The sequence below is a fragment of the Podarcis raffonei genome, chromosome 6 (assembly GCF_027172205.1).
Source record: "Podarcis raffonei isolate rPodRaf1 chromosome 6, rPodRaf1.pri, whole genome shotgun sequence".
Lineage (NCBI taxonomy): Eukaryota > Metazoa > Chordata > Lepidosauria > Squamata > Lacertidae > Podarcis > Podarcis raffonei.
The window spans coordinates 93,636,025-93,696,954 of NC_070607.1; the positions used below are offsets into that span (position 1 = coordinate 93,636,025).

The 60,930-nt window shown below is 45.2% G+C and overlaps 1 protein-coding gene across 1 annotated transcript; it reads right to left on the reverse strand.

The window, feature by feature from the left end:
* Positions 1-3,760: 3,760 nt before the first annotated feature.
* PRPF6 (pre-mRNA processing factor 6) lies at positions 3,761-38,154 on the reverse strand. Its single transcript, XM_053394531.1, has 21 exons — positions 37,795-38,154; positions 35,373-35,541; positions 35,070-35,188; positions 34,792-34,870; positions 34,282-34,458; positions 32,560-32,715; positions 31,076-31,170; positions 30,049-30,205; positions 27,043-27,205; positions 20,952-21,070; positions 19,410-19,628; positions 17,968-18,090; positions 17,061-17,182; positions 15,946-16,084; positions 13,750-13,869; positions 13,086-13,262; positions 12,106-12,239; positions 11,924-12,015; positions 8,592-8,706; positions 6,106-6,232; positions 3,761-5,361 (listed from the first exon to the last, which is right to left on the reverse strand). Exons 1-21 carry the CDS (start codon positions 38,019-38,021, stop codon positions 5,209-5,211), a joined length of 2,982 nt encoding a protein of 993 aa, XP_053250506.1. The 5' UTR covers positions 38,022-38,154; the 3' UTR covers positions 3,761-5,208.
* Positions 38,155-60,930: the final 22,776 nt, after the last annotated feature.

The window sequence follows — 60,930 nt, forward strand, 5'->3', positions numbered from 1 at the left end:
ACCATTCTTTTAAAAAATAAAGGAAATGAAAAATTCAGAACGGAGCATGAAGTTACATCTGTATAGATTTTGGGGAGAGAAGAGACGCTGGACAGCTCTCTACTGCCCCTTGGTGTTGAGGCCGGCAAGGTCCAAGCAAGGGAAAGCTTAAAAAAAAGTTGCACAGTGTAGAAATATGCTCTAATGTGGACGTTTCTGCACAAAGGAGGTCCTTTATTTTTATTTTCAATTTTTTTTATTGATTTTCAAAAATTCAAAACAAACAGACAAACAAACAAACAAACAAACATACATACATCCTCTTTAAATCTTGGTAACATTATTAAGTGACTTCCTCAAATCCCCTTGGTTGAATTTCATTGTATATCATTTTAACAGTTTTCCAAAATTGATTTTCTCAAAAAATTAACTTGATCACTTAACATCTTTCATTCTTTCTAATTTAACTTTAAACATCTTAAATCTTATCCTTACATATTTGAATCCTAAGCCTATCTATTATTTGCAAGCTTTTCCAATTAAGTTATCTTAACATATTTAGCTAAATAGTCTTTAAATTTCATCCATTCTTCCTGATACTCCACCTCCTTCTGGTCGCGGACTCTTCCAGTCAGGTCAGCCAGCTCTGAAAAGTCCATCATCTTCATCTGCCAATCTTCCACTGTTCGTATTTGTGTTTTCCAATTCTTTGCTAACAAAATTCATGCTGCAGTTGTGGCATACAAAAATAATTTAACATCTTTTTTGGGCAATTCCAAACCTTAAAGGAGATCCTTTAGACAAGGGAAATGGATGGTTTTGTTTTGAATGAGTGCATTAAGTCAAATGCGTTGTAGCTCCTTAGCTCTACGCTCAATGGGTTGTGCTGTTTTTAATTAAGTTTTCAAAGGCACAATATAGACCAGAATAACCCCTCTGCAGCACCACAGATCCCAACTCAATGGTGTAACATTGGAAAATGTTGATCACTTCTCCTACCTAGGCAGTTATGCATTTTAAATAAAAGGGCACAATCTACTCATGTGAAAACACGCTGATTCCTGGACCGTCTGCAGGCCGGATTTAGAAGGCGATTGGGCAGGATCTGGCCCCTGGGCCTTAGTTTGCCTACTCATGATCTAAAGGTCTGTCACATGGAGGATGCAGCAAGCTTGTTTTCTCCAGCCCGCGAGGGTAGGACTCGAACCAATGGCTTCAAGTCACAAGAAAGGAGATTCCAACTAAACATCAGGAAGAACTTTCTGACAGTGGAACTCTTCTTCCTTGGAGGCTTTTAAGCAGACTGGATGGCCATCTGTCATGGATGCTTTGGTTGAGATTCCTGCATTGCCGGGGGCTGGACTAGATGATCCTTGGTGTCCCCTTCCAACTCTGCAAGTCTACGATTCATCAGTGAAAGACGCCAGGTTCAAGTCTTGCCATTTCAAGGCACGGCTCCCATTTGAAGCCCAAGTGAGCTACTTATCCATCAGTGCAGCAAGCTAGAAAAACCTACAGAAGGCGGCTTTATTTTATACCATTCTTGCCTCTCTCTCTCTCTTTTTGTAATCATCATCATCTAGTAAATTACACAGGACATAGAGAGGAGTTATACAGGCACCCATCCTAATTCAGTGGCTGATCTATAGGTAAGGTAAAGGTAAAGGGATCCCTGACCATTAGGTCCAGTCTTGGCCGGCTCTGGGATTGCGGCGCTCATCTCGCTTTACTGGCCGAGGGAGCCGGCGTACAGCTTCCGGGTCATGTGGCCAGCATGACTAAGCCACTTCTGGCAAACCAGAGCAGCGCACGGAAACGCCATTTACCTTTCCACCAGACCTATTGATCTACTTGCACTTTGACGTGCTTTCGAACTGCTAGGTTGGCAGGAGCAGGGACTGAAGAACGGGAGCTCACCCCGTCGCGGGGATTCGAACCGCCGACCTTCTGATCGGCAAGTCCTAGGCTCTGTGGTTTAACCACAGCACCACCCGCGTCCCATGGCTAATCTATAGCTTATGGGGAAAAGATTCCAGTGACCTCTAGGAACAGAATCTGCCTTAAACAGTCAGGCCACTAATCCACTAAGCTCAGCATTGTCAACACTGGCAGTATCTCTCAAAGCTTTTAGACACGTTTTCTCAGCCCTACCTGCAGATGGCAAGAACTAAACCTGGGCCCTTCCCTGAGCAAAGCATGCTATACCGCTGAGGTGCAGTTCTTTCCTCTGGCACATCTTGTCCATTTCTCTCCGCATTCCCACCACCCACAATTCAAGACCTGCAACATGCATATCAGCAGGATCTGGCCCCATCCAAACCATCTTTGGAGATACATCAGTGGAACACCCTTTTTGCTGAGCCTCAGCCCACTGCAAGCAAGTTGGATCTATTCACTGCCATGTGCACGATTCAGCCTTCAGCCGGCATTGCGGTTTATGGCACCAACACGCAAACTGAAGGCAGAATCCTGCGTTGACCAGCTTGGCAAAGGCTCCCAAGGATTTCACAGGAAACGCCAAAGTCACTGAGACGATGGTCAAGGAGGATGCACTTCTTTCTTTCCACCAGCAGAGGAGGCTGGAGGTAAATAAATCTCCCCTTCAGGAACAAGAAGTGAATAGTTCACATGTACATTTGACACAAAAGCGCCATCGTTCTTTTAAAAAAACCAAACAAACAGGGCTGTGCTTTCGATATTCTAATTACAGTATAAAAATCAAGTTTGGGCATAAAAATACACGCTGCCCTGTCGTTTGGAGAAAGATCCAGGAGAATCTGATTGTTTTGAATTTTGCCAGAATCTTCAGAGAAGGCTTTTTCAGGGTTTCACTTGCCACTCCTTTCCCAGAGATTGTACTCCCAAATCTGGCACGTCCAACAAGAAGTGAAAATACACAAAAGAGCGGGGTGGGGAGGGCTTTTGGCACTGCAAGATCAGCAACAACAAAACCACCGCCACCCAAAAGTGGTGTAGTGAAAGAGCCCACTTATTAGCCGAAGTAGAGGATTAACATGCCCCATTCAGCATTCATTCGATTGCTTCTAGCAGTTATCCCCTCTTGAGCAATGAGAAAAGAAGAGAGAGAGACAACACGGGCCCAAATCACTTGGACATCACCAAAAGAAATGATGTTCTTAGTATTATAAACATAGCTGTCACAGGCAAACTGGGCGTCCGCCTCTAAAGGCACACACACTAGACATGGAGGGCAGACCAAGTTGCCAAACACCTTTAGGCCCTGAATATTCCCATGCAGGTTCTCTTGTGAGTGCCTGCAGAGAGATCATAATGAAGAATCACAAATGGGGTGGCTTTAGCCTTAGCCCCTACCCTCTCTCCATGCCATTTCTGAATGTAGAAGGGAAACCTGGAAACATTAGAAGTGTGATTGGTCTCAGAGCCCCATTGCGTATGTTGGGGAAACTTATGTGGCGACCTTCGGATATCGCTGGACAACATCTCCCATCTGAAAGGCATGACATGGGCTACTCCTGCTGTATTTTCAAGTGATGTATCTCCCAGCCTGGGGCCTTCCATGGTTGGGGGGTGACGCACGTTTCAGTCTAAAACATCTCGAGGGCAAGACATTGGAAAAGGCTAGTCTACTGAATGTCTGAACATCCATGCCCTCTCCTCCCATCACTACTTTAGGGGTTTACCACTTTAGAGGTTTTCCTATAGTAAGCACTCTGCCTCCACTCCCACCTACGTTTTTTTGGTCAACTCCAAACAACCGCACTCATCTCTCACACACAGTAAAGATCAGAGTCAAAAAAAGTATCACAAAACAAAACAGGATTGTATTTTACAGCTTCTTACTATGTACAACCATCATTGGTTCATGTTCTTTTAAAAAAACCAACCAAGGTCTCATCCAGAAACACACAAGATATATCTTAACACAGAAGACGTTTTGGGAAAAGAAATGGTGTCAGGGATGCTGGATCATTTCATCTGGGGATGGGAAAGCTTTGGTGTGCTGTCGTGGGAGGGACTTGAGCAAGGAGTCAAGCTGGGATTTATTTATTTTTTTAAAAATCCGTCTACACGAAAGAAAGACTTTCATCCAAGGCAGCCACACACGTCCATCACTGGGACATATTTATCCAAGTTCCAGTGAAATGAATGGGAGGTTCACACATACCTGCTGGGACAATTGTGTTGCACCCATTCATTTCATTGGGACATGTGCAGGTGACATTCCTGCTGGGCTTTGTGTACAACCCACAGACCTCGCCGACCCACCTCTGTCCTCCCAAAAAGCCGCCTCTTCTGTTTGATACGGAAAGGGGTTTCCTTCTTGCTTTTCCAGCCTTATGCCACAGACTTCTATGGTTAAGCATGTGGACTGCAAAGTCTATTTTCAACTGCTATTCTACTCCTGTGATACCTTCCTCTTAAGAAAGATGACATGTCTTAATTCCGGAGAAATTTAATAATTGACAAAATAGTCTCTCTACTGTAAAGTGGCTAAAGGCATTTTGTTGAGGTCTGTGCTAGCCCCACTGAGCTCCAAACAGGTCTCATCCTGAAGTCAACCTTTTCAACTTTTGCCTTTCAACTGCCATCTGTGGGTCTTTGAGCAATCGTTGCCTTTCAGGCATCGATGGGGTCACATCTACGCAGCAAACCTGAACTGGTTTCAACATCATAGCTTCCCACACAAGAAGCTCTGAAAACTCCGGAAAAGGTCTTAGGCTCTCCTTAAAGATCCCTAACATTCTCTGTCAGAGAGAATCCCCCTTGTGGGACACCAAGACAGCTAAACGCGTTTGAAAACAGGTTATATTTCACTGTTTGTGTTCCGCAGGCTGCCATGCCCTAAACAGCTAGGAGTCACTTTCATCGAGGACACAGTAAGACAAACTGAGTATTGGAAAACTAAAAAGGCTCAGTTGCTTTTCAGAAGTAACACACCAGGTGGAGTCCAGGCAGAGTGAAATAAAATGCTTGCCAGCTGACAGGCCAAGGTTCCCACTATTCATGCTTCAGGATGGCCAAGATGGTAAATAAAGCTCTCTCCCTACACAATCGTTATTTTGCTCATTAAGAAGCGCTTGGGGGAGGGATTGGCTTTCCTTTTAAACCTGACCAGGGGAAAAAGTCACCCCCTTTTCTCTGTCCTCCAGACTCCTTCCAGGAGCCATAGCCTGCGGGGACGAAGTCCAAGGGGTGGAAGCCAAGCAAAGAGGCCACGGCGTGGCTCAACAAAGCCTCCTCTCCCCTCTAGAAGGTGTTCTTTATCTTGGCCGCCACCAGCACCAGGATCTCCCCAATCTTGCTCTGCCAGTTGCTGATGTCCTTGGAGACCTCACACCACAGCTCTCCGTGGCGCGGCTCTGCGTTTTCACAACGCTTCCTCACCTCCTCTTGCTGCTCCTGCAGGGAGAAAAGAGCAGAGGAGTCAGCTTTAACCATTGATGTCCAGAAGGATCCCCAAGAACGGTGCAATTCTGGATATCTTTACTCAGAAATGAAGTCCCACTGCACTCTGTGAGGCTCACAGTGCATTTAGGACTGCGGCTTAGAAGGAAGCACAAGTTTCTTCCTAAACTCTGCCCGATAATGTGGGTTCAGTTTCACTGGGCTGGGAAGGCCAATCCACCCCTCTCTAAGAATTCCACGGTCCTCAGTCATGTGCATTCAGTTGCTGAAATGACTGGAGGTGTTGGGGGCCAATGGAAAAGCTCACCGTTGCAAAGGGGATGCCCTGAGATCAGCCCAAGGAGTTGTGGAACCACAGGCTGGGAGTACTGCACCCTGCTTCCACGTATGAAGCAGCAGGTACATTGCCCAGCATGTCCTTTTTTAAAAAAGGCCTTTGCCAGAGATCGGCTGAAGCACTTGAAAGGAAGGGAGTGACATCCATCAAGAAGTGCTCTTTTGAGAAAGGAAGGCCCTGTCCAAGGGGAGAGGTATGGAGCAGGTGAAGGAACTCTCGTGAGATCCTTGCTCACCCTCCCCAGAAGATCACTGAAGCTCCTTCCCAAGAAACATGGAATCCTGCTCAGCCTCAGCTTTTGCAGACTCGAAAATGGAAAGGAGCAGGAAACCGAGGTGCCCCAAATCAGCAAAATCTCCTCAGCGGGTCCAATTAAAGATTGGCAGATCCCTTGAAGTTACCTCTGTGCCATGCTGAAGCTCGAATTTGTAGAAGAAAGCCCAGGCGTCCCCTAGGTCAGAATCGATCTTCACTGTCCGATGGAACCACTCACGAGCCTTGGTTATTTTACGTTCACTCCAGAACAACCTATGGAGGAAAGCGAGTTAAAGAGGTGGATGAGCTGGGGAGACCAGCAACATCATTTTGCATTGGGGCATTTGCCTTGACCAGTATCTAGTCACACTGCCTACGCAGAGAAAACAACTTTTGGAATGCTCTTCAGAATATTATATTGGCATTTGCAAGGAGATAAAATGCAAATGCTAAGCTGCCTTTTAAAAGATGAGTCGCTCCAGGGAAAGCAGTAAATCATCTCTAGCCGAGCCAGAAAGGACCCTCCTTAGTTTATTTGTGCAATGCTCATCCACCCTGCAGCACTCCATTCAACACCTGCACAGCAGTCCCATAAATGAGGGATAGAGAAACAGTGACCCTCCAAATGCTGCCGGGACCCCAATATTTATCAGCCGCAGCCAGCATAGCCAAAGCTGACAGTAGCTGAACGCCCAGCAATACTAGGAGGGCAATAGGTGCCCCAACTCTGCTGCAAACACACAAACAGACCTAACTCGGCCTGCTGCCAGCAGGCAGGGGGATTAGGAAATGGAAGACTGTTTGGATTGCTGATCGAAGGAACGATGGGCACAGTGCCGCAGAAGTGGTTCCTGTGCGTGCCCCGTGGAAATGAATGGGAGTTGCGTCAAGAGACACGCTTGGTGGACTGTGTACAATGCTGAAGTCTGCAACCAAATGAGATCCCCTTCTCCAACAGAGCACAGCTGTTAACTACGGAAAATCCACCTGGGAAGAAGCCAGGCACAGCTGTGGAGGGAGAACTAAGGGCTATGCTTAATTCCAGAGCTTTTCAGACTGCATGTTCTAAAAATCTGCTTGCGCCCTTTTAAGATTTGTCCCCCAATGAACCAGCTGCCCTGGCTTTTGTTTTGTTTTGTTGTGACAAGGGTCAATTTATGCACATCAAAAGACAGGCTCAGTCAAGACTGTGATTTGATAGAAAGGTTGCCTGCAAGTCTGAGCTGCATGATTGTGGCTTTGGATTGCAGCTGATAAGAGGAAAGAAACACTACCTGTAAGATCCACACCTGATGCTCTTGAAAGTCACTTCCAAGCCCATGGATTATGATGGGTTGGACCGTATCACAGGGCAGGGACACAGGTCACTAGGGCAATGAAACGCTGCTTAGATGACCAGCAAAAGCTAGACGGTTTTTGTAGAGAACTACAGGAACTCCTCATTTACCCTGAAATCTCTCAGGAACCTACCCATTTGTCTTGGAGTTTAGACTCTCCAAGCCAAGCATTCCAGTGGTTTTGAAAATTTCTATCTCCATTCGTGCAATTTCCTAACCCTTTTGCTATCTTTAATCCATCTGCCCTGGGATTTTTTGAGTTAACAAAGTTGGGGGTGGGGGTGGAATACATGTACAGCCAAGTAAACCTTGAGCAAATTTAACTTATCATAACAAATTAGTAGTGCTGATCGGGTCATGTACTAAACAACCCCACTCCTGAGTCCCTGTAGAAGAACTCGAGCAAACTGCAGGCGGTTCTGAGGGGCAAATGCTCCAGCCCCACAGGGCAATGCTGGCCAGGCCTGTTGGGTCTGTATAGGGAGAGCATGCTAGAGCACAGCCAATGCTCCCTAGTGCGTTAACAGGGGAATATCAGGAGGGCAAGCTGCCCTTGTGAGAAGACTGTGTCCACCTCTACTCATTTTCCATTCAAGGAAAACTCCAATATTCTCAGAACACAGTTTCAAAGCCATTGCAGTACTTGATAATGGCTGGCAAATGTGCTAAAAGCATTCCTGTGTAGACAAGCCTACCAAGTTGCTTAGACAGCTGAGGCAATTTTAACCTGTTTTAATATTTAAACTTTTGCTCATTTTCAAGCAGGGTTGTGAATTTACTGTTTTATCTCTCTGTAAATCACTTCAATTGTGTGTTTGTTTGTTTTTTACAGTCAAGCAGTGTATAAATTTTATGGAATTAAATAAGTAAGAAAGTAAGTAAGTAAATAAATAAGTCAATGTCAGCCACTCCAGCATATGCATCAAAATCAAATCATATGCGGTTTGCTTCAACTTATTAAAAGCTGCTCAAGCTGGAGAGCCGGGATTTGTACAATGCTTACTGATTGTTTTTAACACAACACATAATTTTTGTGATTTATCACAAGTCTTTAAAAATGGGAAATGTTTTCTCCGGAAATTGGGAGTATGAAAGGAAAAGGGGAGGAAAAGCTGTGCAGAGCATGTGCCAATTGTTCCTAACTTCAAGCAACTTTTTGATCGCTCAGCCTTTAAGCAAAGACCACCAAGAGGGACCTCATCTTTCTGAACTACTTAGGATTCCAGACTTTTCTTATCCAAAAAAGGCTTTATAAACCCTGCAAGTCAGATTGCAAAGCAGACGCCGTTACTCACTTGGCCACAGCAAGGAGGACGTGGGGGTCGTGCTCACATTTCTTCAAAGCGTCCACACTCTTGGTCTTCCTCTGGGGTCTTGCCTCCAGGAAGATTGCTTCCGACCACAGGATTCCTAAAAGTCAAAGAAGGTTGAAGTCGGACCAGGTAACAGACAATGGCAAGCTGCTATTGCTTACTCACAGCAGGTATTATAACCTTCTAGCCAGGAGGCTCCCACACACAAAAAAAGACTCCACCGTTTTAATTTAGGTAGTTTTGCATACATTTGCTGCCAGCAGATGCTCAGTACGTCTGCATCTCTCTGAAGACTAAAACCTCTGCAGATGCTAATACTGGCAACACAAACAGAAGGGATTAGATTGCTGAGATCCCCAAACTGAACAGTGTGCTTCTGAATGATGCTTCTCACCTGTACCTTTTGCATGTCCCTGCTCAGAAGCAACCTCGCCAGGTGGAGTGGAGCTGAAACGTGAGCTTACCAGTAGGCCCTTCACGGCCTAGGACCCTCGTACCTACGGGACTGCCTCTCCCGGTATGCCCCACGGAGGACCTTAAGGTCCATAAATAGCAACACCCTAGAGGTCCCGGGCCCTAAGGAAGTCAGATTAGCCTCAACCAGAGCCAGGGCCTTTTCGACACTGGCTCCAGCCTGATGGAACGCTCTCGCTCTGTCTCATGAGACCAGGGCCCTGAGGGATCCGATTTCTTTCCGCAGGGCCTGTAGGACAGAGTTGTTCCGCCTGGCCTTCGGCTTGGAATCAATTTGATTCCCTCCCCCTCTATTCGGGGACTTCCCTGGCTTTTTCTGGCCCATGTAGGACCAGTCTGGAAAGTTAGCCTTGGTGAAGACTTGACCTTTTCATCCCGAAAAAAGTTTTTGATTTGAGTTTCCATTGAAATGAGGCTGTATTTTAATATTGTAGTTTAATCTTGTTTTTAAGTTGTATTTCAATCAACTTGCTTTTATATCGGGTGTTAGCCACGCTGAGCCCGGTCTTGGCTGGGGACGGTGGGGTATAAATAAAATTTATTTTTATTTTTATTATGTGAACCGCTGTTGCTTACTGGGGAGGGGAGGCTGGGATGGTTGGGAGGGTGATGGGGAGGTTGGTGTGATGCAACCACACTGGAACAGCCAATGCAACACTCAAGCACTGTGCTGACTTCCCCACCAGCTCATTCCCCCAGGTAAGCAACAGTGACCCTTTGTACCTGCCAGGAAGCTAGCATAGCAGCTCCGCACCACCTGGGGAGCCATTTCTGTGACTGTGGTGCAAAACTCCTTGCCCCAAAAGGTCTCTCCCCAGCTGCCCTCTTGATTAAACTTCTGCAGTTACAAGAACTGTTTGGCCTGAATTTTGTTTCGACTCTTTTTTTCCTGTGCTTTCTAACAAGCTTGAGTTTTGAGTTTTATTGCTGTTTTTCCATACTTGACTTTTTTTTATAAAAAAAAAGTTATCATAGGCAAGTTTTAATCTTTGGTGTTGGGTTCAAGGGGGGAGGGGGGAGAGAGAAAGACGAAAAGAAATAAACTTGGGGGAAGGGCCGTAATTCAGTGGCAGAGAATTTGCTTTGCATGTACAGTGGTGCCTCGCAAGACGAAATTAATTCGTTCCGCGAGTTTTGTCGTCTTGCGATTTTTTTCGTCTTGCGAAGCACGGTGTCGGGAAAGTTTTGGAAAAGCTTCAAAAATCACCAAAGTCTTAAAAAACCTCAAAAAAGGCTACCACACCGCGTTCTATGAGTTGCTCCTCGAAGTCAAGTCGCAACTGTATTAACGGTGTTAAGAAAAAGGAAACAAACTTGCAAGACCATAGGGGAAATCGTCTTGCGAAGCAGCTCAAAAAACAAAAAACCCTTTCGTCTAGCGAGTTTTTTGTCTTGCGAGGCATTTGTCTTGCGAGGTACCACTGTAGAAGGTCAGAGGTTCAACACTTGCCATCTTCAGGTAGGGCTGGGAGATTCCCTGACCGAAACCCTGGAGAGCTGCTGCCAAGCACTGTGGACACTACTGAGCCAGGTGGACCAGAGGTCTGACCCAAGGGAAGTAAAAAATCAACACATAAAGGGCGAGGGGGAATCCAAATAGCAAACCGTGAAATCCAGCAACTCGAAGCATGACACCCTGTTTTGTGGAAGGAAGCAACACAGGCAAGCTGCCCATTTGGGGTTGGGCTGAGGGGGAAATATCCCATGTGGGCTGGGAGGGGCTTGGTTTGTGTTGCGGCCACCACCCCATCTGGATAGCTAGGATGAGCTCAAGCAGCACACCTGAATCTTGCAAAGCAGACCTACACAGATGTGCTTTCACGACTCTTTGTTTTAAAGCAGGCATAGGCAAACCTGCCCTCCAGACTACAATTCCCATCATCCCTGACCACTGGTCCTGTTAGCTAGGGTTGATGGGAATTGTAGTCCCAAAACATCTGGAGCGCAGAGTTTGCCTGTTTTAAAGGGCTTTATATCCTACATCTGCAACCAACCCACCCTCCCCAAATCAGCCCTTTCCTTCATTTAATTACTACGTAGATAAAAAAGAATTATTTTTTTTAACATCCCGGTGATTACTACAAAAGAACATTTTTTCAGTCACTGCATTCATTTCTCAACATTCAAGGACTAAGAAATAAGCCCCGGTGGGCTGAACTGACCATTTTCAATCTCTTTATTTGCTTAGTATCAAAGGAGGGCCTTCTCTCCATAGGAGGCGGCTTGGCATGGAAGATAAGCGTTAAGGTTGCTCTGGGCACTTTTGGTGTGGGCAAGCCAGCCATTCATTAGGAATTTTAACTGCCACAGATAGAGAATTTTAACTGCCACAGATAGACCCACACAGAGCCTCTCTCAAGCATCTGCTCTCATCTCTTCTGAGATAAGCAAACAAGACTGAGTACAAGCCTCCAGAGGGAGACGTGTCATGAAACTGAAACATGCACCATCTCGTAGACATCTGATGAGTTTTGAAGGAGAATGAGGCCTTCATACACTGGGGCTTAGTGGACCAGAAAGAGGCATGGCAATGTCAAAATTCAAACCCATGGATTGCCCAATATCTATTTGCATTGAGGGAATAACCACAGACCCTGCTCACACTGTATGGTTGTCCTAATGGCCAGGACAGGAAAAGGATGCTATGGAAGTACAAACTGAAGACAGGTATCATGTGAGGGGGGGCCTCACACAGTATGAAGGGCGGGCACACTGAGCTTGCTTTAGTGCCAGCTAGCCTAAAGCTGTGATGCTAATTGAGAGGGCTGTGTTTTTAAAAGAAGTTAACTCAAAGGTTAAGAAAAGGCCAACATGCAAAAGAGAAATGACTCATCTGTCACCTGAGTTGGGACACTCTTGCAGAGCCTTGGCCATCAGCGTATTGGCGATGTTCTTCAGTCCAGCTCTGTATTCTAATCGCACGGATTCCAACCTGCGGGAGGGAAGAGCATGACGTTTCAAGGTTAGCAAAGCTGCAGGAGATTTCTAAGAAATGAAAGACACGGAATCTCCATAGGCTCACCACAGGTCTTGGTTCTTTGGATTCTTTAAGCGAGACTTCTCCAAGATGGCTCTGGCTCGGGTGAGCTGGCCGACCTTCTCCTCCAGCCTGGACAACAGCAGCCAAAGGGGTATGGAACCGGGGCATTTCTTCAGCTGTTTGGAAGGGGATAAAGCCTTACTCAAGAAGCCACAACTGTGCACACAATTGCAGTCACAGACACTTCGGTTGCTGAAAAAACCTGTGGCTACCAACCGTAAGTACCGTATTTTTTGCTCCTAAAAAGTAAGGGGAAATGTGTGTGCGTCTTATGGAGCGAATGCAGGCTGCGCAGCTATCCTAGAAGCCAGAACAGCAAGAGGGATTGCTGCTTTCACTGCGCAGCGATCCCTCTTGCTGTTCTGGCTTCTGAGATTCAGAATTTTTTTTTCTTGTTTTCCTCCTCCAAAAACTAGGTGAGTCTTGTGGTCTGGTGCGTCTTATAGAGCAAAAAATACGGTATTTATTGGATTGGACTCTTTTCATTGCAAGAGGAATTATCTCTGCACCATCATGGAATGGGGGTGGAGAAAACAAGAATGTATTTGTCCTTAGACAACTGTTCCCGTTAAAAAGTCCAAGCTGGGCACATCTATAGGGAGCCTGGTTTATTGATCAGATACTTAAGAGCAGCCTCGCTAGTCAGTCACTTTCCCGGAACAACTCATTAATCCTCACGGACAAAATCTGTCCGAGCCAAACAGTTAATGCAAAGGCATGCAAGAATACTGGGCTGGGAGTGAAAGAAGAACTGCTGGCATGCCTGATTAAACGTTGACACTGACTGCAAGGTTGATGCAGTGGCTGCAATGGTCTGAGCCAGGAGCCTGACCTCTGCTGTTCCTGTTTGGCTTTCCACAGGGACACTCGACTGCAGAGGCTACTGCTGGAGCTTTCCATCTTCTCCCCAAGGAATGAGGAAGAGGTGGGGAAGAGGAAAAGGAAGCAGGTTGTGCCCTTACCCCTTGGTTATAGGCATCCCGGGCTTTTTCTATCAGCTCCTCCTGCTCCTCTATTTGCCCCTTCATCATCCACAGCTTAGGGAAGTCTTCGTAGTGCTTCAGCGCTTCCTCGCAGAGCTCCTGAGCTGCAGCAATGTTCCCAAGAACCCACTCGAGTTTGACAGACTTCATGAAGACCTAAGAGGATGAAGGTGAGGGGAAGAGAGAGATCATCTCAAAGACTGTCACAGCCAGACCACACGTATTCCAGTCCAAACACACCCACAGCTTGCAAGAGCTATCATGCCCCATAAATTTTTATACTGTTTGGCTGCTCATTTCAACCGATTTCATCGAGTTTCTACTGGACGACAAACACTCGGGAAGCAAGATGTTTAAAATATTAAAAAGCAATTCAAGCAAAATTATTGAAAAGACCCAGACTGTAACTGGTCCCAAGTGGCAGAGCAGATGCTTCCCCTTGTATAAGGTCACAGGCTCAATCCCCAGCACCAGTTGAAGCACTTTAATGATGAAAGATCGGAAAAAGACCCTTTGCTCAAACCATCACCATTAGACTAGACAGAGAAATGTGTCCAGTTCTGTAAAGGTGGTTTCATACATTCTCTGGGACCTGGGTGGTGGTTTCAATGCTGAAATACCCTCAGAGCTACGCATGGCTTACCCTGGCTGTTGGGGCGCTGCTACGAGCCTTTGCCAACAACCTCCTTGCTCTTTCGTATTCGTTATTTTCAGATTCCAACTTCACAGCAGCCAGCCAAATCTCTTCGCTGTTCGGGTTGGCCTGAATAATAACAGAAGGGCAGACAAATATATGTAAAGGAAAGCAGTGGTGGGCATTAAAAGGATGTTGCTTCTTCGAGATCCACCAGCCCTGTTCTTGCTTTATTCCATTAGAGGTAGCACTACATGTTCTTCACAGAGTGTGGTGCATAAAAGCCCAACACTACACAGTCCTGTTGGCAGTTCAGGAATTGGACACCACCTTCTGATTTGCTCAGTGGAAGCTGCTAATTGATCTCTGATGGATCAGCTACAGCGCCAAAATGGCACACTCATCAAACATGGTGCCAATATCCCACCACTCCTCCCAGTGTGTGTGTGTGTGTGTGTGTGTGAGAGAGAGAGAGAGAGAGAGAGAGAGAGAGAGAGAGAGAGAGAGAGAAAGAGAAATGTGGGGCCACTACACACACACAAACAATCATACAAAAATTAAGAAACATGTAATTTTCCGAATACAGGCATACCTCGGGTTACAGATGCTTCAGGTTCTATGTTTTCGGGTTGCGCACTGTGCCGAACCCAGAAGTACTGGAACAGGTTACTTCCGGGTTTTGGTGATCGTGCATGAGCAGAAGCGCTAAATTGCACTTTGCGCATGTGCAGAATCGCGACCCGAGTGCGCGCAGACATGGTGCTGCGGGTTGCAAACGCTGCAGGCTGTGAACGTGTCTCCCGCATGGATCACATTCGCAAGCCGAGCGTCCACTATAATGATTTGCAAAACATGACAGGCCTCAACAAGGAGACACACAAAGTCATAGACGCATGGCTCTCCGTTTTATGGCCCCACTCAACTTACATCACTTTTGCTTCAATTGGGACAAGACAGCGATGCCAACCTCCTCTTTCCAATGGGAGCAGCAGAGGCAGCACTGTGGACTTTCTTTGTCTGACCAGGCCAGCAACAAAGCAAACCCTCTTTCTTTTTCACACTTCCTTCGGGTTCCTTCCTTGGGAACCTCAAAGCGAGCTGCTGCTGGCTCAGGCACTTTCCCTCCAGGCAAAGTGCTTTTAAACAACTGCATTTAAACAAGCAAATGACTACTCAGAAATATTTGTCTGTCAATCCTGAGAATTCATTAACACACTCAAAACAGGGCTCTTCAAATAAAACAATCCGGCTGGCAGTTTTCCTATGAGCAGCAGAGTATGAAATATGTTCACTACTGGCTTCTGATCACCAGTCCTGGCACAGAAAACCACACAAGATCCAGGCTCAGTTCCCTGATGCCGTGGCCTTTGTCACACTAGAAGAGAGAAGTGGGCAGGTGCAATTTCTAATAGCGCAAACAAGTTCATCGAGATGTACAGGCAGCACTGGTGCAGACCTGAAAACAGCCACTTGCTTGGGGTGAGCAAGAATCTCCTCAAAGTGATCAAGCACAGATGCTTGTGTAAAATGGAGAAGAAATTAAAGTTCTCCCATGTCCTGCGTGACAGGCCCAACCCTCAAAAAATGGCGTTGACCTTTTGGCAAGGCTACCTTCATCCCTGTAATGTTGCAGGAAATGCTGAAAGATGGTGGCACTCTGCATGCGGAACTGACTCCCCAGAGGCCCACCTGCTGCCAACACGATAATCTGTTAGGTATCAAGCATTTTTCATTCCCCCAGAGCTTTTAATGCATTTTTTATTTTTTGTATCTTTATCTCGTTTTTCTAAACCACTCTGCATGCTCCACTGAAGGGTGATATATAAATCTTTAAAATTCAACTGTTTCTTGCAAAAAGCAGTCACTGAGAAAGGCTGCTCAGGGCTGAAGCACTTGCGATAAAGATTAAGCAATATGCTTCATCTTTTATCCAAGTTTCCAAGAGACTTAATGAAAAGACCAAAATATTGGGTAAAGAAATGTCAGGGTATTACAGCCAACATTTTATTCAAATATGAAGGGCACATAGTGGATTATCTGGATTCTGGTGATTAAGAAATTTCAGCTATAGGATCCCGCTGCATTTCGTTGTCATGGGACAAAATACAATCCCTCAACGCAGAGAGCGCTTCTTGCTTGTAGCATCACGTCTTGTCCACATGACAATGGACACAGCGAAGGCCGCGCAAAGAGATGCACACTCACCTGGAAAGCCAAAGCCAGGATACTCCTGGCGGCAGGGACGTCTCCAGCAAGCCATTTCGATTTGGCTCCCATGAGCCAGAGGACTTCGGCTTTGGGGCAGTGAGCCACGGCCCTCTGCAGGAGCGCCTCCAAGGATTCTCTGCAGGGATGAACGAGAGCACCAGTGACCCAGAACGCTGAGCTCCGCGTATTCTCAGCCAGTATTAGCCATTGCTACAAGAGCCCAGAGCCATAACCTTTCCTCACTTATTTCATCAAGGAGGTTTCAGGAAATGCTGTACCACGACACAAACCGCTGCCCACTTAAAACTACAAAATCAGCTTCTGGAAAACACTCTCCAATGTGGTTCATTGGAAAAGGTGAGAAATAAGAAGCAGAGCAAGGATAGCTCACATTTTCCAGAAGAAACTGCCGATAAGCATCTTTCAAGCCATCTACTTAACATATTACGGATCACAGTACCCAATACTTCTTTAAAAAATGAATCTGTCAGATGGCAAGGGCGGCTGCTCATGAGTAACCAGGCAGGACTCCGACCTGTCTTTTACAGGTTTTATTTAGCTGCAAACTATTTACAGTGCAGAACCCCAAAGTTCATGTCTGCCTCAATCGCTAGAAGAATCTGGGAGTGCCCGTTTCCTGGCCTTCCTCCAGCATAAAAGCCTAGTTACGCCCAGCCTTTTCCTTCCCTCTTTGCGCTTTAGACTTCTGCACCGGGTGGTCGACGGAGGGGGCGCGCTTCCCTCCTGGCCGGCTTTGCCAGAAGTGGTGCTGAGGCTCCCAGCAGCATCCTCTGGTCCTTTCACCTCTTCCCCACTGGAGGTGGGGTTTTCCTCATCACCGGAAAAGGAACTGCTTCGCAAGATTTTCGGAGGCTCCCTGTAACACAACTGCCCCTCTGTTTCCCGCCCCTGTTCTGATGGCAGCTCCCTGACAAATCCTACGAGAAGGATCATGGAAGGACATTTCAGAGATCTTCTTCCTTAAACGGGGTAGGCCTATCTATAAAAGGGGTTTCCCCTCCCAAGATGCAACAGGTGAAAGCAAACACACACCCTGCAAAAGTAACCATCATGATGAACTGGGATCAAGCAGGACCACAAATGTGACGTACCTGGTTCCATGATTCTTTTCGAAATAGGCTGCTCGCAACCACACACTTTTCTTGCTGGGGAAGACTTGTAAGGCGTAGGCATAGATTGCCCGGGCGCACTCAAGCGCATTGTGAGCGACGCACTGTGGGAACACGAGAACACAAATTTCATGACTATTGTGTGTACATGCTCAAAAGGGATTTCTGTGTATTAATTTCTCCGTCAACCAGATGATTCTAGAGTGATTTCCCCCACTTTGTATGGATGTGTGTGGATTCCAGTCCAGTTTAATAATTCAGAGTGATCATGGATCACTCTGATCAGGCTGATCATTGTCCAGGATAACTGCCCCAGACTAAGAAGCAGTATCACCTTGCGATTTGCCCTGAAATTGGATGCAATAGCCACAATGCAAAACACACGAGAAAGGAGTGAGAATGTAGCAAATCTCCTCTTTACAAGGACTTCACGGAGGGGCATGTAGTCACATCTCAAGTTGCTTTTTTGGAATCCAGACACTTGGAATTGGTTGTGATGAGGCACAGTTGATGCTGTGCTCAAAATAGGTTTGTGTGTGAGAGAGTATGCATAACAAAAGAGCCCTCTAGGTTAAGAAATGAGAAACACTTCTTAAACATATTTGCACCAGGTTACGCAGTCAAGTTCCACAAAATACAGCTTTGAACCAGAGCTTTTGCACACATCAGAATACCAATGGAATCAGTTTTTATTAGCTAGCACCATGGCCTTCAGGGAGGCTCAGATGCAGGCCAGCACAGCATGGAGAAACAAAGTTACCTCCAGCCACCGATCCTAGAAAGCCCACACCACTCACCTCTCTAGATTCACTATCCTGACCCATCAGTACCACACATTACGCAGCTGATCCAGGGTTAGCAAACTTTTGCACTTGGGATCTGAACTTACACTGTCGGCATCTTCCATCCAGGTGTGCTTCCGATCCTCTTCCTCAATCCCGATCCCAATCACGGCTCTCATGATTGCCTGGCACGTCGCCACACTCCCAGCTTTATCGCACTCTTCTGCATCCTACAAGCAACATCACTACAATTCATGTCGGGCACGGGAAATTCGGGACTCGACAGTGAAACAAGAGCCAGTTTTTATAGCATTGTATGTTGAAAAGTTTACGGCGTTTCCGTGCGCTGCTCTGGTTCGCCAGAAGCGGCTTAGTCATGCTGGCCACATGACCCGGAAGCTGTACGCCGGCTCCCTCAGCCAGAAAAACGAGATGAGCGCCGCAACCCCAGAGTCGGTCATGACTGGACCTAATGGTCAGGGGTCCCTTTACCTTTACCTTATGTTGAAAAGTTTACTTTCCCGCCGAAGCAGTACCTATTTACCTACTTGCACTTTGACATGCTAAACAGCGTTTCCATGCACTGCTCTGGTTTCGCCAGAAGTGGCTTAGACATGCTGGCCACATGACCCAGGAAACTGTCTGCAGACAAATGCCGGCTCCCTCAGCCAGTAAAGCGAGATGAGCACCACAACCCCAGAGTCATTTGCGAATGGACTTACCGTACCATAGATTCCGGCGTATTAGGTGACTGGGCGTATTAGACGACCCCCCAAATTGGCAGCTGCAATTTGGGGGTTCGTCTTATAAGCCCAGTTGCCTAATACGCTGGGCAGCTCCGCACCGGGAGAAAGGCGCCCGGAGCAAAGCAGAGCCCGCCGCCCCTGCTGCTGCTTCCGAAGCAGCAGTGGGTGGGCTCCGCACCTGGCGGCTCTCTCCAGGTGCAGAGCGGAGCCCGCTGCTTCTGCGGCTGCTTCGGAGCCGCAGCAGCAGCGGGGGGGGGGGCGGGCAGATACCTGGCGTATAAGATGACCCCCGACTTTTTAACCTCTTTTCGGGGGTTAAAATGTCGTCTTATATGCTGGAATTTATGGTAACTGTCAGGGGTCCTCTACCTTTACGTTGAAAAGTTTAAATAAAAAATATTTTAAAATAAAGAAGTCCTGCTGTATTCGGTGGAGCTTCCTCCCAGCTAAGTGTAGATAGGATTACAGCCTCTTTTTAAAAAAACAAAAACAAAATCTACCTCTCCTCTTCCATAGCACTCCATGTATCTCACCACAGTTACTCCTGGTAAACATCTGGGATTTCTCCTGCCTTTTCCCACTCTATCCATCTTTGGCAGATGCCAGTCTGGAATACCTTAAGGGCCGACACATTTATTCCTGTCTGAGCTTTTGTAGACAAAATGGGAGACACTCAGACCCATCGTGAGATCTTCTGAATGCCCCTCAAGCTATACCCATAGCACCCACCTTGAGCACATCTTACGGTGAAAAACAAGGTCATTCTTAAATAGGGTTTCCAAAGAGACAATCCAAAGCAGTACCTGAATCCACTGCTCCCGGTTTATTTCCACCCCGTTGGCCCTCAAGGAGGTGATGGCTCGGTCAATGATCTTCTCCACCATCTGAGTGTTCCCGTTGGCCTCCTCAAGTTTGGCAGCTGTGATCCAGATGTGCCTGTCCGTCGGAATGTTCTCACGGGCCTTGTTCAAGACTTTGCGGGCGTTCTCGTACGTTTCCAGCCTCGCTAGGGCAAGCCACAGCTGTATTGCAAAGGCAAAAAGGGTTGTCATTAAGGCAACAGAACTTATCACCATGCAGATGTAACAGCAGTTGATTCTCCAATGTCTGTTCTTTCTCTCCCCCTTTTTAAAAATAAAAAATGGATTACAAGAATAGGCAAAAGTGAAATAAAAAACGGAATTTATAAAAACAGCAAGAAAAAGTCCAAAAATTATTCATGCCCCAGCTAACTAGTCTTATCTCCAGCAAACTCTCACATAACATCTCAAGGATAGGAAGGGAAATATAAAAACCCATTGAACACTCAACTACCAGAATGTACCCAAAGGAGTCTAATTTAGTGTTTTGCTACATTCCACTGCCATAACCAATGCTTGCTAAGCAGCTTCAAACCCTGGTTGGAGTTACTGTGAGTAACCCTGGTGCTGACGTGATACTTAACCAGAGCCAAGGCCTGCAGGGGAATTTGCACTAGAAAAGGAAAACACAGGAGGAAGCACAAGCAAAACCAGAGCCTGCTCCACCACTCTTATGGCATGGTTAAGAGATTGCCTGTATTAAGTCTGCAATAGCACAATAAGCGTTTGAAAATTAAGATCTGTTTTAGAAGTTCAGATTTACAGATGACTGCTCATTTAACTTTTTGCAAGATGATTGTATGATTGAAGCACATTCGGGGGGGGGGGGAGCTGCAGCAATAAAACTACTGGCACATCTGCAAAGCTAAGCAGGGTCTGGTATGGTTTCGAATCGGATGGGGGGAACCGCGTGTTAACATTCCTGCATTGCAGGGGGTTAGACTAGAAGGCCCTTCCAACTCTGTAATTCTATGATTCTGTTATTCCTCCTGTCCCTGCTCCCCTACACCTGCCCAGTGGGTTGCCTTTTACATTCAAAATGAGATCCATACAGATGAGAAATCGCTAGGATTACATTTATGTTATTAGGGGCTTCAACTGGATTTTAATGATGCAGCATAGCTGAACTGAAGCATGCGCACTCATTATTTGAGAGTGGTAAAATAGGATGGGATAATTTTGATGGGAGTGAATGAAATTTGCAGTGGTAGCAAAAAAAGAACTCTTCCCAGTAGCCATGTACGTTGATCTCCCATCCAGTTCTCAGACGAGTTTGAGAGATGGGGGAAACCTATCCTTTGTACTTCCCACTGCAAAACTGGGGAGTGGCAAACAACAAACCCCAGTTCATATTCATTTGGGGGCCACTGTCTTCCCTGCCCTCAAATTCCACAGTTGTCATCTGAGATTTTTCATCCCAGTCTTATTACAGGACCACCCAGAGCACAGATTGAAGCGGTGAATGGGAGGGATTTGCCAGCTTACTTCCACGCTGGTGGGGCAGCATTCCACAGCTCGGCTGAGCATTATCCTGGCATCCTCAGGCTCTTCCAGCTCCACAGCTGCTTTCCACAAGCGGACTGAATTTGGAACATGCTCCAGTGCTAGAAAATAGTAAAAGGAAAACAAAAGATAAGTTAGGTCGAAGGAGTCGTATCCACAGTAGGCTGATAACCTGGAAATGATCACTAAAGCATTGCTTGCAGATTCACCACAAGGGGCAAAACCTCTGTAGAGTGCAGGTGAACTGCCAGTGATGACTAAAATCAAAACTGTCAGTGGCATACTAGATTTGGAAAGTGGGAATATGCTGTCCTAAAAAAAGGGTGACTTGCCCTAACGGGGAGGAAACATTATTTAGCTTCTATTTCTTCTGTAGCTTTGACGTTTTCTAAAATTCCATCTCCAGCTTTCTTACATTTAGACGGCAAAGTTATTATAGCATCAAATAGGGCAAGAGGCAGATTTGAATGACAGCTCAACTGTTAACCTTAGCAAGCATAATCTGAGGCTTCTTTTTTTTGCAAAAACCTCAAATCTTAACCTAATAATTCTGCAGAGGCTTCCTCTGTGACCAAATGAATACTTAAATCTCTTGTCTCCCTTACTTTTCTTTTTGGCCTTAACATCCTGCTTGAGGAAGAAGTTCTGTACAACTTGAAACGCTCAACAGCACATTGTGAATTTGGGCTGGTTCTAATAAAAGGCATTATTTTCCCCCCCTCTCAGTTCCTGTTTGGAACATTTCTCTAAATGGACCCACACAACTAGCTGCTTTGCTTTTGAAAATAGTTGCGGGCAGTTTTAAAGGACACTCTTCCAAAAAGCAATCAATACCGTGCCCCTAAAACAGATTGTTTTGGAAAAGTTTTCTTAAAATGCTAAGGCCTGGCTTTAATAAAGAAAAAGCTGCTGAGCCCAAGGATGATTTTCTTCAGCAACCCAGGGAAGTCTCTCCCTCTGCTTATGAAAAGAGACTCTAAAAAGGCAGTTTTAACCAAGCGCCTATTCAGCAGACCTGCAGAACAGTGTTAGAAACTAAGATAGGAAAGCTAAGACCAAAATGGCACCTTAAACCTAGGCTATGGGCGCAACAACAGAACATCTAAGCACACTTTTTATAACAAGAATACAAAGCTGAAAATGAATGAGCTGCAACTAAAGTATTATGTTCATTTGTCACATGGAGTGGTCCTTCCCCTGCCCACCCCCTCTAAAGACTTTTAAGAGGGTCTCTTCTCCAGTCTTCAGAAAGTAGCTGGAAGTGGGGAAGCAGAAAAAGGTCCTCCTTTCCTTCCACTCTGCAGTTTTAATCTGAAATCTTAGGTGCAGCACTGCATTCAGAACTCAGAAACTGCTCGTGCTATCGAAATTCCCTGTCGAAAAATGCGCCTAGAACAATGGGAGTTTCAAACACTACTGCAGAACCTCATGTCCAAGGTGGCAACAGAAAGAGTCCTCTTTCTTCCTGCATGTGGATAACCTAGAAAACTGAATGCAATGATTTTATGGGCAAAATCCCAATCTGCCTGAACGGGGTTTCCACCCTTTTGCTTGCCTCGGTGAATGTGCTATCCCATCTGGGGAGCAGGATAAATAGCAATAAATAGCTAAATCGCGCTTTGCGCATGTGCAGAAACGCTGAATCGCAATCCGCGCATGTGCAGACGCGGTACTGCAGACGCTGCAGGTTGCGAACATGCTTCCCACACAGATCACGTTCGCAACCCGAGCGTCCACTGTACTTCCCTCCACCCTTGGAGCTTCTGGTGGGGTTGGGGAGAAGAGGAAGGAAACCATCCCCAGAATTCCCTGGCAATCCCCGTTCACCACCACCCAGCTCGTAAGGTTGGGAAGAAGGCTGGCGGGAGTGACTTGGCTGTTGCATCGTCATGACGTCCTGGGCACCTTAATTATAAAACAATCAAACCTGAACACTCCTTCCCACCAATTGCTGCTGAGCACTTCAGCTGTGTAGGCAGAACCAGACAACAAAAATCACAAGACCTTGGGACTAAAACTTTCAACTTCCACAAATCTGTATGTTCTTCATGGAAAATGATATACTCCGTGTAACAACATAGTACACATTTTAGTTGTGGGAGAGGGGAGTGGCTCCATGTCTCCCCTTGCCCTCCGAGGGCCTTCTGGCGGTTCCCTCACTACGAGAGGCCAAGTTACAGGGAACCAGACAGAGGACCTTTTCGGTAGTGGCGCCCGCCCTGTGGAACGCCCTCCCATCAGATGTCAAAGCGATAAACATCTACCTGACATTCAGAAGACATCTGAAGGCAGCCCTGTTCAGGGAAGTTTTTAATATGTGACATTTTAGTGTATTTTTCATCTTTGTTGGAAGCCGCCCAGAGTGGCTGGGGAAACCCAGCCAGATGGGCGGGGTACAAATAATAAATTATTATTATTATTATTATTATTATTATTATTATTAATATTATGTTTAGCAATGCATACAAACACATGGGACAACCATCGCTTCTCTTGCTCCAAGAAACAGACCTCATTGAAGCAAGCCGAGGTAGGGAAACTTTCAAAACGAAGATGTCTCATCACACTTTTTTACATTGATGCATGTAGAGAGGGAGAGAAAGAGATGCAGGGCTGCCGTCTACAGCAGCGGTCACTAACTCATGTCACTACAGCCCCATGAGACACCGGATGCAACTTTGAATGCAGAGGCATGGATGCATTAATTACACCAATGGTGGCGATGGATGCATTGTTAATTATGCATGGTGGGGGAAGGATGGCCCACAACTTGGATTATTACCTATTAATTGCCCAACCCTTCCTCAAAAGAAATTCAGGGTGGCATAAATAAGACAGTTATCGTATCAACCACCCTGTGAGATAGTTATGGGCAAAGAAAAAGCACCGAGTGAGCTTACTGGCTGAACAAGTACTTGGATCAGGGGGTCTTTAGTTTAAGCCAATACTAATTTCGCAAATTAGATGTTGATCCTTGGAATGCAAAAACCCTCTTTTCCCAGGAAGGAAAGACAACCAGAAGCTGGGAAGCCTGGTTAACTAGGGGAATTTGACTCTGCTGAGCCTCAGGGTGAGACAATATGGAAAGATCAAGTCTAGCTGGTCAGACCAGCAAACAGGCCTAATCTAGCAGCTTCTATAGGACTCAAGAGGTAGTCTGGTCACCAGTTCAAAGAGCTATTGCAAGCTCAAGTCCTTACACTGGACATGCCACTTGCCCCATCCTTGTCTGGGTGGCAGCCACTTAGATCAGAAAGGTGGAACACAATCCTCTGTGCTGAACTCATTTCTGTAGCACCCAGGTTAAAAACATCACATGAGAACCACACACCACTTCAGCTGCCACATGCATCAAGTGTGTACTCTCAAAATGTGTTCCAACTTTGCGCACTCTGCTCCTTCCAGATCACCTGGTTACATAGGGATTGAAGGTGGATGGGGAAAGAGCTGAGCACAATTCAGAGCTAGATCACTTGCTGCTTAACCTTAAAGTAAGACCATTAAAAGAAGAAGAAAATGGGGTATCTTTCATTTTCCTTATAACTGGTGTGTGGTGATATTCTCCCTTTAAGACTAGCATGCGGGTTGTGTGGGAATTCGTTAGAAATGCTAGAATCATGAGCTTAAACACAGCTGTCTCTCATTAAGGCCTCAACGCCAGTATTGAACAGTAATCACAGACACATGATGGGAGCAGGTGCTGATTTATTTGAGCGAAAAGGGTGAAGGCCCATAGCCAGCGTTCCCTTAAAACCGGGATTGGAGTGAGCATAAGCAGTTCTCTGATCATGGAAGGTCAGCGCCTGTTCAGACCTTAGAAGGCATTTTGCCTCAGCCTACTAAGATTTATATGTAAGTGTCAGCTAGCTAGATAATATAGTTTTGTTATTTTTTAGCCTCTGAGCAGTCTTAATTTGTGTAGTTGTCTGAAGCTTTTCCTTTTTACAAACTTTGGCTTTTAATAAAGTTTCTTGTACAGTGGTACCTCGGGTTACATACGCTTCAGGTTACAGACTCTCCTAATCCGGAAATAGTACCTCGGGTTAAGAACTTTGCTTCAGGATGAGAACAGAAATCGTGCTCCGGTGGTACGGCGGCAGCAGGAGGCCCCCACTGAGGTGGTGCTTCAGGTTAAGAACAGTTTCAGGTTAAGAACGGACCTCCGGAACGAATTAAGTACTTAACCTGAGGTACCACTGTAAGCCTTTACACAAATTGGTCTTGCTTGGGTTTCTGAACCTCCTGATCTTGACTACGCTTTTCGAAGTGGGTCATTCATCACAACTGGTCTTTCACACATGTGGCAGAAAAAGCAGGTGAGGAGACAGAAGAGCTGAAAGAGACAGGTGCCTTGATGCACTAAGAAACAAAACCTTCTCCAAACATTGAGCTGGTGCTGGCTCTTTAATTACACCCACAGCAGCCCGCAAGAGATAATGATTGCATCTTCCTCAGGCTCTGAGGCAGCAGAGGACGCTTCCTGGAAATTTACTGCGACAACATTCTGACTAGTTGGATGTTCGCCGTCCTTCATCATGTTTATAGTCGCAGCAGGGGGTTTTCTCCAAGCACTTCTCTAAATGCTGGATGACAAGCCCTGATGTTCTGAAACACTACCCAGCAGGAACCGGCATGTTCTTGCAGCGAGAGGATTCAATTCCCACACATCAGGAAGAACGCCTCACATACTGTGGCTTTATCACATATGCCCAGCTAACACAAAGTGAATACCAGATCCAGAGACCACCCTTACTACTCTCACCTGCCATCAAGACACAAAGCACCTGCTTTTGAGTAACTCATTGCACGGCTAGGCTGACATTTACATGGCCTAACCAGATGGCCTTTCAACCACAGGTGAGCACTCCACAGGGAGACAAGGTGCCAGTTTTGGGGATAAAAGACCCATATAAGCAGGTCCAGCCCATGTGGCTAAGTCACTTCTAATTTCTCCAAGCCGCTGAAGAGCAACTTACAGAATACGGAAAAGCAGCTTCAAGCAGAAATGTTAGCATTACATAAAAACTCTGTTAACTCCTGAGAACAGTGGAAGCCTAAGGTTCAGCACAATATTTAGAGGGAGTAAAATACAACTTGAGGTTCCCCTCCCCCCACTGCCTTTGGGGTGAAAAGTAAGAAATTACTAGTGTCCTATGTAAATACGTACTTACATAGTCCAACATTTTCTGGTATATGTTAACTAATTACAAAAGTTTTGAAAGTTTGGTCTTTGTATATTCTCCTTTCAAGCGCCTATCTATAACCAGAGGGCTACATGTTCACCCACTATAGTTGCTTCTAGCAAGCTCAGTGCAGTAGAAGCAAACTCATGCCTTCCAAGCTCCAAGGGGCAGGCGGCACCTTTGGCTTTGGATACGGGCCGTGCCAAGAAGAGATTAGACACCCCACAGCCACCATCATCCTACCACCCTGAAGGGACAAAGATGGTATTGAACCAGGACTATCTGTGGATCCCCAGCTGCAATCATGACAGCTTTTTTTTTTTTTTTAAAGACTCTGCATTTCTGTCTTGTTCAAGGGGCCATCTAGGTTGTACATTATGACTGTCAGTTTCCATCCCTTACTTCCTAGGGGCCTTAAATCAAACCACCGAGACAAAAAAGAGCCAGCAGATGAAAGCACAACGAATCAGGAGAGTCACCTGGCATCAGGTGAGCTACCTCAGAGATGGAATTCAAAAGGTACCACAACCAAAAAGGTCCTCTCCCTACCTGGCACCCAACATACTTCCGAAGAATGGAGCAAACAGAGGAGAACCTCCAGTTAATGATCTTGGTGACTTGAGCAGAGTTGTGTGGGGTAAAAACAGTCTAACAAGGACCCAGGGCATAAGTTTTAAAAAGGCAAATACTTTTCCGTCCAACACTTTTTGAGGTGAGCTTGGAAACAGGCCAGGAGTCGAGGCATGTGTTTCAATACAGGCGAGATGGAGTCCCCTTGCTCAGTCCTAGTTAATAGCCCAGCAGCTGCACCCTGAACTAAACGTAATTTCCAAACTTGTCTTCAAAGGGAGCACCCTGCAGCACTTCAAAAGCAGCTCTCTCTCTCTCACCTTTCCGAAGGACACGCTTCTTTGCTCGGATGTCTGTCTCCAGCTCTGCTGCCCTGATGTAAATCCGGACTGACTGTGGAAGGTGGCGAACGGCCTGAGCCACCACAGCCTTAGCAGTATCCCCCGGCTGCAAGCGGGCAGCTTCCAACCAGACGTCTTCACTCTGTGGAAACCAGGAGAAAGAGACACTAGATTGCAATTTAAGCAACGGATGGAGGAGGTTAGGCTCAAGGTGGGCCTTCAGGCCTCTACCTGGCCTGCGTAACCCTTCCTATGCCTTCTCCCCAAGTCACACTCTTCACTGGCCCTGCTCCACACCATCCTGGAGTCTTTTGTCTGGCTGGAACGTGTCATTTACTTGCAATAATGCCTCTTGCTTCTTGCCATTTCTCCAAACTAAGAAGTCCCAAATGTGGCAGGCTTTCTACATAGGGGAGTTGCTTTATCCCCTTGATCATTTCACCGGCCCTTTCCTGAACCTTTTCAAACTGTACTCCACATGCGGTCGCACCACAGATTTGCATGATAGGCATTACAATATTGGCGGATATATTTTTACGCTTTCCCAAAATATTTACTTAAAGTGATTTTCTTCCCACTCTTCAGATGAAGAAGAAAAAAGCCTTCCAAAGCAGCTTACAGCAATCACTAAAAATTCGGTCCCTGCCTACAGGCTTACAATCTAGAAGTCAGGACACAAAAGGCATGGGGTTGTGCAAGGAGGAGGAAAAAAGCAAACACGGGCGTTTGTTCTTGTCAGAAGCCAGAGGCCTGTGTGTGCTGGCTCTGACCAATGGAATGAATCCGGAAATCTTTGAAAAACTAGATTCTGGAAGCAGGATGGAATTATACAGTTAAATATGTACTGGCATAATTCATTCAGGTGGCAGTATTCTAGGCTCCCTAATCATAACATTCTGTATTGGCAGTTTTATTTTCAATTCCTTTTCCAATTATCCCTAGCATGGATTTGCCCTTTCCACTGCCATCGCACATTGGGTCCACATCTTCATCAAACTAAATAAGGCCACAATAATTTGCAGAGTTCTCTTTCATGCCCTCCAACCCCCATCTTCTCCCGTCGTGAACCAAAGACAAGGAATCTATGGCCCTCTATATATTGCTGGACCCAGCTCCCATCATCCCCAAGCAGCACGGCCAGTGGTCAGGGATGATAGGACCTGGCGCTCCAACATCATCTGGAAGGCTACAGCTTCCCTAACCCTGCCATAATCCGAATAGCCCAAAACACATTTTGCCTTGGTCATCCTTGGTAGCAGAGCCAGTGCAGAAGGTGGCACAAAGTGGAGGAAAGCAGAAAGTAAAGATGTGTCAAGCAGAGCAAAATATTTAATAAGCAGAAAGGAGAATGAGGGCCCAGAAAGCAGGATGGGGAACCTCAAATCACAATGCTTAAGGTGTTTGCCTAATCACCACTGACATTTCCCCAGAGCATGTAAAAGCAGCTGTAAGGAAGAGCCGCAACGCTCCTTTTCCCAAAGGGATTAAAAATAATAATAATTGCACCAGATCAGAAGAATCTATATTTGCATCAGCCACGAGCCATAGCAATAAAATAAAATGTACTGAAGATAGAGGTAAAAACTTAACCATACAAAAAACATTTTGGAGGTTTATATCAATAATCAAATAATAGATCTTATTCTAATTGCCCCTGCTAAAATGTTGGCAATTTTTGTTGTCACCTGGTTATCTTGATCTGCTAGAAGAAAGGACACAGTAGCAATGGTTGAGCGTCCTGACATGGACAATAATAGAGGGGTAATAACCTCACTCCTCAAATCTTTATAAAAAGAGTGCAAGCCAGAAGCACATGAGCCACTGACTCAGAACTGCCAATCTCCACATGAACATAACCGATTTTCCAACGGAATTTTTTTGAAATCGACCCTCAAGTACAGCCGAAGGCAGTATATTCAATCTTGCTGAAGTGAAAGTGTGTCTGTATTTTGGAACTGTTAAATTTTGCAAATAGGGTGCCAACGTGTCAAAATGACTAGGTGGAAAATAATTTCCTTACCGTGGCCAAATTATTCTGTTGCTCAGTATGATATAGGCACTGTCTAATTAAATTATTTGCTTTACTGAAGCCCTGTGTTAATAACTGTTGTGGTGATAAACCAGAAAATTAAAGCTTTTGGTTGACAACTTTAGTCCAAGCGCTCTCATAACAATCTTGCAGTACTAAGGGTAGTAGACCAGCAAATGGAAAACTTCAATGGAGCAAACCCGTCTGGGAGCTCCCTAGTGCCTCCAATCCCAGTGGGGTGCTCTGGCAATGTCAATCAGCTGACAGGGGCTGTTGGTAAGCTCCCATTGCCAAGAAAGAACTGGGAGCACACTTCAAGCTCCCCATTCTGCCTCTACAGTTGTGTTTTAACCTAGGTAAAAAAAGGGTAAAGGACTCCTGGATTCTTAAGTCCCGTCAAAGGTGACTCTGGGGTTGTGGCATTCATCTCGCTTTCAGGTCAAGGGAACCAGCATTTGTCCACAGACAGCTTTCCAGGTCATGTGACCAGCATGACTAAGCCACTTCTGGCGCAACAGAGCACCGTGATGGAAGCCAGAGCGCACGGAAACGCTGTTTACCTTCCCACCACAGCAGTACCTATTTATCTACTTGCACCGGTGTGTTTTCGAACTGCTAGATTGACAGAGCAACGGGAGCTCACTCCATCGCAGGGATTCGAACCGCCAACCTTCTGATCAGGAAGCCCAAGAGACTCAGTGGTTTAGGCCAAAGTGCCACCCGCATCCCCCTATCTTTACCTATGCCATGTCCAATATCACATATGACATTAGGTGTGGGGCTGGAGGGGGTGTAGCTTGGGGTAAACAGCCTCATGGGCCAAATTAGGCCTATAGCATGAAGGGTTCCCATCACCATCTTAAGTCACAGTGATCAAGAGAATTTATTTTGTGTGCAAAGTGACAAGAAACCAGTGCAGGTACTTAAGGAGGAGTCCTGGAAAATGAAATGCTCACCTTGGGACACATTTCTGTCCCTTTCATGATAAGGTTCCGTGCTACCTGCAGTTTTCCGGTCACCTCTTCCAAGCGCGCAGAAGCAATCCAGGCTGGCGGGTGGTGAGGGTTAGTCTCCCGCACAGACTTCAGAAGCAAACGTGCTTTCTTGATGTCACTGGCAAGGGGAGAAAATGAACCGAGAATAACTTGGCATGCTTCTACGTCACACCCATTCACCAACACTACAGACTTCTCTTGGGTAATAAATGTCATCATAGGGCAAAGGTATAAAAGTAAATGGTGAGGACAGAACAGGGCCCACGGTTTGTGGGGAAGGTTACAGGAATGAAGCAAAGGAACAAAGGAAGCGAGCTAGCAAGCAGAGTCTGGAAGATGGTGGAATGGATAGGAGATTTTTAAAAAATTGCCTGCGAGAACAAAGACAAGGGGCTAAGGGAGAAAGAGGCACGGGTGTGGATTGAAGCAAACTAAGGGAGTGGTGTATGTTTGCATGTATTATTATCTGGCTGATTTGCCAGTCTGTAATAGTCAAAGATGCTCTCTTGGAGGCAAACCAGGTAGAGGCAACTTGAGTGTGTGCAAGCAGGGTCTGCCTATGCGCTGGCACCAACTTCTGGGAAACCTGCACATCCCACTTTAGTCAACTCTGCCCCATTAAGCAATGGCCAAACAGGACACACAGTCCTTTGCATCCCTGCTTCTGGAAACAGGATCGGGGGTTGACGTTCTGTCTGGTACCTCCCACCTTAGTGGTTTCTGCATTGTGTGTCACAAACAACGGCTGGACCCTGAACCATGTGCAGATCACTCAAAGCAAAGGGGCCTTCTTGCACCAAGGGTGGGAACCTATGGCCCTCCCGATGTTGCTGGGGTACAGGTTCCATCATTCCTGATCGTTAGCTATGTATCTCGGACAGATGGGAGCTGTAGCTCAACAACATCTAGCTGGAGGGCCACAGGCTCACCAACCCTGCTCTCGTGACGAGAAAATCTAATAGCCAAATCAGTGCACCTGCTGACTTACTTGATATCTCCACCGTGTGTCGGAATCATAGAATTCAAATCGGTGAGGTAGCCCTTGGGATCCACCACCGTTTGGCCACTCACAGAGTCAGACACCTGGAGATGTAAACCCAATGATTAATCAAGTGTTTGATTACAGGTAGGTAGCCATGTTGGTCTGCCGTAGTCGAAGCAAAATTAAAAAATGCCTTCCAGTAGCACCTTAGAGACCAACTAAGTTTGTTATTGGTGTGAGCTTTCGTGTGCACACTTCTTCAGATACTTCTTCTTCAGATACTTCTTCTGAAGAAGAAGTGGTCATGCACACAAAAGCTCATACCAATAACAAACTTAAAAAGGTAAAGGTAAAGGTACCCCTGCCCGTACGGGCCAGTCTTGCCAGACTCTAGGGTTGTGCGCTCGTCTCACTCTAGAGGCCGGGAGCCAGCGCTGTCCAAAGACACTTCCGGGTCACGTGGCCAGCGTGACAAGCTGCATCTGGCGAGCCAGCGCAGCACACGGAACGCCGTTTACCTTCCCGCTGGTAAGCGGTCCCTATTTATCTACTTGCACTTAGGGGTGCTTTCGAACTGCAGGTTGGCAGGCGCTGGGACCAAACGACGGGAGCGCACCCCGCCGCGGGGATTCAAACCGCCGACCATGCGATCGGCAAGTCCTAGGCGCTGAGGTTTTACCCACAGCGCCACCCGCGTCCCTATAATAACAAACTTAGTTGGTCTCTAAGGTGCTACTGGAAGGAATTTTTTTATTCAAGTGTTTAATCACCATCATCATTTTATTTGTATGGTGTCTTTCCATAGTTAAAACCATGCTCAGGGCGGCTTACAACATGACAAGATTTACACAATCACAAACATAACAAAAACCATAAACAAATAAAACGCATCAAAAACCAAACTGAAATGATTTCTGCATAAATTATAATAAGATCTAAAAACAAAGGTGCAAAAATTAGTATCATTAACAACAACAAAAACCCAAACAAAACACTCCAGACAATAACACAGCCCAAGAGGGTTTTCAACAGCTTTTGCAGCTGGAGTCAATCAAGGCCCTGTGCTTCCAAGCCAGGTAGGGAAAAGGCCAGCAAGGCAGGGAGCAGTTCTTCCAGGATCCACTGCCAAGATGGTCTCTGGCCTCTTCAGCAGGCCCAGCTTTTGTAGCCCGCGTCATTAAATTTTATCACTCAAGCCTCACTAACATGCACACAAATAGACTTTAAAAAACTAAATGCTACTAATGCTCTTTCACAGAGAAATTCAGAAAATAAGATCACTTTTTTGTTCAGAATTGGGAACACACACACCCCAAATACACTCTTTGTTCCAACAACCCTATATTTGGGGTTGGGGAGAATAATCCTGAAAAATAACCTCAGTGGCAAGCACTCACTTTTCTGGATGCCAAAGCTGACAATTCTAAGGCCCAATTTCGTTCGTCAGGTTCAATAAGCAACAAAAATCCGCTTTGCTCCTTGATGCTTACCTGGCTGAGTCGCATGTCCATCAAGGTGTTCCTAGCTTGTCCAATCTTCCTCATGTCCAGCTCACCTGTCCCAGGAGTCATCAGCCCAGGTGTCATTCCTCCTGGATAAGGTGTGTTTAAGCCCCCAGGAAAGGGAGTATTCAGACCACCAAATTGCTGTTTTTTAAAAAAAGGAAGGGGCAAACCAAATAATTTAAAGTCTCTAGTGCAAAAAGAACACCCAAGTCTCCACCATAATCTTAGCCATCAGTTTTAGTGGGAGGGGAAGGGACTCTCATCGTTGTGGTAAGTGGGTTGTGTACAGGATTATATACTGCCACGGCTCACTACAAAATGATGGTCACCAAGGGGAATGGAAAACTTTGCTGTCACTGTACTACTGCCTCCATGATCAGGGCTTTAGTTTTCTCCTTAAGAGTGAATAGCAGCTAGTCCCTTGTACTAGAGAAAGTAAAGAAGGACACCGGAACATATCACTAGGGTGAAAGCTAAAACATGACAGAATGTTGGAAACTGGCTTTTACACAAACATATTTTGCTGCACTAGCAGAAACTAGTCAACATATTAAAGATAATTTGACTGAAGGCTTAGCTAACTTTCTAAGCTTATCCTTATATATCAGACAGGAAGTTGGAACCATGATATCCACTTAGAAGCAACGCGGATTCCACACAAAGCCTTCCCACAATCACTCAAGGTGGCTCATTGCTATTTATGGAATGCAATTTATAGAATGTAATTTATAGAATGTAATAGAAACTCACCATAAGACACATCTAGAAAAGCAGAAACAAACAATATGGTAAAACTATCCAGGATACGTTCCTACCTTCACACTAGCAAATAGCCTTTCGAAACAGATGAGCAGTTATGAAAACAGAGGAACACTGATGAACCTCTTGGGAAAGATCATTCCACAGAACTGGGCCAACAATATGAGGATTTTTTTTTCATTCAGGGGAGCATACAAATAAACAATACCCCACCTGAAATCCGAAAAGGTAGACCTGCAAAAGCTGCAGCACATGATCCTTCTGATCATACTGAGGATTTGAAAGGAACTGGCTCTCCTCCCTTCATAGGTTGCCCAAACCCAGCCAGTGCCCAGATTAAAATGTTGGGTTCACAGGGGAAGATGGAAATAAGAATTCAATGCAAATAATGTCCCTGACCTGCAGCAGCCAATTCCTTTCCATTCCCATTCGCAGAGGAATGTTCACAGGCGTTAACTCCAAAGTTGTTCTGACAATTTTTATGCAGTCTGGTGTGACTTTAATGATTACACAAATAATGAGCCATATGATGGAAGAGTATCCACAGTTTACAGCACAGTCTGCTGTGCATGAAGCACATATTTTATTTTTCCCCCTTCCCCCTCCCTATAAATTCTAATTGTTATTGAGACAAAATGGATTTTATTTAAGGTCACCAATCTAAACAATAAAACATTACGATACATTATTTCCTATCTGTAATAACTTTGGTATAAACACCTTGTCGCAACTTTGTTATTATACTCGAAAATGTTTGTCTGAGTGGCTATTGTTGTTTTATCTTTTATTTTAATTTTATGTAATTGTTGCATGTCATGTGCTCTAACGTAAACAAAGACAGCTCTCAATGCAACCAAGTTAAACGGTTCAAAGATGAAAATGAACAAAAGCTATGTTACAAAAGAAACCTCTCTCAGGTGGACCTGTATCCCTCCCCTGCTTACTCACTGTTTGCCGGGGATCCACGGATGTGTGATTCTCGCCTGACTGCAAGTGCTTTGCAAAGAAACTGTCAGGAACAGGAGTCAGTTTCTCATAACGTGGATTCCTTTGGCGTTTGTTTCTTGCATCACCAACTTCAGGGATACTAAGCCACTCTTCCTCAGTGACCTCAGCTAGTTTTCTCTACAAAAAATGCAGACAACACAATCACAGTGCCATAGTTGAAATCAGTGTGTCACTGAAATACAGAGTTTCAATTTCTCCCTCTTTTTCATCCACAACTTCTTAAAAGTTATTCCTGGTGTGCAAATGAAGAACAGACACTCCAAGCGGTCTGGAGAGTCAGTACTCGAACCTAGGTGTCCCAAGCTGAAATCCTATGTTATTCACTGGTCCACTTTGATTTAATAATTGATATCCAACACACACTACACAAACATTTTTCTGACTCCCCTCCTCCCCAACATAATTTTCTGATTTCACCTTTGGAGAACACACACATTTTTCTCTCCTTACTTTCAGATCTGAGAACTGCTGCTGAATTTTTGGCCGTTCCATTCGGTACTTTTCAATCTCTTCTTTCTCACGCTGTTCTCTAAAAAATAAAAAAGCACAGGAGTCAACCATGCAGGCACCCATTCCTATTTAAAAGGGAGATAGCAAGTACTTTTAATACTTCAGGACCCGAAGTTCAGGCCAAACATATAACCAGAGAAGCAACAGGCAAGGTTCCAGTGCAGAGGCCCCAGATACAACCAGCATTTATCTCAGTGCTGAAAAAAATCGCCTCCTACCTTCTCTCTTTTCTCCTTTCATCCATCCTTTTATCCAAAGCAGCGTAAATCGCATCAGCTTCCTCATCATCTTTTTCATAAGGTCCACTGGAGAACAGACTTCCAGCATATCCATTGAACTGCGAATGACAAAAAGGTAGTGTTAACTGCAAGAACCCCGTTATCCACTAAGCACACCCCACAGAACCACAGCCAGTAAGAGTAGACAGGCTAAAGGGGGGGGGAATAGCCTGAGCACAATGTAGCTTTATGTGTACATTGCCATTAATGTCCGTCAAGACAGTAATGCCAAAGACGCATCACCTCATCGTAATTGGTGTCGTTCAGATCTTCATCGTCGTCATCAGCAGCCTGGTTTTTCTTCATCTGGTCCCCAACGGTCCTTTTCCCTGGCGGAGCATGGCGGTCATCCACAGGGTCATTTGCATCCCGAGCAGGGCCGATGTCCGAGCGGGTAGTGAAACCTGTAGCACTAGACAGAAGAAAGCAGCCAGTTCAGTATGAGGGAATTCGGACAAGGGACTGGGCACCAGTCCCGCAAATTCAGAAACCCTGCTCCAAGTCCTACCTAAACCCAGGCTTGCCAATAACCCCTCAACTGTAGCAAGGGAGAATGGTCCCTAGATGCTCAGGAAGCAAAACATCTGCAAATTTTAAAAGCTAATCTTTACTTTCCAAGGTTACCAGTGTGCCTCAAATTTTATATATATATATATATATATATATATATATATATATATATATATATATATTTGTTAGAACTTTTATCAACTTTTTTATCACACTAGGACATTTTTCAAGTGCGTACATATACTGAATATAAAATACTGAAGCAGGTCTTCAGTGAGTGTCTAAATCTGCACAATACTGGCACCCACAGAATCACTGCAGAGTTGGAAGGGACCCCCAAGGGCCATCTAGTCCAACCCCCTGCTAATTGTTAATTTGGGGTTTTCATCAGCTGTACACCATGATCATCACAATCATAACAATTGCATGTCATGAGTCTATCTCATATATTAGTTTCACCTTTTAAGCTGAATTACTGAAATAAATGAACTTTTCCACGATATTCTAATTTTTCGAGTTTCACCTGTATGCTGGCATACCTCTGAATGCCAATTGCGGGGAACCACAAGTAGGGAGAGCACTGTTGTGCTCAAACCCGGCTTCCCATGGGCAACTGAGGCAGCTTTAAGTGCCTAGACTAAGTTTGTTTCTGTTTTTGGAATACCAAAAATGTTTCTGAGACTGAAAATATCCCAAGAAATCTGCTGACTTTTGCTGCTGTGGTGCTTTTCATTGCAACCAATGTTAACATGTCAGAATAAAAAAATAAATAAGATATCCAATATGGATTTTCAAACAAAAACTTATCCAGGGAAGCAGACCTGAGTTACCGTCCTCTGACACAAAGCACATGGCTTTGTTTTTGAACATTTTCCTGCACTGGGGGACAATGGAGTTGGCTGAGTCAGTGTTAAAATAAACTTCCTAGGTTGCAAAGCGTATCTGAGCTTTGTGGGGAAAGAGGAGACACAACACCCTTCTCCCAAAAGCAGGGTTATAAACCCAAAAAAGTAAAATATACATAAATAGACTTTCCAAGAAACGAAAGGCAAATACATTAATAGTAGTAGCAGTAGTGGTGGTAGTAATAATAATAATAATAATAATAATAATACAGTAATAATAAAGCCATAAAAACGTAAAGGTAAAGGGACCCCTGACCATTAGGTCCAGTCGTGACCGACTCTGGGGTTGTGGCGCTCATCTCGCTTTATTGGCCAAGGCAGCCAGTGTACAGCTTCCTGGTCATGTGGCCAGCATGACTAAGCTGCTTCTGGCGAACCAGAGCAGCGCACAGAAACGCCGTTTACCTTCCCGCCGGAGCTCTACCTATTTATCTACTTGCACTTTGAGGTGCTTTCGAACTGCTAGGTTGGCAGGACCAGGGACCAAGCAACGGGAGCTCACCCTGTTGTGGGGATTCGAACCGCCGACCTTCTGATCGGCAAGCCCTAGGCTCTGTGGTTTAACCCACAGCGCCACCCGCGTCCCTTAGAATAAAGCCATAGGGTGAGTTTATTCTTATTATTTATTAAATTTGTATACTGCCCTTCATCCACAGATCTTAGGGCAGTTCACAATATGTTTTCATTATTTCCTTATCTTTCCTAACTTGCCAATTTTTAAAAATGGGGGGAAAGAGTACTATTCAGGGAAGGGTGCCGTTTCCTTTCACAGAGTTGGAAGGGACCCCTGAGGGTCATCTAGTACAGCCCCCTGCAATGCAGGAAGGCAAAAAGAACTCTGCACATGCTCTAGGCGACGGGCCCTTGAAGCCTTTTAAAGGCTACACAAACACACAGACACACCTTGCTCTGAGGAAGAAATCACCCTGCCTATGGGTACAATCGTAAAGCAAAAAGGAACTCTGCACATGCTCTAAGCGTCGGGCCCTTTTAAAGGCCCCACGCAAACACACGCGCCTTGGTATGCGGGGAAGGCACTCTGCGTATGGTCAGAGGCACCCTCCACGCGCAACGTGGGCACCTCAGAGCCGAGCAAAGAAACGCTGCAAGGGCGGCGAGGGAAAGGCCTGACCCGAGGAGGGCCCACGCGAGGAGGCCTCGAGGAGGCAGCCGGGCCTCGGCCCACCCGCCGCCGCCTCCACTTCCCGGGGCCGCTGCCCAACTTTAGCGCCCGGCCTCGGCCCACTCACCCTCGGCCCAGGCCCGGCACGTAGCCCAGCGGCGCGGGCATCCCCAAGAAGGGCTTCTTCTTCCTGTTCATGGTGCCCGTCAGAGAAGCCGTCAGGCCCGAAGCGCTGCCTCCGCCGCCGCCGCCACCGCCACCCCCGGAGCCCGCCGCGCTGGAGCCCGCCGGAGCCGAGGCCCCGGAGGCCGACGAGGAGGCCGACGAAGACGAGGAAGCGGCCGCGGCAGCCATGATGGCGGCTGAGGAGAAGACGCGGCGGGAGGCGAGCGAGAAGAGGGCGGCGAGGAGGCCGGGCCTAGCCGGTCCTGCTCCGCCTCCCTCGCGGAGGGGCGGCCTCAGGTAGGCGGGCTCGCGGCTTCTTCTCCTCAGGCGGCGGGAGCCTCGCTGGGCCTCGGTCGCGTTGGGGAGACTCTGAGGGCAGGAAGGGAGGGAGGCGGCGCCGCGCGGAGAGGGAAGGAAGCCGGCGAGGGAAACAGGGCGCCGCCGCTGTTTTTTATTACTTAATTCATCGTCATTATTATTATTATTATTATTATTATTAGGCGCTTTATTTATTTGTACGCCGCTTTCCCACACACCCGGAAAGTTACAAAGCAGCAGCGGAAAGGCGCGCTTTTGCTGTCATTGGCGATGGTTGGCATGCAGTATTTCTAATTCTCTGATTTGCTTATTTTGTAATACTCATATTGACATATCCCTATGGTCGATATTGATAGTTACCTTATACTGGGGTTGGTTTTAATATCTATTTTAATGTTTGGCATCTGCACATTTCATTACAACGACAGCATTTTTAAAACGATTTGTTGATATTCAATATAGTATAGTAATATAAAAATATATGGTTGTTTTATTTTGTTTTGCTTCTATTTGTAATATTCATATTGAAATATCCATATTTGTTGATATTGATATTTATATTGGTGTTGGTAATTAATATTTTAATGTTTGGCATTTGCACATTTGATTACAACAGCATTTTTATAATATGTTGATATTCAATATGGTATAGTAATATAATAATAATATGATGTTGTTGTTTTATTTTTATATGCCACCCCCTGACTGAGACACTCTGGGCGGCTCCCAACAGAAAATAGCGATAACACAATACAGTATCAAACACGGAAATGCTTTCCTGAACCTTCAGATGCCTTTTAAAAATCACCCAGCTGTTTATCTCCTTGACATCTGATGCACAAACAGCTAAAAGCAGCTTGCAGCAAAAAAGTGGAAAGCGCATTTTTGCTGTAATTGTGATATTTAGTTTATTTTTTAATTGCTGTTTTGCTTATTGTTTAGTTTGTTAATAGTTTTTTATATTTTATAATTGTTTTATTGTTGATGTGTTAATTATTTTACATGATTTATGCTGTATTTGTGATGTTAAATGATACAGCGCTATATAAATATTTTTACTGTAGAATTATAAAGTTGCATTTCTCAACACCTGACCTCCATCTATTTTGAATCCATACCAGGCCCTGCTTAAGCTTTGCAAATGTGCTAGCAATTTTATTGCTGCACCACTAGGAGGAGAGAACACATAAAAATGAATAAATAAGGAACCGAAGAGACTTGATGAACCAATCCATCTTTTCGTCTTATTTTGTTTCCATCAGTTGCAGGGTGGATTTGATTTAAATTACAATTTAAATCCCTAGTCAATAAGACTTGATTTAAACCATTTTTTTACAGAAAGAATCATTCTTGCTGGTATAATCTTAATATTTACAATCAGATGAAGGTTTCGTTTTTGGAATAATAAATTTTCAGAGTAGTTTTTACAGTTATATCAAAAAATACTGATTTGGTTATACTGTTAGAAATACATAGATAGATAATAATGAAATTATTGTTTATATTTGGACAACTTTATCGACTTCCGGTTAGTGCCAGCGCTTAATGGCGGATTTCTCCCGGAGCTCCGGGAGAGATCTGCTTCGTAGGTTCGGGTCCTGTCAGCTACGGCGGAGCGGGGACCCTTAAAAATCACAGGCGTGTTGCCTGTGAACTGGAGACTCGGCGGGCACCTTTGCGCCCCCCCGACGCTGTGAAATAGCCTTTTTAAAGGCTGCGGATCAGCGGAGGGTGTGAGGAGCGGTGCTGAGAGTCGTCTTCACCCAGCCTGCGAAGCGAAGCCGCGTCGCCATTAGCGGAGAGCGCTGATTTCTTCCGGCGAAATTGGATTAAAAGAACAACTATCCGTGAGTAGGATTGACCGCTAAAATACAATTGGACATTAAAAGTTAAGAAATTGGGCACCGAGACGGATAAGCACTAAAAAGGAAGTCTGCTTTCCGTTCTGTAGCAAGATCAAAGCGAAAGGCACTCTAGCTGTAACTGCTTGAGAGGAAATTTGCGGGAATTAAGAAATCCACCACCAAAGCAAAGAACTCCCTCCCCGAAGGCAGAAGGGGGGGGGAAGAAGATTTTAAAGTGTTTTTCTGCCAACTTTAAAGAACTGAGTTAAATACCGCTGTTCTTAAACCTGGGATCGGACTGCCGGAGAAAAGGAACCGGCTAAGGACTGTTGCTATAAGAAGGTTAAAAAGTATCTTTAATTGACTTTGGTTACTCTCAACTTGAAATACTTATTTTGTTGCATTGTAAAGTTACTTACAGGACATTATTGACTTGGGTCCCTTAGAAAGAGAAAAGAACAATTGGAAGGGACCAGGAAAACTTTTGTTTACTTTTAGGAGAGTGTGGGACTATTTGGAGAAGTAAAAAAATTGACTCTGCGCCCTCTAGAGGACTTACAAATTGTTACAGCAACAAGTGAAGCGTAAAATCTGAGAACTTTTGTTTGACAGCTTAAGAGTGTGGGAATGACCTTGACTAAAAGATCTTGTTATGGCAGATGGTAAAGAGAAAGGGGATTCACAAGAAACAACCTTGAGATCTGGCAGACAATATAAAATTGATTCTTTCATGCAGAGAAGGGCTTCTGCATCAGGAGCCTCTGGAACTACAGCTGCCCCAAAGGCAAGAGTGAAAACAATGTCTACAGAAGAATCATTTGCCAAGGTACTGGAGAAGATAAATGATTCTTTGGAGGAACTAAAAAAACAAGGTGCAGAAACTAAAGCACAAGTTGCTGAAACTAAAATACAAGTTGCTGAAACAAATAAGAAAATTGAAGAAATCTCTGGGAAAATTGATTCAAATACAAAAAGTATAACTGACCTTGGGAACAAAGTGAACTCAAATGCAGAAGCAATTGGGAAATTATTGGAAGAATCATCTACAACAAGAAAGATAGCTGAGGAAGCTAAAGAAATTGCAACTGCTGCTGAGGGAAAGTTCCCACCAGTGTTCAAGAAACTAGATGAGTATGAACTGGCACTTTCTATGCAAGATATGCAACGCAAGGAGAGGAACCTAAGGATCAGACTTGTGCCAGAAAAGGAAGGAGATAACCTGGTGGACTACCTGACAAAAGAATTTTCTGACTTTTGGAAGCAGGAGTTGGACAAAGAAGAATTTAAGATAGAAAGTGCATTTAGACTGGGAGCAAGGCAGAGGAAGAACAGACCCAGAGACTGTTTAATAACTCTGAGATCAAAGGAGGAACGGGACAAAATACTGAACCTGCATTACCAAACAACCCTTCGAATTGAAGATTTTCACATCGAGATTTTTAAAGATATTCCTAAAAGCATTTTGGACGCAAGAGGACACTACAAGGACCTGGTGATACTGCTGAAAAGGAACTACATTCAATTTAGGTGGGAGTTTCCCCAAGGCTTGTCTTTTAAATACAAGGGGAAGAAAAGAAGAATAAAGACAGTGAGTGATAAAGACAAGTTCTTAGGAGAACACGAAGAAGACCTACAGAAAGAGACGTTTCCAGGGCAAGGGCATCCTTCACTAGATACGGATACGGAACCACCGACAAACGAGGAACAAAAATTGGGAGCTGTAGGAGGAAAGAGTAAATAACCCCATCATGTCTCTGCAACTTCTAACCTGGAATTGTAACGGCTTAAATATTCCCAGAAAAAGGAAAAATATATTTCATGCTCTAAAGAAAGACCAATTGGACTTGATTTGTCTACAAGAGACCCATGTGACAAGAGCACATAGGAAATTATTAATAAATAAAAGACTGGGACAAGAATTTATATCTTCAGACAGAGTAAAAAAGAGAGGAGTAGTGATTTATGCAAAGGAAAAGCTGCAACCGAAACAAATCTTCAAAGACGACCAAGGAAGATATTTGGCAATTGAAATCCAATCTCAAGGAGAAAAGTATCTGATAGTGGGAGTCTATGCGCCAAATGAAGGGAAAGCTGAATTTTTCAAGAAGTTGCATGAGACTTTGATGGACTATATGGATTATAATCTAATTATGATGGGAGACATGAATGGAGTAGTTTCAACAAATATGGACAAAGCACAAAGACAGGTAGTAACAAAAGATGGAAGACTACCAAAGACCTTTTTCGAAATGACTGACAATATGGACTTGATAGATATTTGGAGAACAAAACACCCACTAGAAAGAGAGGGAACCTTCTTCTCTGAAGCCAAAATGACATGGACAAGGATCGACCAAATCTGGGTGACTAGCAGTATGGCGCAGAACATAAAGAGAGTGGAAATCTGCCCAAAAACTTTCTCCGACCACAATGCAGTAAAGATGGTGATGAGACAAACAACAACTGGCTCCTTTAGATGGAGAATGAATGACACTTTACTTAGAGATGAGGAGATTTGCAAGAAGGCCCAAAAGACTCTGAAAGATTATTTTGAAATCAATTTAAGGACTAAAGTAGAAAAAAGAATAGTATGGGACGCAAGCAAAGCCGTGATGAGAGGGTTTTTGATACAACAAAACACATTAAAGAAAAGAAAACAAAATGAGAGGAAGGAAAAAATTCTGGAAAAGATAAAAGAAGGGGAAAAGAAACTAAGATTGAAGCCAAAATCACAAGAGATTTTAAGAGAAATCAAATTTCATCAAACACAATATATGGAGCTGACGAATCAAGAATTAGAGTGGAAAATTAAGCAAATGAGACAAAAGACCTTTGAATCTGCTGACAAATGTGGCAAGTTATTGGCTTGGCAAATAAAGAAGAGACAAAAACTCAACACGGTAACAAATATAGAAGTGGAAGGAAAGAATATAAGCAACCCAGCTGAAATTAGGAACTGTTTTCAGAACTACTTTAGACAACTTTACACACAAGGGCCGCAGAAGGAAATGGACATACAACAATTCCTCGAGGAAAATGGGCTGAAAAAGGTCTCGCAGGAAAGTAAGACCATTTTGAACCAGGAGATATCAGCACAAGAAATAGAAGATGCCATTCAAGGCATGGCGTTGGGCAAATCCCCAGGACTGGATGGACTGACTTCCAAATATTATAAAGTACTGAAGGAAGGGTTGATACAACCTTTGAAGGAAGTCTGTAACGAGATTATGGAGGGGAAAAGGGCACCCGATACGTGGAGAGAGGCCTACATTACACTTATACCAAAGACAGAGACTGAAAAGACCCAACTTAAAAACTACCGACCCATCTCGTTATTGAATGTGGATTACAAAATCTTTGCTGACATTTTAGCAAAGAGACTGAAAAGAGTTTTGATGGAGGAGATTCATGGGGACCAAGCAGGCTTTCTCCCGAAAAGGCATTTGTCGGATAATGTAAGGAATATAATTGACATTTTGGAAAAGTTGGAAGTGAACATAAATACTAAGGCTGTTTTGATATTTGTGGACGCCGAGAAAGCCTTTGACAATATTTCTTGGAGCTTTATGTTGAAGAACCTCCGGGGGATGGGGGTAGGCCAAGGGTTTGAGAATGGTATAGGTGCAATTTATTCTGAACAGAAAGCAAAATTAATTGTAAATAATGTGGTTACAGAAGAGTTCAAGATTGAAAAAGGGACACGACAGGGGTGCCCTATCTCCCCATTACTTTTTATATCGGTCCTGGAGGTTTTGCTTAATATGATTAGGAGGGACCAGTTGGTTAAAGGGATTCAGGTCGGAGCTAAACAATATAAACTGAGAGCATTTGCAGATGACCTAGTACTTACATTGCAAGAGCCAGAAGCTAGTACGAAAAGGGTTTTGGAAATAATCCAAGAGTTTGGTCAATTGGCAGGATTTAAATTGAATAAGTTAAAAACAAAGGTATTGGAGAAAAATCTAACACAGGTTGAAAAAGAAAGGTTTCAGAATGAGACAGGGTTGACTGTGGTTAAAAAAGTGAAATATTTGGGTATAAACATGACAGCTAAGAATGTGAATTTATTTAAAGATAATTATGAAAAAACTTGGACAGAAGTGAAAAAAGACTTGGAGATTTGGTCAAATTTAAAGCTTTCCTTGTTAGGTCGAATTGCAGTTATAAAGATGAATGTATTGCCAAGAATGCTGTTTTTGTTTCAAGCACTGCAAATAATGGACAAAATGGACTGTTTCAAGAGGTGGCAAAAAGACATATCTAAATTTGTCTGGCAGGGCAAAAAGCCCAGAATTAAATTTAAGATATTAACGGATTCAAAGGAAAGAGGGGGGTCTGCCCTGCCAGACTTCAAACTGTACTATGAAGCGGCAGCTTTCTGCTGGCTGAAAGAATGGCTGCTTCTTGAAAACACAGACATTTTGGACTTGGAAGGTTTTAACAATATTTTTGGGTGGCATGCATATCTGTGGTATGACAAGGTTAAAGCACATAAAAGTTTTAAAAACCATATTGTAAGAAAAGCATTATTAAATGTTTGGGTTAGATATAAAGATTTGCTGGAAAACAAAACTCCAAGGTGGTTGTCGCCAATGGAAGCTAAGGCAGTTAAAAAGTTAAATATGGAGTCTAAGTGGCCAAGATACTGGGAAATTTTGGAAAAGGAAGGGGACAAACTGAGATTGCAGAGTTTTGAGAAACTAAAAGGGAAGGTGAGAGATTGGTTGCATTATCACCAAATAAATGAAGTGTTTAAATTGGACAGTAAAGTTGGCTTCCAGGTGGAAAAATCCAAATTGGAGACTGAATTGTTAGAATCCAGTACTAAGAATTTGTCAAAAATGTATAATTTGCTGCTGAAATGGAATACACAAGATGAAACGGTTAAATCAGCTATGATTAAATGGGCTCAGGACATTGGTCATAATATTTTGTTTGCTGATTGGGAAAAGTTGTGGACCACCGGGATGAAATTTACGGCATGTAATGCCCTAAGAGAAAATATTATGAAAATGATCTATAGGTGGTACATAACCCCGGTCAAGCTTGCAAAGATTTACCATTTGCCTGACAATAAATGTTGGAAATGTAAAGAAAAGGAAGGTACATTTTTCCACCTTTGGTGGACGTGCCCGAAGATTAAGGCATTCTGGGAAATGATCTATAATGAACTCAAAAAGGTATTTAAATATACTTTCACCAAGAAACCAGAGGCCTTTCTCTTGGGTATTGTCGGCCAAGGGGTGTTAAAGACAGACATAACTTTTTTCATGTATGCTACAACAGCAGCTAGAATACTTATTGCGAAGTACTGGAAGACGCAAGATCTACCCACACTGGAAGAATGGCAGATGAAGGTGATAGACTACATGGGCTTGGCAGAAATGACGAGCAGAATCCGAAACCAGGGAAGAGAAACAGCGCAAGAAGAATGGAAAAAATTCAAGGACTATTTAAAGAAATATCACAAAGTTAATGAAAGTTAGAATGATGATGGATTGGAAAGTAAACGGTTACTATTAGTAATGGTTAAGACAAGGAGAATAAGGAAGATTAGCTTAAACTTAAATTAAAATAAGGGAAGATTTGCTGAGTAATTGATAAGAATTTGGAATACAGAAAAGGGAGGCATGAGGAAGTCGGGGAAGGAAGGTATAAGAAATTAGGATATGAAATGGTACATGTTTTTTGTTTTGTTTTTGTCTTTGTATGTTTATGTATGTTATGTTTATATGGAAAAATTCTTGAATAAAAATATTTAAAAATATATATATATATATATTTGGACAACTTTGCTGCTGTACTTTATTGGAAGGAGAAAAATAATCATTTCCTTAATAACAACTTAAACAATTTATTTAATTAAAACAATAACATTATAGCATATGTATCCATGTTTGTTAACTGATGTGGTTAAACGATTTAAAAAAACAGACTGAGTTTTAGCATACATGAAAAACTTAAAACAAATCCTTATTTACTGATGAATAGCCTTTGGGCTAAATAAAAAAATTCCTTCCAGTAGCACCTTAGAGTAATTTATTTATTACAGTCAAAGACCAGCTCATATAACATAACACAATAAAAACAGCATTCATAAAGATAAAATATACAATCGGAGCAGATTGCAGCAATAGCTCATGAGTTAAAATTGAGATATTGAGCACACTTGAGAGCTCATACCAATAACAAACTTAGTTGGTCTCTAAGGTACTGCTGGAAGGAATTTTTTTTTCTGTTTCGACTACAGCAGAGCAACATGGCTACCTACTTGTAACTAGCCTTTGGACTATAATGTAACTTAAATAGAAAACTAGAAAGATTTTTCCTCCAAAGGCATTTTATTTTAAAAATCCGATTTAAATTTTAAAAAAATCATTTTTTTAAAAAAAATTAAAAAACAACCAACAACATTGATTTTTATCCACCCTGATCAGTTGCAAGTCAGATATCTCTGGCAAGCCTGCAAAGTAGGACAGGAATAGCAACAGCCCTTCCCTGCTATTATTTGTCCCCAGCATCTGGATCAAGGTACACTGCCTCTCAACATGGAAGTTCATTTAGCTATCATGGTTGTTAGCGGGCTGGGATTCATCTTCTGTGAATTTGCCTAACCCTCTTTCCAAACCTTCTGAGCTAATGACATAAGCTGCATTGCACAATATCAAGACTATGGGTGGTAGTCATCTAAGTTTCGCTCAGAGTAGAAATTGCAGAACATGACTAAGTTAGAACCATAGACTGGAATAGGCCTATGAGTAAAACTTAGCAGAATACAACCCTAAAAATTCATCTAATCAGTACTGTACTTTGGCAGGCAGCAGCTCTCTCCAGGATCTTTTGCATCCAGTTACAGTGGTACCTCGGGTTAAGTACTTAATTCGTTCCGGAGGTCCGTTCTTAACCTGAAACTGTTCTTAACCTGAAGCACCACTTTAGCCAATGGGGCCTCCTGCTGCCGCTGCGCCGCCAGAGCACGATTTCTGTTCTCATCCTGAAGCAAAGTTCTTAACCTGAAGCACTATTTCTGGGTTAGCGGAGTCTGTAACCTGAAGCGTATGTAACCCGAGGTACCACTGTACTTCATCTGGAGTGGTCAGAAATTGAACCTGGAACCTTCTGCATATATGCAAGCTACCATCAGTATGTCTCAGTGGGTTTACTCCTAGGTAAACATGCGCAGGATTGCATCCTTACAAATGTGTAAATGCCGATTGGGCCCTGTTTTCCTCAGAGTGGCTGGGGAAACCCAGCCATATGGGCGGGGTATAAATAATAAAATTATTATTATTATGATTATGATTATTATTATTATTATTATTATTCAGTGGACACCAGACTGTGAAAGGGCTGATAAGCTGCCTTACAACCTTGCCCTCTAGAACACATCAAAAATTCTCCCAGGCAGCATGCAATTTGCATCTGTTTGAAGAGTCATACGGCTGAACAGTAGCCCCACTCTAAAATTCTTTGATTCTGTTATTCACATCCAAACATCTGCATTTGGGCTATTGTGCATAAATGAATTTCAGCGTGGAAATTAAACAGCACAGCACACACATTCTCTGCCCTACCGAGCACAGTAAAAAGTGAATAAAAGGCCCATCACCCCCCTGAAATGAACACAGGAATATAATAATAATAATAATAATAATAATAATAATAATAATAATAATAATAATTTTTAATACCCCGCCCTCCCCAGCCAAGGCCGGGCTCAGGGCGGCTAACAAGCAATAATAAAAACAAGTTGAATGATTACAACTTAAAAACAAAATTAAAATACAACATTAAAATATTGAAACATTAAAATGTAGCCTCATCGCAGGAGGAGAAAGGAAAAAGAAAGAGAGGGAAGGAATCAAATTGGCTCCAAGTCAAAGGCCAGGCGGAACAACTTTGTCTTATAGGCCCTGCGGAAAGAAATCAGATCCTGCAGGGCCCTGGTCTCATGAGGCAGAGCGTTCCACCAGGCCGGAGCCAGTGTTGAAAAGGCCCTGGCTCTGGTTGAAGCCAATCTAACTTCCTTAGGGCCCGGGGCCACTAGGGTGTTGCTATTTATGGACCTTGAGGCTCTCCGTGGGGCATACCGGGTGAGGCGGTCCCATAGGTACGAAGGTCCTAGGCCGTGAAGGGCTTTAAAGGTCAAAAGCAGCACCTTAAATCTGACCCTGTACTCCACCAGGAGCCAGTGCAGCTCGAAAAGCACTGGGTGAATATGCTGGCCGAGACCCCGTGAGGAGTCTCGCTGCAGCATTCTGCACCCGCTAGAGTTTCTGAGACAGCTTCAAGGGCAGCGAATTACAGTAGTCAAGCCTGGAGGTGACCGTCGCATGGATCACTGTGGCCAGGTCAGGGATGCTGCCTTATACTGAGTCAGGCCATCAGTCCTTCTAGTTCAGTATTGTCTACACTGACTGGCAACGACTCTCCTGGATTTCAGGCCAGGGTCTCTCCCATCCCTGCCTACCTGGGATTGAACCTGGGACCTTTTGCTTGCAGAGCAGAGCTAACATCCTTGTTGGGGACCGACTGCCAAACATTTCAGTCAGGTGTAAAAGGCACCATAGGACGTATAAAAACTCAGAGGGGCATTTTGCACAAAAAGAGGTTTGCAGGCATCTCTGTTCTGCTTTCCACCAGATTACTTAACAAAGCCCCCCTCCCCCCAAATAACCTTTTCCACAGGAGGTTGCAGAGGAAGCTAAAGGTTACTTTTTTGATACTTTCACTTAGGATGCTGCCCCAGTTTCCAGAGCAGAAGATGTGAAGGCTTCATACTCTTCTCTTCCCCCCGCCCCCGTTTCTTCTATTTTCTTTCTTTTTCTCCATTTGTTCTTTTAAAAACCTCTGGCCGAAATTAATTCAGCCCTCAAGGGGGCAAGTTCTTCACAGCTTGAGTAAAATACTATACGCTTTTCAACCAAGCAATCTTAGCCTAGCTTTGTTCAGTAACTGGGGAGGATTCTCGTCTATGTGGCCTTTATGAGAAAATCAATATATTTTAGCTCTTCTGTATGAAGTTTAAATTTAATCTGTGTGGATGATTTTCCCCCTGGCCTTGCTTATTTAAGAAATAATATCCATAGCTCAGGTGTATGCAGAGCAGTAAACCAAGCCTGTTCTTCATTAAATGCTGGAGCGAAGGTGTTTAATCTGACAGCAAACTCCATTTATATATCATAACTGCTCTGGAGCCATGAAAATTGATACCATTGTCGGATGAGAGAGCAATTTCACAGATATATTCCTGTTTCAAGAAAGGTTTCTCTACTGGTCTAGTTGCGCTAGCCTTTTTCTTTCCTCTGGAAGTTATATCTACTTCATCTTCTGTGATTCCACGCTCATGAAAATTCATAAACACATAATAACTCTGCTGAATCAGACCAATCTCGGCTGTTGATGGGAGACAACTGGTCGGGTGAAGACCAAAACCGCATTTGTCTAAACAGCAAATGTGTGCTCAAAAAAGGGAGTTGAAAGAGAGAGCATGTTCAGGCTTTTTGCCTGCAGGGAGTTGGTTTCAGAATTTGTGGCCCAGTGCTGATGTCCTGTCCTGCCCTTGTCTGCCTGTGTGCTGGCTTCTGTGCCTATTACAATGCCTGCTCAATGTGTGCATTTCTAAACAGGCATACTATTGCAAACACACAGGGGAAGCCTCCTATGCTCTCTTCTTCAAAGGAAACTTTGTAAAAGCTACCCTAAATTTTCCAGAGACAAATAGCACACAAAATAGCACTTTGAAGGGAGCCACGGGGTGCTTGCAAAGCTTTTAGATTTCAGTCCTTCCGCTCTACTTTGGAAGAGAAAGAGAGACCGCTAGTGGGGCACTAATAGCTTTCAAGGAGGTATAAATGGCAGCTAAAGGGACCTTAGCAGCACAGGCATAATAATATATCTTAAGAGTCCTAATTAGGCTTCTTTGTAAATAGTCACTTGTCTGGTCACCTGTGGTGAGTGAAAATGGCCTCTAGGTGATCAGGCATTAGAAGCTTCTTTTTTTCTTTTTCACAAAGTTGCAAGAGAGTTTGTCTTCCTCCTCCCCCATCTTTGTTTTTCCAAGTGATCAATGCTCCCCAAATGACTGTCATGTCTACGTCTATGTATGGACAGTCAGGTTCATAACTACATATTACTTTTTGACTGTAGCCTTGCAGTCAGGGACTGCCTTGTTTCAACTGATTGTATGTAAAGTGGTACCTCTGGTTGCAAATGGGATCCGTTCCAGAGCCCCGTACGCAACATGAGCAGAACGCACGGGTTGCGATTCGCCGCTTCTGCGCATGTGCGTGATGTCATCTTGAGCATCTGCGTGAGCGGCGAAATCCGGAAGTAACCCTTTCCGGTACTTCTGGGTCGCCACGGGACGCAACCTGAAAAGATTTAACCTGAAGCAAACGTAACAAGAGGTATGACTGTATGCCAATCTGGGAGCCTTTTTTGGCTGAAGAGCAAGGTACAAATGCTCTAAATCAGGGGTTGGCAAACTAAGGCCTGGGGGCTGGATGCAGCCCTCCAGGCTCGTAAATCTGGCCCGCAGACCCTGCCATCCACTCGGTCAGTCCCCTTGTGCTGCGGATGCCTCGCCACGCGGGGACTGACTTCCAGGATGCTGGCACAGCTTCTGGGCGGCCGACGATGCTGGCACAGCTTAGGATTGGCTGCAGGAAATTTCTGCAGCCAATCTGAAGCCTTGCCGCCCATGGCTGAGGTAAACTCGGCATTGCCATGGATGGAAAGGCCAGAGGGCCGGTGGTGGGTCTGGGCTGCCCCATGGGCATTGTGACGGGCGCGTCGCAGGGCTTCAGCCAGAGTTTGGCATGTCTGCTGCCCCTGCGCCTGGCGCCCGGCTTGGCGGTGCTGCTGGTGGCGTGCTTGGCGGCCGCACTGGAACAGCTGGAGGGCAAGCTGCACGCCGCCTGCCCAGCACTCCGCGTGCCTGGCCTCAGGCAGCGGGGCACAGCATGTGGTGCACACTGGCTGGGAGCTCCGCGGGAACGGGCCAATGGGGCGGCTGCTGCTCGTCAACAATGCTGGTGAGCGGAAGGCACTGAGATGCGCTCCTGAACACGTGCAGAATGTGTTCCTCCTCCAGGTCCCGAGGCAGCTGGAGAGACTGGCTTGCAGGGTATTTATATTTTGCAAAATATAGTCAGGCCCCCCACAAGGCCTGAGGGACAAGGTCTGATGAAAAAGTTTACTGACCCCTGTTCTTAATAAACAGTATCTACGTTTATTGACTTATTCGGCTATTGTAGCTTCATAAGCCAGGCTGCTGTCACCTTCTGGCCTTTTGTTTTTTCACCTTTCACCATACAATGTTCCATGCTTGAGTGCAAAACAGGAATTCACTGCTCTGCATCATTCCATTCCTTATTTGCACCTCTGAGGAGTCTCCAGTTCTGTCAGGCAGACAGGCAAGGCATTAATTCACACCATGCACAGATGCCATGTGGCTCATGGAGGTGAGGTGGGCCGGATGTGTTCATATGAGACTCTTCCCCCACCCCAAAGCATACGGAATGCCCTTAAAAAATGATTTTGCTATATTGAGCTATTTCAGTGGTTGGAAAAAAAATCATTACACATCAGACACCAGCTGTTTGTGTGAAATATTCTGTTATAAAGTACCCCTCGAAGGGCCAGACTTGACCATATGCTGGCAATGCATAAATAGGCTTCCAGCGTTTTTGCTTTATTGCTAAAAAGCAACATCAGAGATTGTTATTAGTAATGGAAGAACAGCAAGAGGAAGGCTGCTTAACTCTCTCCTCAACCTTCCCCAACTGCCTTCCCCTTCAGCACAACCACCCCAGCTGCTTTCTTATTCCTGGAGAAAGTGATATGAGAGGCCCATGTCTTTTCCACACTCATTTGTCATTCATCGCATTTATTCATTATATTGCATTTATAACCCACGTTTTTCTCCAGGGAATTCAAGGTGGCATACATGGTTCTCCGCTTCCGCCTTTAATCCCCACCACAACCCTGTGAGGTACGTCAGGCTGAGAGGCATTGAATGGCCCAAGGTCACCAATTGAGCTTCATGGCTAAGTGGGAATTCAAACCCTGGTCTCCCAGGTGCCAGTCCGGCACTCTGACCACAACACCATGCTGCCTCTAGGAGTGCCCGAGGACTGCTTTGCCTGTCAGCAGCTCCAGAGTTTGAGTTTCTGCATAATGGCGCAACTTGTGCATTCTGGGAAATTCCTAGGGCGAAATGGCAGCTGCTCAAATATGGCAGCTGCTAGTGCAGACTTGCCAGCCCCCTCCCCAGAATGCCCCAGAACAATGCAACTTCCGTGGAATTATGGGGAAAATAAAATGGCAGCTGCCAGGAGCACCCACAGAAAACTAGTCTGTTAGTATCTGCCATAGGAGTTGGCCAAATTGCTGGTCAAAGGAAGAAACTTAGTCTGTGCCAAAAGACAATCGGCACGAGTAATGAAACAAATATTATTTAAGTGATTATGAAATAAATGTGAGAGGTCTTTAAAAACAAAAACAAACAGATTAATGAAACAGGGACGGTGGGGGTGGAATAATATTCCACACCCCTAGTCTGGCTCCTAGAAAATCTCTTTGGCTTCCAAAGTTTTGCAACAACCACAAGAAAAAGGAATGGTACCCCGTTTAATCGCCAAACCCGTAGGGATGGAGAGCGAGAAAATGACTCAAAATGCCATACAGCTATCAAAGGAGGTTTCAATGTCACCAGTAATGAGTCCGGGCTCCCTCCTCAGGACTCTGAGTGGTTCTGAAAATTCGTTTGTTCTCGGCTGAAATCAGTGACATTCTTATTCATTATTATTTGCTCAGTGCTGGCAGAGCGCCCAGGACTTTCCAGCCAATGTGTTAAGACCTGGAACATCAATAAACAAGTGACATTCTCCCCCACCCCGCAAGCGCTGGAGAGAGAAATGGGATGCGGAGAGAGACCGTGGTGAGGTTTTCAGTTCAACTGTTTCTCCCAGGAAAATAATTTTGCAGCAGGGCTGTTCCAGAACTGCGAGTTCTACTAGCATCCGTATGCTGCCCTGCCCCTGAGACCTCCACATGTGTCAGAGGACTCTCTCCTGTACAGCTTTGGCCTGCTGCAAAGTCGGTATGATGCTCTTCTCATGCCCAGACTCTGCAAGTCATGACAAACATGGAGGGAGCGAATGCTGGGCAGTTCCAGCCACAGAGTCATAGTTGGAAACAGGGCTGTCTTTAGCATATGTGCCACCAGGGTGCAAAGATCTGCCCAGCGTCCCCATATTAACTTTTATTAAGCTTTTTTTGGGAGGGGGGAAGCCAAAGTTGTTGACCTTCTTTTAGGGGAGAAATCGCTCACCTGTAACAAAGACGCAGTAGAATGACTGCTTTTGTTTCCTGACTCGTCAGGAATGTTTTACGCTATGGAGTAACAGAGCAATGGAGGGGTGGGGGCTTTCACTCCATTGCTTTTCTCTGCCGCCAATCGAGAGGGACCGGTATACATTAGGTATACATTTGGTGCCCCCCAGAATTTGGTGCCCAGGTGCCCCACACCCCTTGCACCCCTGGATAAAGACGGCCCTGGTTGGAAAGGTTCCCCAAGGGTTATCTGGCCCAACCAAAGGATCCGTAACAGATGGCCATCCAACATCTGCTTAAAAGCATCCAATGAAGGAGAAGCCGCCACCTTCCGAAGGAGTCCATTCTACTGTCAAGCAGCTCTTGCCGCCAGAAAGTTCTTCCTGGTGATTAGTCGGAACTATCTTGTAATTTGAATCCATTGGCCCAGGGTCTGCCCTCTGGAGCAGGAGAAAACAGGTTGATGACTATGGGGTGCCTGTTGCAGCTCTTGTAGCAGGCTGTCCTTTTGGTTCTCTTCCCCAAATGCTATAACTTAAAATGTGTTGGAGGGGGAAGTGACTGAATTATTTTTGGGTTTTTTTAATTATGTATTTTGTGTTCTTATATCATGATTTTATCTTGTGAACCGTCTTGAGACCTGCAGGTGTAGGGCAGTATACAAACTTAAAAAGGTAAAGGTACCCCGACCGTTAGGTCCAGTCATGGACGACTCTGAGGTTGCAGTGCTCATCTCATTTACTAGCCAAGGGAGCCGGCGTACAGCTTCCGGGTCATGTGGCCAGCATGACTAAGCCACTTCTGGCAAACCAGAGCAGTGCACAGAAATGCCGTTTACCTTCCCGGCGGAGCGGTATCTATTTATCTACTTGCACTTTGATGTGCTTTTGAACTGCTAGGTTGGCAGGAGCAGGGACCGAACAACGGGAGCTCACCCCGTCACGGAGATTTGAACCGCCGACCTTCTGATCGGCAAGCCCTAGGCTCTGTGGTTTAGACCACAGCACCACCTGCGTCCCTATATACAAACTTAATAATAATAAAATAACTACAGTGGTACCTCGGGTTAAGTACTTAGTTTGTTCCGGAGGTCCGTACTTAACCTGAAACTGTTCTTAACCTGAAGCACCACTTTAGCTAATGGGGCCTCCCGCTTCTGCTGCGCCGCCGGAGCCCGATTTCTGTTCTCATCCTGAAGCAAAGTTCTTAACCCGAGGTACTATTTCTGGGTCAGCGGAGTCTGTAACCTAAAGCGTATGTAACCTGAAGCGTATGTACACCGAGGTACCACTGCACTATGCAATGCCCTGCCAAACATCCACCCTCAGATATTGGCAAAGTCCAATCCCGAGAGCTGATGAGGCAGCAATAGGAAATAGGCATACATCACCATTGTCTGGAAATGCCTTGACCTGGCTAGAAGTGGTCAAATGTGCAGGAGCTCCCACTCCTATTAATGGATGCACCAGAGAGGGAATGTCAGCACTCAGCACATTTACCATGCAAGCTACATGTGCTGAAATACCCTCTCCTGGTTGCCACCAAAAACCGGGAGCATGTCGTTGTCGGAATCAAGCCTTAGTCAGAGGAATTTGCCACTCTCCAGGCACCCGGCTTGAGTTCCTTGTTGACCTCCCTGTCTGCGACTCCCGGCAAGATCAGGCGAGATCTCAATCGGCGATCCTCCTGTAACGTGAGAAGAACACACCACTCCTCCCCTGCCATCCCCAGGGAGGGGAAGGAGACAGACAGAAATGTATTTACATGCCTTTATTTCTGTCCTTCCAGCAGTACAGAGAAACGTGTCTGCACTCTCTTAACACCAACAGCAGAGAGAGAATAAACTCCTCCCATGTACTTCCAGTACAGGTCAGGTGACACTCTGAGCTAACATCCGGTGCTCAGTGGTGTGAATAGACTGTTCCTTTGTTCCCACGGAACAGTCCCAAAACATCAACATCCTGTTTGGCTTTCCAGCCACCTGGAGCTCGCTGCTGCATTGCTCCTTTTTCGTAACAGTCTTCTGGGCCACACGCCCATGCTAGTCATATGCCCTACATGAGAGCATGGCACCTAAAAACAGGATGTCTTGATTTAGCCAGGGCAGTTGAGGGGTATGCTGGGTGCCCTAGTATCTTTTGCATCTTGCCACCCTTGGCCTGTCCTAGTCCCTTCTCTACTGATTATCTAAATGCTAGGAAAACAGCGGGTGTGGTGGCCTAGATTTCAAAAGCAACGTTTGTGTAAGGGTATCTCAGCAAAGTTAAGGGAGCAAGGGAATGAGAGGCAGAGCCAAAAGGAGCCAGATATCTCTCCAGGCAACGGAGGTTGAGAATCAGAGTTTCCTTCTCCTAGATGGGCTACTTTCCCAGGTTGACAAGCCCCATGTGCCCATTACCTTCCTCCACATCATGTGCAGAAACCGCCTTCTTGACTTTTGGACCCGCTATTGGTCTGCTCTGCTCTGTTCAGCAGAGCCTGTCTTCGCATGCAGGGTGAATCCCTAACTCACTGAGGGTTTGAGACCCATCAGCTACCCTCACCTGGTTTAGCCAGCCAGTCAAAGCCATTCCCGGGGTGTGGCTGCTGTCACATGCTGACAGCTTCTAGGAGCCACAGGCGAGAGCTGACCTCAGGGTGGAGACCAAAGGTGGACCCAGGAAGGAGCACAATGTGTCCCCACCAGAGATACTATCCCTCATATAATTTCTTGCAGGATGTCGTGGCTGGCTGGCTGGCTGGCTGGCATCATGAAGAAAAGAGGACACACTGCAACATTTTGTTGCAGGCTGCATTTGTGTTTTGCCTATATACCAACTCCATTATAACCTGTGTGGAGGTAAGATTGGCAAAACTCTCAGTGGGGAGGGTAGCTTGGAGATTGTTCCTCATTTGTGTTGGTGGGCCCTTCCAAAATCCAAGGTCAACAGAATTGCTAATGCAATTCATGAACTTGCAGGAGAGGGACATTTGCTACGGGTGAGGAGCCCTGGTTATGTTCCTAATAGTTATCAAACTTTGAATTTTCCAACAGCTTTATTTAACATAAAGAAAACAACAAGAGTCCTGTGACAGGCAGGATCTGATAAGAAAAATTTGTTCTCGGTGCAGCTTGCATCGTACAAAGCCACAATACCGGAAAATAGATGCAAAGGGCCAGATACCCACTCTTCGTAAACAGGAAAGCTTCCATTAAATCAACTAAAGTGATGCCACTTAGCGCCAGATGAGATCTGGCCCATGAAAAACAGCAATTTTCTCCCTGACAAAGGAAGTGGGGAGAATCCTAATAGATTCATCCCAGACAGAACAAAAGGCATGTACATGCATTTAAATAACTTAAGATCCTTCCTCCCCTTTTTTTGCTGATTAATTACAAAGCCTGCTCTTTTTCTTCATTTGCAATTAAGACATGGGGCAGATGGGGCAGACCTCATTTAAAAGAAGGACACATATAATAGTATCTGAGATTTCCTGCATCAGAGAGCTGGAGGCTTTGGAAGGCCTAGGAAAGAGGAAAGAGATTGGTGTGAGGAAGATGCTTTGGGACACAGAAATGTCAGTCATAAAACAGCGTCAACTTCATAAAGCAGTAAAGGAATCTGTGAGCCCTCTAGCTCACCTCTACCACTGTTGCTCTCAGCGCAGCAAGAAACAGCTGTCTGTGGACAGACACTTCTGCATGTAGATGTTCTTGCCGGACTGAAATCCGGCTGGATGTGGATGGAAAATGTAAGGTACAAGTCTTCTCTGCCATACAGGCTCTCATATTACTGCTTGAAGTAGTGTGAACATCCCTACTCACTCTCAGATTACTCAGAGTCTTCCATACCTGAGTTTGTTGTGAGTTTCTTACTACAGACATACCTCATGTTACATTTGCTTCATGATACGTTTTTTCAGGTTGTGTCCCGCGGCGACCCAGAAGTACCAGAAAGGGTTACTTCTGGGTTTCACTTCTCTTCGCAAAATGACGTCACGCGCATGTGCAGAAGCAGTGAATCGCAACCCGCACATGCGCAGACGCTGTGGGTTGTGTTCTGCTCATGTTGCGAACGGGCCTCCGGAACGGATCCTGTTTGCAACCAGAGGTACCACTGTACCAGAGATGGGCAATTCTGTCAATGTGGCTTCCTCTCTGTTTCTGATTCTTCCCAGAAATTCGAAGAAACCTAAACGAATTGTGATTTTAATACGGATGGTGTGAGTTGTGGGTTGTTGGGCTGTGTGTGTGCGCAACACATGCACACACACTCATGGTTCACAGCATCCGAAGGCATTCAAATGTAGGTAAAACCCGCCTACTAGGGCAAAGTCATGCCAAAGTAATGTTTCACCCACCATCTTGCTTCAAAATGGCATCCGGTGCCCAAACATAGACAAAGGCTGCCGCCTCCACCTCAGGAACTCACATGCTGAGTTGGTGACAATATACTGAGAGTCATCCACATTGGCACAACTGCGACCCGTCACGCCAAATTGGATGACAGACCTCCCGAGTCGTCCAAAATTGCGATGGTTGGGCCCGTCACACCGAACTGAGTGATGTTTAAGTTGGTTGCAATTTAACAGTCAGAGGAGGTGAAGGGGAAAATACTCTGGAAGGAGGTTTCACCCCAGTATGTGTGGATAATTATGTTTCCCTTGTCTCAGTGGGCCCTGTAAATAAGAGTATCTTAAAGTTATATACTGTTTTTGTTCAGTTCACCTCAGTGAAGTATCATTCAGTTTCTTTTCTCTCTATTCCCCGTCTACTTTATTCCAGTCACTCTGCTAACAGTGTGTCTGTGGCCACACCCTGCACTTACATGTGGCCCTTGGGAAGTTGCCCATGAGGGAATGTGGCCCTTGGGCTGAAATAGATTCTGCACCCCTAATGTAGAAAACACTGAGCCAGATGGACAAACGGTCTGACTCTGTATAAGTCAGCTTCCTTTGTATGTCCATGCCAAGAACACTATTGCTGTCTGCATATCTGGAAAAGGGAAGGGGGAGAGTGGTGCATTCTCTCGTGCTGCTGAATGTGCGCTAAACAATCCCAGCTGTAGGCCTAGGGAAATATATTTCCCCACCAAATAAATACATACACAGATCCTAGGAGATTAAACTTAATCCCTACATTTCTTTATATTAGACTACAGTTTCCGAAATTTGTAAATAAAGCAGTTGGAACAAGCTTGTTTCCAAAAGATTATTTTTTCCCCATCTGTCCCTCGACCGCCCCTAAATCTGATGGTGAATTCTTGAGGTTGATTTCCGCTCCTGGTGTATTGCAGAGTTCTTTGGGATACAGAGATAAGCATCGCTTAGGAACAGCTGGCAAAATGGAGCCCCCATTGATAAGTTCCTCTATAGGCAAGCGGTTGTTTGTTTAGGTCTTGCATCTATCGGAAAGCTTTAGAAAAATATGTTCTCTTGGGAGCTGTCTTAGTAATAGTCCCATGGGCTTAATCTCTCTGTCTCTCCCTTTCTTTTTCTTTTAAACCACCAATCTTAACACAAGCAGCGTTCTCAAGTACAAAACATTTTCTGAAGACTCAGCCTAATTAAGCCTTAAAGCAATTTCGTTTCCTGCAGCAGCCGCCGCAGGTTGTCCTGGGATGCGAGAAGCTTTAATTTTCACTTTCAGTCTCCTCAGAGATGGAGAAGGGTTTCTGCAATGGAAGCACACTTGAAGATGGAACAGCATTCTTGGCAAACAGCCCTATTACAAGCTTATTTAAGGGGCTAGTTTTCCCAGAAACCGCCACTTGCTTCTGACAGCTTTGACTTCATTTCCTTAGAAATTTCACAACACCATTATTTTTCCTTCCCACCCTGTGGCAAAACTGCAAGCTGCTTTGACTCTCCCTCAACAAATCACTGCATTTCCCGCACCCCCTTTCCCTTTCTATCATTCCAGAGAATAAGAGTCTCTTGCATGGTGGGCAAAAGCCGAGTGTAATTTCCATCCATGATTGAACAGTGACGCAAACGCTCTGATTTTTCATTTCAAAGCTTTGCAGAAATTAATACAGATAGACCCCAGATTAATCCACCCTCCCCTACTTTGGAGAGGAAATATTCAGGCAGCTGAAACCATTGTTCGTTCGAGGAAGCGACACAATAGTAAGTCCCACTTAGCATTTGAGCAGTGTTTCCAGCAGTTTAAACCACTCTGCGTGCATCGCCACATTACTTACTTGTTTGCTTATTTAGAAAGAAGCAATATTATTTTCTGTGTCCAGTACAGGGAAAGCCCCCCCCCCCCCCCAATCTGCAAGCTTACAATTGAATAGGCAATATACAAAATGGAGGGAAAGAGATGCGGAAGGATCAGGAGACCAAGCAAATTGAGGATGAAGGGCCATAGCTGTCGGGAGCAAGCGTGGGCGTAGCTGGAGAGGGCAGCTGCCCCCACCAAATCAAGTAAATAAATAAAAATACCCAGGGGCATCTTGCCCATAGAGGCAAGTGGTGCGGGGCGCCAGGGTGCCAAGTCCTGGAGGGCATCAGGGAAGAGGTGGAGGCTGCATGCGGCGCCTCCCGGCATCAGCTCGCCACCCTGGCGCGCCTCGCTGAAGCAGCGCCGCGCCCTGAGCCTCTGCCTTTTCCCCGCTGGAGGAGCCGCCCTCCAGCTGCTACCCGCCTCCTCCAGCCCCGCAAAGCTGCAGGCAGCGCCATCAAAAGGTTGGCAACTCTGGGAGGAGGACAGACGCTGGAGGAATCTTTGCACCACAGCGCTCGATATACTTAAGACGGCCCTGAAAATACCTAACTAACTGGCCAATTGCATCACAGATAACTCGGTTCTGCCCCCCTAACATAAAGCCTGCCCCCTCTAAAATAAATCCTGGCTACGCCCATGGGAGCAAGCCAGCAGTAAATCACACCATGCAAGTTCATTAGCAAAAACACAATCTGCATAGACTTGGCAGAGTGTCAGGCCTAAAGAGCACAGCAACTCATCCTTGGTAGGTGTAGATCCCATGACTGCAGTTGCTGAGGCTGAAGGTCCCTGACTCCCCACAGCTGCAGTCCCTCCCTCTCCAGGGTTTTACCCAAGAAATCAGAGACGGTGTCTGCACACAGCCAACCTCTCCTCCACCCTTTTCATACCTCTTCTGGTTCTGGGAGACCAGTGGGGAGGAGAGCTTATTGCAGCAAGAGTGGGAGACACCCGTGCCAGACTTATCTCTGCCTCCCTCGTCTCCTGCTTCAGCTTCTGCCTCTGATTCTGGACATCTCTGCTACAGACACTCCCAGCTCACTAAGCCGTGTTACCCCTGTTCCTCTCTCCCATCCAGATAGCCACTTATGCAGATTCCTGCATGCCTTACAAGGTGCTTGCCCCCATATTCAGGGTGAGGGAGGCTGAAGCTTTGGCAACCTGGCAAGCCCATCACAGAGAGGAGGTTTGACCTGGACACTTCCTGAGTCACCGGTCAATCACCCAGTCACCCAGGCTATGTTGGATCTTAACAGGGAAACAAGCAAACACAAGTTGTGCAGAATTCTACAAGCTGAAAATCTCAGCTCCCACCCCCTGAAATAATGTGTATTTGGAATTTTATCAGAACAGGTAAATAAAACAAAACAAAAAATTGGTGGCATAGCAA

What these genes read in the sequence shown, in the direction of transcription:
- PRPF6 (XM_053394531.1), bottom strand. Translation starts at nt 38,021, where the DNA reads ATGGCTGCCGCGGCCGCTTCCTCGTCTTCGTCGGCCTCCTCGTCGGCC. An exon ending in GAAGCGTGTCCTTCGGAAAG is followed by an intron (nt 21,071 to 27,042) that starts GTGAGAGAGAGA and finishes ACTATTTTCTAG; the next exon opens with CACTGGAGCATGTTCCAAAT. An exon ending in AGCTTCAGCATGGCACAGAG is followed by an intron (nt 5,362 to 6,105) that starts GTAACTTCAAGG and finishes TTCTCCCTGCAG; the next exon opens with GAGCAGCAAGAGGAGGTGAG.